Source organism: Cyprinodon variegatus, unplaced genomic scaffold (genome assembly GCF_000732505.1).
Source record: "Cyprinodon variegatus isolate N-32 unplaced genomic scaffold, C_variegatus-1.0 Scaffold1, whole genome shotgun sequence".
NCBI lineage: Eukaryota > Metazoa > Chordata > Actinopteri > Cyprinodontiformes > Cyprinodontidae > Cyprinodon > Cyprinodon variegatus.
Window position 1 is genome coordinate 2847652 of NW_015150454.1, and position 70817 is coordinate 2918468.

Below are 70817 nucleotides of genomic sequence, written 5' to 3' on the forward strand. Positions count from 1 at the left end.
TTGCCCACATCTGGCTGTAAGATCAAGATTAAAATACGTTTACCTTGATCTTTATTATATAAATGTAAAAAGATATTTAAATATTGTTGTGGCTTAACAATAACCTAAAAATGTTGTCCATTGTCTTTAACTTACTTCACACAGTGCAGATATATTGTTAGATGAAATAGCCACGGAAAATACTGCCAATCAAATTTATGAACCTATTTTACTTGTTTGATCAAGCTTTCTTTGTGTAATTTTTCTTGTTAGGATCCTTTCTCTCCTAAAAAAAATGCCTTTCAATCTTTATGCCTGAATGAACACGTCTCTGCATCAGTCAAGATACTCTGTTATTACAATTTCATTATTTCAGCGCTCTGCCGTCACTGCAGTGATCAAAGCAGGTCTACTTCAGAGTCCCTTTTTGTCTCTGCGCTGCGTAGAGATGGTTAACGAGCTACGTGTGCATGCCTGAGTGCTTCAGAGCACAAATCAATGCACGTCTTAAGTGAAACCTGCAGGAGCGACTCACTTCATGGGATCAGCAGGCGGCCAGACAGACATAATTATAGTGGTTTTGCCATAAAACATGATTACCTTGAGTCGGGACTTTAACTGAAGTGTTTTGTTTAAATAAACCTGGGACTGAAAAGGAGGCCCCTAAAGGTTCTTAGAGAGGAGAACTTTTGTTTTCTCCTCATTTACAGGAGAAAACAGAGCTATCCTGACTGCTCAACCAGTGCTGCACTTTATCCTGTCCCACCAGTGTACTCATAAAACAAAAACACGCAGACCCTGCTGACATGCTGAAGTTCACAGTCGTGTGAAGGATGTCTCCAGCTCCAGTCTGACAGTCTGAGAGTAAAAAGCTGCTGGGATTTTGCCTTTCTAAGGCAGGCTGGGTGAAGCTGATGACCTGCAGGTAGACTCACAGGTACCCCCCCTTAAAGAAGTCATAACACTCCCCTTCTAGTAAAAAGCCCTTTGCGTTCCAATAAGACACGTGACAGTAAACAGATATGGCATTTCAGACAAAAACAGGTAACTTTAAGAAGAGGCCATTTTTTAAAACATTTTTAAACATCACTGCTTTCTTTCTGATTTTAAATTTAAACAATGTGACAAGCTCGTCTTTTCAACGCTCCAGTGAACCCAGAGTAAAGCTCCGGATGATTCTTGGCTCCATAAAATAAAGATAAACATAATACAACATTATGTATGTATTAAACATAATGTTACAACAAATGAATAGCTTTTATTGTTGTTACTAAGATTAAAAGAATAAAGAAAGTGAATAATCTATTGTCTATACCAGGGGTCTGCAAATTGCTCATCTTTGTAACCTCTGCAATGAGGCTCTTAATACTGGCCTAAAATGATAGAAAGAAGTAACTTATGTAGCATAACAACAAATAATATTTGATAAAATTTTCACAACAGAATGCCAATAAAAGAACAGGAAATGTGTTTTTAGATCTACTTTTCTTGTAATTAGCTTGAAAATTATGTGGATTTTTTCTCTTTAAATAATAATATCCTATGGAAGAAAATACATGCCTCATATTTATGAAATGTTTTTCCTCATTTTAAAAGCTAAGAATACATTTGTTTATATTGGCAACAGTTTTACTATTTCAGAGGGTATATAATATTTGTGGCTTTAAACAACTTTTACTCAGCTGGACTCAGCACAAAATGGCTCTTTAGGTTTTAAAGGTTGCAGATTGCTGGTCTATATCCTCTTGTCCTTACAGGGTCATGGAGTAGGTGCCTTCCTAAAGTTTCATTGGACAATTTAGGGTCAATTTTAGTGAGGATGTGGGAGGAAACTGGATTACCTGGTACAAATTAGGTTGCTTATAATTAATTATTCATGTTACAAAAGAAAGTCCATGAGAGTTGATCATTAATTAGATTTAAATGACTTTAGATGGTGAGTTAAGTGCAAATGAAACTCATTGAAGAATAGTTGCAGTTACCAGATCATTGTTTAATATTTATATATATAATTATCAATGAAATATTTATATATATTACCATATATTATATATATTTTTATGAATGTATACTGTAATAAGGATAATTTAAAACTTTATTTCAGTAAAACCAACATAAGAATGGAACAACTGTGTGATGGAAAGCAGATCTCACATTTTGCTGATATCAATCAGTTACAGAAACAATAAAAACAGGTTTTAAAATTAAAAAGGGGAGAAAAAAGACAGGATTTGTTTTTTTGTTTTTTTTTAATCCTCAGGAAGAAATGAAAAAACAAGCAAACATAGAAACTGGTGCAGGGATGGAAACCTGGATCATGATAATCTACCTGCTCCCTTAACATCTCTAAAGAACCTTCATTATTGCAAATCTATGGCTTTCACCTTTTATGTTTCACTCATTGCCCTCAAATGTCTATACTAAATCGAAACAGACATGTTGGCAGACCTACAACTCCGACATCATCAAGGCTTCCTTGTGCTCTGCGATGTGTCACCTGTCACCAGATTAACTTCCAGCAGGACCCAAACTAAATGGAAGCAGGACTGAAATGAGCAGAGCTTTGAACTGAGCCAGCAGAGCCCTTCATTCTCTGTGGTAATGTGACATCAAAGACATTCGCAACATATGAGCTTCATTAAAGGGACCAAAATACGTACTGTTCTTTGACCAGACAAGGATATGAAGTATCACATACCCAGACTATAATGCAAGTAGGGAATAGGGCTGTCAGTAAGAGCCTGCTTCCATTGTGGTCCCTCCTTCAAGGTGTTAGATATGCGGGAAATGTGTCATGGCGGTTTCCTGGCAGGCTTTAGAGTGGCCACACAGGAAGACATGCTGGACAGGAAGCTGGAGGATGCCTCTGTCAGCCTGGATGGGATATTTAGGAAATGTTTGATTTATTTATTCTTAATATTAGCTCGCCTCAGATCAAGGCAATGTGACCTAAACAGCTTGTACAAGTCTTAAAAGAAGAAAAGTTAAATAGAATATATTCAACTTACTGTGGTTTAAATTCTGTTTTTTCCCCTGTGTTTCTCTTGTTGCATTCAGTTCACGCTCACAACCAGCTGTTCCTCATGCATTCCTCTTCCTCACCTGCTTATGTTCAAGGTTTAAAATCCTGGTTTTCCAATTTTCTTTATCAAACTTTCATGTTACCCTCTTCTCTGGACTCCAAAGGTGTACATTTCAAAAGAAAGAGAATGCTGGTGTAAAGTTTGTGTTTGCATGTGCTCAAGAAATGTGTCAGGAACATGATGCTAGAGGCGTTTTCATCTTAGGGCTCAGCTGACAAAACAGTCCTAACCAAAGAAATAGATGCTGGCATTAAATTAAAAAAACATTTCTAGGTTGAATTATCAAGTGAGTTGTTAGTCTTCCAACTCTGAACATCTGCAGCTTTCATTGGTAATGTGCCTTGGATTTACCACACACACTGTGTTGTCTTAAAGCTTCTGTTACTTCTTTCACATCGACAAAGCCTCCTGTACAGTTTTACAAAGGAAATGTTTGTTTTTGCAGACTGCAAGCAGGTACCAGCAATCTATGGTTTCTGTTGTATAATCATGTTATTGAGTGGCATACTCCCCTTCAGGGCAGCTCACAATAATTCATAAGGAGTATCTGATTTTCACCGAGTGTAAGTGTAGATGTAAGGCTCGGGTGAATGCTTGGCTTTGTGAGACTTTGTTAGGTGGAGAAACAGGAAGCAGGCCTTATGGTTTAAAGTTGCAGTATGGCTCCACCTGTCTATCGTGTCCAATCACATGCAGAGACACTTGTGGAGTGGACAAGCGATGCTCTGCTCCACTTAGGTGAAGTGTCCGTGAGCTCTTCATAGACACACTGTGAAAGCACATCCAGGCGTGGAACCTTCTCACAGGGTAACCCAGTATTCCCAGTGAAAGGCTTTCTTAGAGGCAGATCGTTTCCTCAACAACTCCTCTACTTTTGCAAAGCAAGCCGAGCTTCTTCGGCTCCAGCCGAACAGGGGCCCCTTTTCCTTCCCTCCACTCCTGCAGGGGCCCGCTCAGGTAGCCGAGGGACACAAACAGCGGCGCTTCAATGGAGCCTCTTATGTATCAATTACCTAAAATATCAAACAGCACGTGAGAGAGGCGGTCGACTTGTTTGTTTGACTTTGGTCACAGAGATTCCTGAGTAAACTCACAGAGGTGGAAGGGTTGAGAAAAGGTTGGTCTATCTCAGAGGAAGTGAGGCAGGAAAACTGAGTGATTTGTCATCTGTGTGACCTATATTTATCACAGAGGAAGTTTGAGTCTTTGCTTCACAATGAAGCAAGACAATAAAAATCAATTTTCTAAAGGTTAAACAAAGTGTGGGAGATCTGTGTCAGTTAAACTGAGCAAAGAGATTAATAAAATAATCTATTTTAAATGGGTTTTTGGAGCTAACGCTGGAGGTGGAACTGATCCGGGACAATGGAGAAAGTAAACAAATTGGTTTTAGGAAGCAGTCCCAGTGGGGTTGAGAGTGAGCAGTGGCACATTTTGAAATGGTCTATGTCAGCAGAGCTCATGGTACCATGTCAGTTAAAAAAAGAATAAAGTCTGTGCACAGTCTAAGAACTATAAGGAAACCTCACTGCACAGCTTCCTAACAAAGCTGCAGATAAATTAAAGCCTTAATTCATAGCTTCCTCTGATGAGACTTGACTCAATTATACTCAAGTCTAAAATAAGTAGCTATATTATGCTCTAAAATGACAATCTTGACTAATTTTACCAATAAACCCCTGAAAAATGTAGATTACATTTATCCACAGTCACTGTTGAAAGAAAACCGTATGATTCACGATTTATATCCTGCTTCATTTCCTGTTAAGAGAAACAATAAGAGGAGTTCTCTCACTGCCTCCATGCCTAAATATGAGGAGACTCTTTCGGCTGACGCAGAACAAGGTAAAGTACCATACTGCACCACTGACCTCAGAGCACCTTCGAATCCTCCATAATAAGCCGGAGGGTGTCACTGAGGAGTAGGATGCAGATCTCAGATAAGGAAATGTAATGTGTGACAGAAGACGATGTGTACTTTCTCATGAACATGTGATCTACACAGTGAAACATGGTAGTAGGAGTACCATGCTGTGGAGATCCTTCCCTTTTCTTTTTCTGAAGAGATAGAAAAGTGGTGAGGAATGATGGAAGCTAAATACAGCTTAATCCTAAAAAGTGTATTTACCCTTCAAAGAAACACAAACCCTTAGCATACAGTCAGATATATTATAAGATTGTATAGATGAAAGCACATCTAGTATATGAAGCACATGAAGTACATAAAAAGTATTGCATCATCAGTTTATGTGACGCTTATTATGCTTCTGCACAAGCTCCATAGCTGCACACTCTGACTGCACAGGTCTGATTTACTTTGAGATTTGAGCTAGAACTCCCTGTTTAGCCCCCTAAACACCCACCCACCCACACAACCCCCGGGTGCTTTGGTTCTCCACTGAAAAGGCTTGATTATCACCAGACCTGCTGCTCAACTGATACTAGTGGGGATAAAAAAAAGGTGGGGGGAGGAGTAGCCATAATAGTCTTCTGTGAGTTCCTGGGCGTGGGGTTACCTGGCCTGTCCTTTTCCGGTGGGGTGTAATTTCACACATCATATGTGTGCATTTTCATGCATTAACCATTTTGGGAACAATTGCATACAGCTGCTGCAGGAGTGGGAGAGGAGAGGAGCGTGGTTCACGTCAGAGACAAATGGGGCTTGTTTGTTGAGCATTCACAGGGACACATAGTTGTTCTCTTGGAAAATACACAAATATGTTTCCTCCTGGGTGTATTTAAAAAGCAATCCAGTTTCCCTCAGGGGAGGAGATTTAGTAGTTGATTCTCCAGCTGATGAAACTCTGATGGGGTCAAAGCAGCAGGCCTACAGTGCCTCATAAAGTTTTTTCAGAAATGTTGCAAAATAATGGGTGATTTCATTTGACCATGAAAATATATGCAAGCCTCTTTGAAAAAAAGATCGGGAACTTCTTGGAAAATTATCTATCAAACGCAAAACCATAAACTTTGGTAAGTTTTATGCATTCTGTGGGATATAGAAGCGGTCACCACCCTGAAGCTGAGAGCTCCTGTATGAATTCAATTCAATTAAATTCAGTTTATTTATAAAGCGCCAAATTCACAACACATGTCATCTAAAGGCACTTTACAGTTCAACCAGATCATACAGTCAAATTGATTCAAAGTATTCAAGTATGTGTACTGAGTCACACAAAGTGCTACAAATACAGACCAATGAGCTAGAAGAGTCAGCATCCACCTAAACCTTATGGATTAGAAGCACATTTTCATGCTTCTATTAGATATCACAATTTTCAAAACTTCCTTTTTCTTCCTAGAAAACAGTTTTGAAGCTGCAAATTTCTCCTGAGGCAGAATAACCGCTGCTCCATCAATAGATTCCATCAGCGCAGCTCTATTGGGCTCTTGGTTGCTTCTTTAGCCTACTTAAGTGGACGATCAAGGTTTTGTAGGGTTTTTAGATTTGCTGTTGTCTTTCCATTCTTCGATAACTGGGTTCTATTTACCAATTAGCTGAAGGCTAGTTGTGGTAATCCTTCTTTAGGGGTATTAGAGTAAGTGAATATAAATATAAACCACACTTTTCTGATGGCTTGATAGAGTTATCTTTGAAGGTAGAATATATAATCCCCAAAATCCATGTTTAAGCCACCTCTATTAAATAAATCAAATCAATTACAACATAAAAGTAGGATGGCATAATAAATGGATTAGGTAAGTTGAAGGCATTTTAATCAAAGGTCTTCCGGGATGGGAAGGAGCGGAGCACCGTGTTTCTTCCTGTGACCAAAGAGATGGGAAGCAAACTATGCTTAAAGCAAACAGCATAATAATAGCTTCAAAGGTAAGTGATCTGTCAGAGGCTGACAGACGGAGCCTCGCTGCTCCTCTTCTGACAGCCTGAACAATTAATGATATTCCCTCATCTGAAATGGATCTACTCCAACCACTAAAATGTGCCTCTATGAAGGTTTAATGTTACTGATTAATGATTTGACCTTTAAAAGTCTCTCAAACTGAAGTCATCGGTCAGATGACACAGAAAACATCCTGTTGATAGGGACTGAGCCGTCAGTTGGTGATTTCAGCACTACTCATTTAGGCTTCAGTTAGTGCTCAGGTATTTACTTTCATATTTGTCTTTATGACAACAGATCAAAGCAAAAACCTTGATTATTAGAAATCATGGATAAACAATGAACATATTTAAACAGAGTCCACCCTATCAGCACTAGCCAAAAGTCAAAAATGGGGGAGTTATTTTTCCTGAAATAGCAGACACCTACTAAAACATTGTTGTATGCAAAATGTTTTGATTAAACATTTATTTATAAAACTTGGGAATGTTAACATCTTGACTGAAACTAAGTGTGGATACTGTAAATTAGACTGAAATTTTAAATCACATGGGTAGTATTATTGGGTTGCCTGGATGAGCCCTTGCTATGGAAAAGCAAGTTTCAGGTTTCTCATTTATTCTTCTAACCATTTAAACCAGGGTGTTAAGTGATGCCTTTTGGAACATTTTGCCACTGATTATTGGTATTTGGGGATTTAACAAGACAGGGGGGCAGTTATTTCCACACAAAGGCACACGTTAATCAGGTTTCTTATCTTTACAAATAAAATTTTCAATTCATCTTTTATATCACACGGTTGGGAAGATGCAACTGTGAAAAAAAGTAAGATTAAATTCACTTCAATACTCAAATAGTCACTTTTTGTCAGTTTTTACACTTTTACGTTGTGTTCACAACCTAGTTATTCCATGGAAAATGCCACACAAAATTCCACATAATATTCATATTGAATTTTTCTTAAAAATTTGTTGGTACCCTGCATTTAAAGAAAAAAAAACAGAACAAAACAGAGTGGTCACATAAAAAATGTGAATCTGACAAAAGTAAAAATAAATCATAATTCTATGAAAATACACAAATGAAAGTAAGACATTGATTTATAACCAAGCTTCAACAGTTTGAAACTCATGAAACAGGCCTGGAAAAAAAAAAATGATTGTGCTAATTGATAGTGATATAAAACGTTTGTGAAGGATTTTCACTATTTTTTTTAAACCGCCCTCTCCAGTTAAAAAAAAAAAAGCACATGCGCAACCCTGTACCCACTCCTGAGAGGGAATGCCTATAAAAGTGTACTACATACAGCGTGCACAAGCCAATTTCTCCTCTTGCACGCTCTGTTTAAAAGTTGCTGTTTGCATCGCTCATACAAGCTTACTTTCCACTGTCAGCCTCACCTCCAGCAGATGAAAATTGGGACAAGCATGTAGGATGGCCTAACGCAAACATATCACCAGAATAATAAGGCAATTAGGAGGTGCACTTATTTTAATGATCTAACATAATGCATTATAATTCTGAGGCTTGAGGACCACAACATCACATAGCTGTTATGCATCAGATGATCTGTTCATCATGATGCAATTTCACCAGTCAGATATTTGTTGTATCAAACTGCCATCACTACTTCTCGAAAAGGATTGAAAATATTTGGATCAAAGGAGTAAGTTAAATCAAGTTGTATCGACTAATTAACATCACATTATTGTATATATATTATATGTATATTGAGCCATTTTAAAGTGGTCTTCTATGAGTGCTAAACCTAAATCCTACTGAAAAAGCAAGCCTTTAAACATTAGACAACTGGAGCAGTTTGTTCATGAGAAGTGGGCCTGACTGTTTATTCATTTTCATATATTTTTTTTAAGATTCAGGCAATCTCTGTGACCATTGTAGCCTTTTCTTTCATAAAACAAGGGGCAAAGATAACTTTGTCCAAGTGTATATAAAGCTTTCATGTTATGGCCAAATTAATTGATTTCATTTCCTTATTTGCTTGAAATAACAGTGCTATAGTTTTGGGGTTTTTTTTTTTCTAAACACTATCATGGAGATTGGTAATATTTAGCATTAGGACATGATCCAATATCACCTATTAATAAAATCCAGATACTAATATTTTTTATCAATGCATGAAATACTGTAAACCTTGAGTTCTCCAGCTTTGCAAAAGACATTGCTCCAACACAAGTCCTCAACTCTGCTGCCATCTACTGATGAGAGATGAAGTCTCTCCTGATTCTTATGTTTTAATTAACTGTTTTAGCAATACAATTTAAATCAAATCTAAAAAAATAATGTACTTTGTCAAACAAACAAAACAGGCAGATTGTAGTGTTAAAAGGACCACTTTACTCTTGCACAAGACATCCAAAGATTACATTATCATTAGAAAAATAAAACTGCCTACTTTGGAGGACATTAAATGTAATCAAGCATTTTTTTTCTTAGAAACAACCGAAAACTAACTGAAAATGTTCCGGCTCATTCCTTCAGCTGAACACACATTCATTGAGATTAGCTTTGGGTTCACGTCTAGTTTCTTTTCATCAGCAAATCTGAGAATGCTTGCAGAGCATTCAGTGGGTGAATACAGTCAGAATAAAAGGTCCAAGAGAGGCAGGAGCCATGCATAGCCACATGTGTTAAAAAAACAACAAAACAGCAGAAACCAACTATCAAACTAGTCAAACAGATGAACTTTCAATTGCATGTTAATTAAACATAAATAGGGTGAACGATGGAAAGGGAAAATAACTCAACCAAACCAGATTCTCTGCACCTTCTTACTCAAGTCAGTTTATTTCTTTAGTTTTCTACGAATTCTTCAGCACATAAATAGCATCTTTATTGCTAGTTAAAAACAGAAAATCAACTTAAGTACCACTCACACATACTGGCATTTAAATCCACAATACGGCACTTCATTGGCCCTGACAAAGCTAAAACAGCAGCAAAACAAATTTTAGCAACTAAACCAAAGTCAGCTGAACTATAAGAGCTTTAATAAGAACACTTTGTCCTTATTAAAATGACTAATTAGGAAAAGATAACTAAAAAAAAAGGGGGGGGGGGGACTTCACATCAGGGAGGAACTTCTGAGATAAACTTTACACACAAAAGCCTCAAAAAAACACAGATTCAAGTGACACTTTTAGGGAATATTTACAATTTAAGATCATTGTTACAGGTTGGCTTCATGTATCCACAGAAATTATTCATCAGCTCCGTTTGTCTGAGATGTCTGGATCTCGTCGCTCTTGGTCTTCATGCTAGGTTCACCTACTTGCTCCTGAAAACCAAAAAAAAAAAGTTTAGGCTTTTCATAGAGAATACATAAAACATGCACGTAAAATTTCTAAAAGGCTGCAGACCTTCTTTAGTACATCCAGAAGCTCATTGACAGTCGTCATCAAGGTGTTGGCAGACTTTCTCATGTAGTCGTAATAGATGGTTTTCTGCTCCGTCACAGCTCTCAGGGTGTGCTCCGTTCGACTGAGGGTGCTCGTCACCTCCTCCAGTTCCTTGGTTAGGACTTTGTTGGCTTCCTCTAACTGAGCTTTCAACTTTGCATCCTCTCCTGGGAATTAAGATCAGATATAATGATGAAGACAAAAATGTACCTTTTTTTTTTTTCATTGCTTAACAGAAAAACACAGGAGATAAAAAGAGGTAATTACGTTCTCCTAATGTAATCAACATGTTAAAAATGGACATTGGCGCCTTTTAGGATAGAGATTGTTTTAGATAGAGATGGACTGATCCCCATGTTTTCACTACCAATCTGATTCTAACACTTTAATTTGGATATCTGCAGATCTCAGTGCTTTTCTAATACCAGAGCTCTGTTCACTCCATTGTTCATCTGCTGATTTTTTAGGAGACATTCATGAACTCTCTACAAGCAAGATTGTTATGGTTGAAAAGCACACATGTACAAAAGGAAGCTTGAGATTAGTGTAAGATCAGAGCAGGAAAAAATAAAAATAGTAAGAAAAGGACAAATTCCACCCTGAAAAAACAAATGTATAACAATTGTAAGGGTTCAAATCAGCTATTTATGAAATCAAAAATAGATGTCCATAAAGAGGTACAATCATGTTTTTTTGTTCAAGAGATTTTTAATATAATTTTAATTTATTAAAAGTTAAATAATTATAGAAATTGACTATATTTAATTGTTAAAATACAGATTATATCAATATAAGACCACATATAGAGCAGACAATATTGGATTGGTTCATCTGTAGTTTTGGCAAACAACATTATTGGGTGAAGTTGGCTTTTGTTGGACGAAACAAGGAAAACCTTTAATAAACATAAACATCCGTCTACTGAACAGTATTGGTTAGATTATACAAATATGCTCTGTTATTGTTGAGCTCTTTACAAATAAGAATTGAGCAAAATGAAGTGAAATCCTTTAAAATTATTTTAGTCATTAGTATGAATTGTCTTGCATTATTAAATTACTTATTTAATCCTGATTGATTTTAATAGCACTGGTAGAATAATACATAACACTTTCTAGTTTTAAATGTATTTGTTTTGTTGATGAAAAGGTTAAACTCTAAATGTTGCTTTAACATAGAAGGGAAAGAGGAGCAGACTTTTCAGACAAAATATGAGTTTTTTGTATCTCTCTTAAATTATAAAATTATTTCTTAACAATAAAGTTACAATTGGAAAAACACACCCAACAAATGACCAATGTAACTATTAAAAATGCAAAGAAAGTAAAAGCTTACTGTACTACATGCAACTTTAAATTTTCGGACAAAAAGGTAATGTTCTTCACAGTAAACAGCTTTTTAAACAAATCTGAATAACACGTTATTCAAGTAAAATTTAAAAAGGTCCATCACACCTACTTTCACAGTCACTGATCTTTATCGAAAAGCTTTTATTAAACAAACAGCCTCTCGCTGTTTAATGGGAAGGTTTCTAAGCTACAGCAAACACAGCAACTGAGGTTAACAAAACAAACGCTTCAGACTCCCAATAAATGTCTGATTTAAACATACTTAATGTTGCCTTCAATAAAATAATTTAAACAGAAGAGGAACAGCTTCTGTTAATGGAGTTGGCAAAAAGACAGATTAAACTTTCATTGTAGTTGTCCATTGTAATTGTTCCTCGGTTTTTAAAAATGGCGGGCCACGGCATCGAATCGAGAAGGACGACCACACAGACAGCCAGAAAGGCATACCAAGGAACAATCACAGCTGCTTTTTGTCCGTGAGCTTCCGCTTGAGGTCTGCGTGGGTTTGCGACTGTCCGACGCGTAGTCAGGATTTATTTTTTTTTAGGTGCGCGACGACTGTTGCAGAACCTCTGCGTGGAGGCATGGTCGCGCACAGAGCCAGATTTGATCGTTGCAGAGGCTATGCGTCAAAAGTATAAATTGGCCTTAATACCTTACTGTGGGAATGTCCCAACAGGCCCATGCTTTTGTTGGACAGCTTGTAATTAGACCTGATCTGCTTGAAAACATTAAATGGATTTTTTTTTTTTTTAAATAAAACCTCTGTTAACTTCTAGAGACACGATAAGTTCACTATAAATCTTAAGTTTCAGTGGAGAATCTAAATCATTTTGTTAGAAAGTAAAACGTCTCCAAAAGCAGAGAATTTAGAAGAAGAGTCTAAATTAAGTGTGAACCTTGTCCTGAGGTTGTTTCTAACATGTTAAGAAAAATGCATAATTGAATATTTTTACCCATTTTGGCTTCCTGAGTAATAAGCTTCTGCTCTATCTCCTCCCGAGACTTCTCGCTCTTCTCTAGCTTCTGCATCATGCTGCCGATGTCCACCATGGCTCCGTTGTACACGATCAGATTTCCAGACTCACTGGGCTCTGATGAAGCACAAGGTTTTACAATAGGGAGCAGAGCTCTGTTACCTGATGGGAAAAGAAACAGAGCAGCTTCCATTAGCAGCTTATTTCCATGAAGACAACGAATGTTTTAGGCACACCACTCACCAGTAAGGTTTTCTATCTGGGCTTCATTATAGGAGAGTGCAGCTTCATCTTTTTCTCTGTCTGTCAGTTTTCGATAATAACAAGCCTCTCTAACGACAGGTTTGTTCAACAGCTTCTTGACCTAGAAAGAGAAACCAAATTACACTTAGAATAATAGACCTTTAAACATACAGAATAATCACTCTACAGGCCCAGAAGCTTCCAAATATGGAGTTTTTTCAAGTGCATCCTCACCTGTGCACGAGAAAGATGCAGGCCCAGTGTGTATAGGATATCCTCCAAGTCTTTCTCCAGCAAATAGCCCCAATGGCTTTGGTCAAAGTAGACAAATGCCATGAGCAGGTCCCTGTTCTGGGTCACCATCTGTTTCTTGTAATAGTGCAAGACAAACAAAGTTAAAACCTACATCTGCAGCAGAACCAGCTATCTGTAAGGATGAGATGCCTACCTTGTCTTTAGATGATCTGTCCTTCGATGACTTATGATCATCCTTTCGGTCGCTTCTGTCTTTGTAGTCTTCGTCATCTTTGTTTTCCAAAAAAATACAAAAATATAGTCTATTAAAACCAAGTGTCAAGTTTAAAAAGACAAATTTGTTAGATGATTTTTAGTTTCACATTTTAGAGAAAGAACAAAAAGACATGCAGATTACCATCATCATCTTCATCATCATCATCATCATCATCTTCAGCCTCCATGGGGTCATATTCCTCAGCGTTGGCTGTGCTGCCTTCATCTTCCTCCTCATCTCGAGACTCCATCTTGATGACTTTGTCTTCACACTTGTAGAAAAACATAAACTTTTTTATTTCCAGCTGCTGTGAAAGTATTAAGGCTGGTTCACAGCAATAATAAGCTATTGCTTATTTTATTTAAGCAATAAAGTTAAAGTAAATCTAAAAAAATGCATCCAGGCCATTACTTCACGAGGATTATGATCCTATCTTTACATATTCTGTAGGTGTTTCAAGCATCAGAATGCAGGTAAATATAAAGTGTTTCTAGGTGGTAAAAACTGCGAGTAAAAATATTTTATCTAAATATTTTCACCTGCAGTTTTGACATTTTAGGTTAATATAGTTATGAATTATAAGTTTAGAGCACAATCCATATAGCAAAATAGTTTATTGGAGTGATCAGAGAACTTTCACTTATTTGTATGCCAAGAAAGGAACCAAAAAAAATTTTTTTTTTTTTCAATGTAAACTTCGCAGAATATACTTAGTTTGATTGTTTGCGAGAGGAAAGCTCGCGGCTTGGATCCAGCATCTCCCAGCCTAGCTCCCTTCTCTGATTTGTTGAGGCACAGAGTAGAGCGTTAACAGTTCAGAATGTTAAACTCCAGCTTGTGATTGGAACACGCTTGGCTTGGCAGATATTGTGCCAAGACAACCAAACATGGATTCCTCTGATTTGCAGTCAGAGGGAACATGACTTTCACAGAAGCCTCTGATCTTTCTGTGTGAACCAGCCTTTAAAAAGAAAAACAAAAGGTTTTTCAAACCAACCTTTCTTTTCTCCTCCTCTTCATCTTTGTTCTTCTTTGCTGCTGGCTCCTCGCTCTCTTCTTCTTTTTCCTTTTTGATTTCACGTTTTTCCGCTTCCTTCTTTTCTCCCTCCTTTTTCGCTTTCTTTTCCTTCTTCTCATCCTTTGAGGGAAGAGAAGCGAGCGCCTTGTAGATGCGGTAGCCAAAGTCTCTCTGCAGCATCTCGTTAAACAACTCGGCAAACAGGGAAACCTGTACAGAAACAGGACAATATACCTCAGCCTGCAGGAGTAAATGTTCCAACTTTTAGTCCAATAAATGCTGTCCATTTAAAGGTATAGTGGAGGATGTTTTTTTCCAGGTGGATCATCAAAATAAGTGCTCCTCCTAATTGTCAATCATTCTGGTGATATGTTTATGTAAGGCCGTCCTACGTGTTCTTTAACATTTTCACTTATGATGGGGAGTCTGACATAGTGGAAAAATTGCAAATCTTCATTTGGAAAGTAAGCTTGTAGGAGCGATGCAAACAGCAACTTTTAAACAGAGCGTGCATGAGGAGAAATGCGCTTATGCATGCTCTCGCACGCATTAAATAGGTGTTCCCTCTCACGAGCGGGTACAGGGTTGTGCATATGCATTTTTTTTTTTTTTAAGTGGAGAGAGGCAGGTGTTTTCAAACATTCAAAAAAAAAAAATCCTCTGCTATACCTTTAACTGATGTGTTTCATTGATTGTCTATTTTAGCTTTGTTTGTGAGTTGCTACTTTTTACAATATCCTCTTTGAGAGGCAGTCCGACCTCAAAAGAGTGCTCCTTATTGTCCTCCAGTCTGTAGTCCAGCAGCACACTTAGGGACATGACACTGCAGTCAAATTTGCCACTCTTAGCAGCCCAGTTGGGATACACGAGGATGGTGGGCTCATCCGGGAGGATGTAGCGCCTTTCTCTACGTTGACGCTCCACCTCCTCCTGCTTCCTTTTTTCATCATCCTAAAAAAAAAAAAAAAACATTTTTTTGTCTTTTTCTGAAAGGTCTGAAAACAATACATATATTTCTAAAGCTTAGATGATTTTTACACAAATTAAGATTAGATTCATACTAGTATATATAATAAATCTTTGCATTTTCACAGGCAGGCCTGAGCAGGCATAACATGCAATATGGTTACAACATTGCTTCTTTCTTTATATAAAATTGAGGAAAAAATTATTATTGCTATAAAAACAATATCACATTAGATTTTACTTTTTTCCTTGTTTTTGATTAGAAAAGAATAAATGAACATTTGATTTTTATATGCATATTGCACAGAATATTCTCCCTATTTCCACTTTTTTCTTCACTAATAAGGCACACTTACAACAACCTGATCATAGCTGCTGAAGAATTGATGCATCTGCTTAGAAAGCAAATCCTCAATCCACTGCTCAACAAACCTGTTCCATATGTGCAGTTACTTTATTAGAAATTAAGTTTCATTTAATACAGTGACGGTCTGGACAGGGGCAGCATGATACCAGTCCATCCAGTTGTAGAAAACAGTGATCACTCTGTTTGTTCTAATGGATCATTATAAAGGACTGTAGATAGTATAAAGGAATTATGATGGAAAATTACATCAGCTTAAAATCCTGAACCTTTTCAACTTTTATACATTTTAGTACAAGTAAATGGCCCATGTCTATTTATAAAAGTTATCCACTGCTGCTGCAGGTGGGGAAAAAACAACGATTAGAAGAAGAGCTAATGTCACATTTCTGATCATTAATAAAATACTTCGATCAAAGGGCTTGTTCAAATGTAAAAAAATAAATAAATAAAATCATTTAAAAAGCAAGTTCCTGTTCAACATGTCGGGCAAGCAAAGTAAATATATTTTTTAAGTCATACATTTTGTTTAACGTTTGTTCTTCTATATTTTGATCATATTCAAAGTTTAACATCTGACCATTTGAACACGAGTTCAGCTGTTTTTCCTTTGAATTCATTTAACTGTATGATCTGGTTGAATTGACTCTATAAAGTGCCACGAGACAACGTGTTTTGATTTGGCGCCATATAAATAAACTGACTTGAAATGAACCAAGCCATGTGGACCAAGCACCTCTTTGTCATCCTCGGTACGTGGTGGCTCCTCTTCCTCTGCGACTTTAGTTTCTGTTTTCTCTGGCTCTTTGGACTCCTCCACCTGCTCCTCCACCTTCAGCTGCTTAGTGAGGCGGGCAATGAGCTGGGATTTTAATCCTTTTGAGCTCAGAGAGCGACAATCAAGTTCTTTACGCAAGTCGTTGACCTACAAGCGGGGCAAACATCAATACTTGTCACACTGCTGCACATTTAACTTTATCTTATGACAAAATAAAGCAAAAACACTTCAAATAATCCAAATGAACAGCTGTCCCAGACAGACAGAAATTAAAAATATCCTTTTACCTTCATTGATTTCGGGTCAAGTTTAGTCCAGTGAGTGGGAACACAGTCATCTTTAGATTCTTCGTCATCTTTTTCTTCTTCCTCCTTGATAGGAAATGAATTGAATAGAGAAAAGGAAGGGGGAGGAGGTAGGAGAACAGTCAGCATACTGGCCATGGACATGGTGAGTTTTTAAAGTTGATCCGTGCAAGAAGCAAGGTCTCATCTGTCTTTCACTGCCTTGTTCTAGTTAGCTTGACTGTGTTTAAGTCCACTGCTACTGAAGCGTACACAGGGAAGGTCTCTAGCTCTTTAGAAATAAAAATGAAAAAAAAACAAAAACAACGGAAATTTCCCCCAGCTGCCAATCAATCAATCTGTGGAACACAAAAAAGGTCAAAAATCAATGAGAGGTGTAACCAAAGGGCATGTGGGTACATCAGGTGAACTGAGGCTGGCCCCCGCATGGAGTGAGGATAGGGTAGCCCTAATAGCTCTATGTCTGGGGAATTGTCATTTATGAGCTTAACAGTCTACATCAGAAAGGAGCCATCTGCTCCAACAAAAAAATAAAGAATAAAAATAAAAACGGCCCTGGAAAAACCAAGTTCTAAATGCAGTCCAACTGAGAGAGTTGAATCCAACAATAAGAACAGACAAGCAACAAGACTTTGGGGAGATTCTCTTTTCATTGTCAGAAGATATCAGATTGATTTGAAAAAAATAAAAACAAAAATTATAATTATAGACATTTCTACGGCAAACATTATGTGCACGCAAGTGGCTCCACAGTTTCCAGCTTAGATTTAAAATTTAAAGTTCCCCTGTCAGGAACCGAGAGATTGAACTGATTTGTACTGATTTCCATAGAGCTAACTTTAAAAGCCAGATTAGGCTTTTAAACCAACACAAGAAAATCTACAGATTAAATTCAATCACTGTATCAGATTAGCACCCAATTACAGGGTGTTTAAGAAACTGGAAGCTGCTTCACCATTTGCGACTGGGGCCTGCAAAACACAACCTAGTCTCACTGCTTCCACTGTATGTGTCTGCTGGATGTGAGGGAGGCTGGGGGTGCTGAAGAAGGAATGGAGGAATTCGAGCGGAGGAAAAAGGGCAGAGGGAGGCAGGTGGGGGAAGAGTAGGAAACAGAAGTAGTCTAGGTGAGGTTTGGTGGAACATTAATATGCCTATCTTCATTCTGCTGTGTATGTCAGGTGCGGTGTGCCTTGTGTGTGTTGTGTATCTGGGATATGTTGCTTTTTTCTGTTTGTTTGTAATTCCTGTGCCTTCCTGTGAGAAGCGGAAATGAGAAGAGAAGGATTAGCGGTTCAGTGCCTGTTCTCCATCCGCCTCCTTTCGCTCGGCCGACAGCTTCTCAGCCAGCTGCTCCCGGAGTCGCCGTGACAGCACTTCCCACTCTGAGCGGGTAGGAAGACAATGCCAAACATCCGGAAGAAACAAAACCACTGTCTCCACATGAGCAGGGACTGTCCGCCCCTTGTGTGTCTCCTCCGGCCGATGATAGCGAATCTCTGCAAAACGATACCTGTCGCAAAGGAAGAGGGTGCATTGGAAAGGAACATTCTGGTCAGGTCACAGAACAACAGGCAAGCCGTCTACAGCTACTCCCCTCCCATCCGGTCACTGAATGATTACAGAAATCATTACATTGACCCAACTCCCACACAACCCTTGGGATAGACAAATGGACCCGGTCTGCAGCTCTTCATCTGTTGTCACAGGTTACGGCAGATATTTTGAAAACAATCACAGACAATAAAAGTAAATAAAATGAAACCCCAAAACACAATCCCAGGTATCATTTCGGCCAATTACAGGATGAGTGATCGGCATTAAACCTAGGATACACTTAATGCACTAAATTAGAGTTGTGCGAAGAGAGACAGAATCAAGATGACACTGAAAGCCAGTTAAATATGTAAGATATTTAACAAGGAGTAGAAAAATGACGAAATTAAAAGACAAAGTAATGATCTTCAGCTCCAGGCTACAGCTTCCAGCCATCAACTCCAAGCATTTGGTTTTTAATCACAACAAAATGTGTGTATGGGCAGGATGTCACAGATAGAGCCAAGACGACACACAAAAGTCTCAAAAGGACAATGCACGACAAAATAATAATGAACTGCAAATTAACAGAGTATTATAGACAAGGAATATAATAGAACAAGTTTTATATCAAGGTAGTAAACAATTAATCCGTCACTGACACAATATTTGAGATTTTAAGAGTTAAAATATTGTTAAAAATTGATGCAAACTAAAGAGATGACAACAGCAGTACTTACCACTGAGTGCACAGACTAAGGTCTATGCCTGTGAGCGCCCTGCAACAACGTATGGCTGTCTTAATAAGCACTGATGGGTCCTTCTCCGGGTCAGCTCCATCTAGAGAGGGAGACCAATGACCCCCGATAGCCATGGCCTCGTCTTTACCCCGCATGCCCACCAAAAACTGAAGGAAAAGAGAAACGGGAACAAAGGAAACCCAGAGAGTAAAGATTTGGTGGAAATAGATGGGTAAAGAGATTAAATTAGGGGAGATTGGGGGGGACAAAGTATAAAAGAGGTAAGCTGATAGAAGAGATGCTCATACCTCAGAGGATCCAGAACTACAAAGAAAAACCATTTCGTTTTCACTTTAGAGAGCCAACATCAGTCATTTATTGCCACAGTGGCTACTCAGCAATGGAATAGGACCAAGGCAACATTGTCAGCTTCTCCACAATGTGCAAAAATAAAAGGAGGTTCACCCACCTTAATGAGCCTCGCGGGATGTTGGAAAGATTCTCTGACTTCCTGAGGGTCCTCTGCCAGAGCACATGACTTGTGATAAAGCTCCTCTAAACTGGGGTTAGCAAGCAGCATCACCTGAGCCAAAACAAAACCCCTTGGAATTAATTCATTTTGAAAACATAAATCTATTTTTTTAACCTAACATATGACAGAGAGCATCCTGGATGTTGTACCTTTGCGCTGTAGGCACGGCTAACATCGGGAGGGTCCAGCACTGCTGTGTTTTTGACTGGAGGATCTACTTCTTTGTGCAGGACGTGGAAGTTACAGGCATTGCTGAACTGGAAGGGTCGGGTCACAGGGAAGGCATCCACCCAGGTGAAGACGGCATTAAAAAAGTCACTGGGGATGTAGAGACTCTGATAGCGCCGTCTAAGCTCCATCAAGTCACAACTGGAGCTGAAGGGGAAAAGAAATGCAGTTAATAAGTGATGACAGTTCCTAGTAGTACAATCAATTTAAATTGATGAAGAAATTATACTAACCCATCTAAGCTGAACTTGGAAAATTGTACAGTGTAGCGTGGAACCGCCTTGCGATTGCGCCTTGGAGAGCGTTCCCGTCTTGGTGACCGGTCTCTCGAGCGTTTGCGTGTGGGAGAGCGTTCTCTAGATCTCCTACGATCGCGTTCTCGATCTCTGCTTGATTATAACATGAAAACACAGTTAATGTCACCAAAAACAATAAACGAGGAACAGAACAATCATCCACATTCAAATAATAATAATACAATCAAACCTGCGTTCCTCTTTAGGCCTGAGGATAAGTTCAGGCATTCGATCATTGCGAGTGGTGAAACGAGTTGGTTCCATTCGGCGAAGGTTCTGCGCCTGCTGCATTATTCTTACAGGGGGCTGCAGCAGACCACCGCCAAAAACATCTAGGGATAAAAAAATATTCTGTTTACCATGTTACAAAAAGCAGCCACCTTCTTTGTTTTATTCTTAACACTTAAATGCTTTACAGACATTTTAATAAAATAAAAAACAAAAAATACAACTATCTCACCGTGTTTATATTGTTAGATCTAATATAGTATTCAATAAAAAAAAAAAAAACAAGCAGTAAAGCCATGAGTGTTTACCTTTGGTGGGAGGCTGTGGGAGCAGAGGCTGAGGGGGGTTCTGGAGAAGCGGGGCCAGAGAGACGGCAGAGAGCTGGGCTTGCAGCAGGGAGGATGGATTCTGAGCTTGAACACTGAAAGTAGTCGGGGGAGGTAGCGACTGCAGCATGTTTGGGGCTGACTTCATCATGTTAGAAGCCTGAGCCTGGCTCTACAGCACAGGTGAAAAACAACAAAAAAAAAAAAGACAAAAACATGAGAAGACTTTAAACCTAAAAAATAAAAAAACAGTAGAAAAGGCAAAACCTCAGACTTGGCAAAAGACTGCATAAATAGAAACAACTAAAACAGATACATGTCCGATCAGCAATTGCTTAGAGGACAGAAGCTTGGAGAAATCTGAAAGGCCTGCTTGAAACCAAAAACCTGGAGAATTAATGTTTTTTATGCAGGTTGTCCTAAAACAGAAAAAAAACTTAAGGTTTGAATCTTTCTTATTTATCCTATAAAGTGAACATACTTTATAAGAAGGTGCAGCTTTCCTGTTAATTTTTTCCTAACTGCCAGAGGAGGGAGTCAAAGTTGGTAATAAAAGAATAAGGGGCCACTTGCTAGCAGCAGGGACGAGGGAGAAAAATATCCCGAATTCACAAATTTTGACATTTTTTGCAAAAGCGAAGCTGTAGAAATAATGAAGAGGCTGGGCTCAACTCCTGCAGAGCTGAGATAAAGAGCTGACAAAGCCCCATTTTTCAGTAGAAGCTTTCTGCCATGAGCCAACAAGCTAACTGGAGCTAGCATTCTTCTTCCTCCCTACTTTAGGGGTGATAAATAGAGCTCCCCTTATGGGTTTGGTGGGGGAGAACTCAGCAGCTTATAGCCTGGTGCGGCTTACATACATGTTTCCAGTAAAAAAAAAAAAAAAAAAAAACTTAGTAGGAGCTGCATATAGTGAGGTGCTCTCTCTAGTTTGGAAAGTAGGGTACATCTAAAAAACAAACAAAAAAAAAACAGCAGCTTCTGTAGGAGGGATATAGAAACAAAAAAAAAAAATACGACACTGTTAAGAGAAAAACGACAGAAGTGTGTTTGTTACTGTTCATGTATACTGCTGGTAAAGCAAAGACAGAAATCTAATGGGTGAGCAGAAAAAGTAGCCATTTAAATATGTATTTCAGGACTAGAGGGTTACATTTTGTCTGTTGTCCATAGCAGAGTGCATATCTGTGTAGCGGAGCTGCATTCCTGGTTCACTGTAAAGGCTGCCGATCTGTGGGGAAGCTTGAGGTAAAGGCGGAGGCTGCTGCTGATGCTAGGAGGGATTGAGAACACAACAGGATAAGGTCAGAAAGACAAAAGGAAACTAATGCAAAACTGAATACAATTGAAAAGGGTGACGCAGTATTTAAGAGGTAAGATCTTTAAAGATTCCCTGATCAAAATTCTCTCTCTCTCTCATATATATACGGCGAGATTGCATGAATGATTGAAGACTAAATTTGACTTTTGAAAATCCAATACAAAAAAAAAGGCCACAAGATGGCAAAACTGCAACTATAGTGTGAATGAGAGGTAGTGTTTGGTAAGAAAAGCACAAACTCTTATTTCTAACTTGCATACACGGTCAGTTATTGACGCTGTTACATCAGCTGTTGCCGCAGCTCCCGGCAAACGTGTAGTGTGCGGGACCGCATGAACAGCAGCTTCATCACCAGGGTCTAAGTCATGTTTGCGTAGCACTTTTTTGCCTCTTCATGCATAAATTAGCTTCCTGGAGCACAGCGTGCTGGAGTTCATGAACTGCATTGTGCCCACTCCATACAATCCCGTTCTCTCTATCGTCTTCCTCTCCAAACACAAAGTTTCATTTATACATTTTTTTACTTTTAACACGTCTCTCCGTTGAATGGAGCCGTAAACGGCGCAAGGTGACTTTCTGTGTAGAACTTAAGTACAGCTCTATATCACAATCTATCTGACGACTTGAGCAAGAAATGAGAGGAGGAAGTACACGTTTTCCTAAGACCCGCCCCCTTCTTCTTCTGATTGGCTAATAGGGGTGTAAATCACACCTATCATGGTGATTCGATTCAGTGTCGATTTCCTGACCCAGCAATTCGATTAGTTTTGATACTCAGGAATAAACCACGATACGATTCGATTAATGGGTTCTACTTTTTTTTTTTCTTTTACACCTTAAAGGCTTGTTTTTAAAAAGTGATTTTCTTAATCCACGGGCAATCGCTACGAGCTGGAAATCCGGCCGGAGGCCGGAATACTTCAATCCCTGCAATATTGTAAGGTTACAGCAGCAGACTACAATGCATTTCTTTTTTTCAATGCACTTTTAGAGCACAGTTATTTTAGCTTGTTGCAAGAGGAGGCAAACATCTCCAAAAACTCTAACTTAGGCTATTCTCCTTCAAGTTTTTGTGAGTACAAAGTTTGGTATCCAGTATATGATAATCTACCATGAACAAAAACTACAGCGGGAGTCACCATCAATTTCAAAATGTACTTTCCTAATGAAGCACTACAACCTCTAAATGTTCTCACCGACTGATTTCCCAGCTGAGGTAAAGTCTGGATGCGTTGGGCATTCCACTTGAAGGGCATATTAGGGTTGTACACGGCTTCCACTAGGACCCTGTCCCCGACCTGGGGAGTTTTCCCCTTCACAGCACTATGAAAGGTTAAATAAGGATAATTAGAGAGGAAATTGTCTGAAATAGACCCCAGTCTTGTTTCCTAGCAAACAACAGAGCATCTGACAATGACAGCACTTCCCACCTTAGCTGAAAGAAGACGTCTTCATCTACAAAGCCAAACGTGTCATGCAGTTTATTGACTACACCAGTGAAGACTCGCTGCTTCTGTGGCTGCGTCTGCTGTTGGTGGCTTGAACGTGGCGTTGGATATGAAACCGTAATCTGGGCTGTCTGCTGAGGGTTGGACAAGCTCAAGCTGGTGGGCAATGCGACGGGGGGCTGAAGATTACATTGAAATTACAAAAATTGTATATATATATATATATATATATATATATATATATAAAATTATATATGAATAATAAACCAATGTTACTCAATTAAAATCAACAGAAGCATAGCCCTACAGTAAAACAGTTTGAATGGTATGTACTAAATGCATTAAATTTACCTGAGAGATCAGTGCCTGCTGAGGCTGAGGAAGCTGAGAAATAATCATAAGGAAATGCAAATTTTGATGATTTTGCTGATTGAAAGCAATGATGCTTACAGAGGATCTAACATACTGACATCACAAATTTAATTTAAAAATAAGCAATACTGTAATATGTAACCAAAATTAATGTGGAGAAGTACAGTATAAAAAATGATGATTGATAAAATTTCTGACAATAAAATTCCATAAAACTCCATAAAATTAAAAATGTGACAAAGCCAATTATTCACCTGATGAGGTACATTATACAGTTGCTGAGGTGGTTGCTGGGGAGGTTGCTGTTGCTGCTGATACTGCTGAAGTGCTGAATTGATCTGAGACTGCAAGCAACAAGGAGAACATATCCAATGGTTAAAGGGTTATATGAGACAATAACACATTTCTGCCTGAGCTCTGAACAACTAGAGTGACTGACCTGCTGTAAAGCAGCAGCTGCAGCTGCTGCAGCTTGCTGCTGCAAGGCAGCAGTTTGTTGGGACAGCTGATAGTTTGCTGCAGACTGGTTACTGAGAGAAGCTGCAGCCAACGCTGACTGCTGAGAGTAAACGGAGGGTGACGCTCCCAGAAGAGACTGTTGCTGCACCCCAAGAGCTGCAAGTGTTAACCAAGAACAATAATGATGAAGTCAGTGAAGCTGTTAGATGTTTTAATCCATTCAAGGTGGGTCTGTTCTATTTGACACCAGAGTAATCTGTTAGCTTTAAGAGCTAATGTAGAGTAGCTGCCTATAATAGATATGGATTAATACAAAAGAAATCTGAACACTCTTGTGTGAAATACAGTCAGTATGTCATTATGCAAATCGCTGTTTGCAACTTTTCAATTGCATGGATAAATTAAATTCATTACCTATAAAACTCTCTTTAGGGGAATCATGTAATTAAAAAAAACCAATAGTACCAAAATTATAGCAGTACATAGATTTACTCCAGTCTACTGGAAGCAAAAAAAAAAAAAAGAGATATACCTTAGTATATCACAGAAAGCTAAGACAGATTGCAACAGCCCAACGTTTTTGGTTTACTGTACTCACAATGCAGGCTGTTGAGGTCAAGAGACTGTCCTGAGTGACCTGGCTGAGACACGGATGTGGCAGCAAACTGATTTGCCCATGGCGGATTCTTCTGTCCCCCGAACTGGGCCATGCCTCATTCAGCTTTAGGGCAGTCTCTGTTTACCAGGTCAATTCAATGCTTAAAACAGAAAAACCAAACATGGAAAATACAAATGTTAAACCTAAAGACTATTATAGCAAAAAAACAAATTCTTGATGCAATTACCTTATAGGGTACGCAATTTGTATCAAAATCAAAACATATTTCTAAAGTAAAAGCCCAATATAAGGAAGGCAATGATGGACTAATCTAAACAAAATTATCAATGCCATCTGATGCAGCCTATCCCTCTTTTTACAACTGTCACCACCTCAGTGGAGCCGCAACTCTAAGCGGAAATGACTGTTCAAAAGACAATTTGTGTTAACCTAGTTACAAGGAATATACATAATTGTGTTTTCATGCACTTTCTAGATAACTGCCACCCATTTTTGTTTGCTCATCAGCAAAAATAAGTAATACTTTATGTAGCTTCACAGTGTATGCTTTGAATTTTGTTCATCTTTTCCTAACAAAGGAGGAAAAAGGCCATAACTAGATCTGTAACTTTCTGATTCGTCAATCTTATATTCTGTAAATACTGAACTGCTCTATTTTTGCTATGAAAAAATATAATTTGACCTCATTGGCAGTAATCAACAGTCAGTTTAAGTACATAAGTCTAGTGCAATTGATGTGAGACTATTCTAGCTACATATTTTTTAAATGCTTCAATTTCATCAAGAAATATCCATATTTTCATGTAATAAAACCCTGTAACACTTATTGCTGTATGATTTGGCACCAACAAAGCTTCATGTGAGCTTTGAGAAGAGACGTTTAAACTATTAAAACTTCTGCAAACCTCATTAAATTAAATCGCTATTGAACAGGCAAGCTCCATTGCCAATAAATAGTGAATTAATTCAATTTTCAGTTTAGGATTAGGAGATAAACAATACACGTTAACAGGACCTATCGTTACAAATGGCCGACTATTATTCATATGGATTATTTTATACCTTAATCCGATATCGCTAAAATTTAAAGCGGTTCTTAACTTTTTTTTATATTATCAATATGCGTTTACATGCCAACGGAGGCTAACAGGAGGGCGAACGCAAAGGACCAGCTAGCATATATTAGCCAGGGACTCAGTTCTGCGTTAACAAGTAAAGAAGCACGAATTTTAACGTTTGTCTGGCAAGCTAAAGGAAAATTAGCTGTTTGTCACGAACATGTAATTTATTTTGCACCATTAGTGCTGTGACCTCACCTATCCAAACGCACCTCGTTTAGTTCTTAACATATTTTACAGAGCAACCGCTGAATCAAAACATATGGCTAACACCTAGCATGTGCTAGCTAGCGTTGTTGCCAGATTAGCCTCGTGCTAGGCTAATGCTAATGAGCGCGAGCAGCGAGGCCCAGGCAGAGAGCAGTAAATGACAGAGGTTAAAACAGTATCAAAGCCAGTGGTAAAGCAACAGCATGGTTCTTGTGCAGTTTAATTATGATTAAGGGAAACATTAATAAAGTCAAATAAAATATAGGTTTACAAAAAAAATACTGACTCACCGATATATCCCTGGCGGTTGGTAATATGAATTGCGCATGCGCAGGAGAATGACCCCTGAGCCATGTGGCCAAGTCCATAGATATAGTTATTATGGATATCTATGGCCAAGTCTGCATGAAGTGGCTGATAGATGTACTGTATTCGGATATGAGCGATCTAAACTCAACTTTAGCTGTATATCAGGTACATCTCAAACAGAGTAATATCTACTTGTTTTTGCAATTGTCACACCTGACACCACTTTAGGAAAATAAAGGCATGATTTATCCTATTTTCTTGTCACAATATCTGTACATGTGTGCACCATAATTGTCATGTAGGTATAATTTATTTTATTATTTTTGCTGATTTAAAAGGTCTGCTACTTTTTAAAACTGTTCTGATCATTTTACTATATGGTCAACTTTTTAATTTAAGTAATAGACACAGGACAGAAGAAAAAGTCAAATTGAACTTTAATGGGATTTAGGACAAATACAATGTGGAGCACAATGCACAGACATTTCCTTGGAGATATCATAATGTGAGCCTACTTTCACAAGAGGTAATTTAACCCATTTTCCATCATTTAATTTAGTAATAATGTATATAATAATGCATTTATATTTCTTTTTTTTTCCTTTTGTGTTAAGTAGCAGCAAATGAAATAACTGTCAAATTTTCCAGAAAGTCATCAACTTCACAAAATCATGATCTTGACAAAATATTCTCTTTCTTATCATACAATATTTATAAGAAATAAATACAACACCACATTTACAATAATCACAGCAGGACACTTTTCTTTAGCAACCAAAAAAACTGTATATTACCTTTGTTTAAGAACGGGACCAACAGCATATACATGCAAATTACAGTTAGAATATCTAGGGTGGAGGCAAAAACAAAAGCCTGGAAATAATTTTCTCCTTTCAAGCTTTTGTTCCAGTATTATCAACAACTTGAATACTCGTTTTCATCTTGTGTTTACAGACATTTTGGCTGATCGATTTCACAAACTAGTCATCTGTAAAGGATGTTCTTAATCTTGTAGTTTACGCTCCACTTCTTCAAAAACCTTTGCATTGATTTCATCCACTTCGTCTTCCACCTAGGCAAAAGATTAGACATAAGTAATGTTATTCTTATTGCGTTGTCTTCATTGTAAAAACTAAGTTAAAGGAAAGTTGTTGGGATGAGATAAATTTATGGTTAATAAAAAAAAAAAAGTGTAAATATAAAATAGAGATTATATCTAAATCCAAAAGGTACAAGGTGCACTTTTTATATTCAGTATAAATGGTAACGTACTTTTATTTAAGAAAAATATATATAATGACAGTGAGGATTATTGGAACTGTTTGCTCTAGCACCTTTTTTAGCCTCTGAGTAGCCTCAAAGTATAACAATATGTGATGAGAATCTGTGCTTCCCCCACTGCTTTCCTGCTTTCCCCCCCCCATCTCTGTAGGATGGGATGTTAAAAAACCATACTGACCAGGTAGCATATTGTTATATTTCAATCATGAGATGTTATAAGTTCCAGCATTTCTTTGCAGAGAAAGTGGCCCATGATGCTGAAGTTTGTTCTTAAACTGGAAGGTTGCCAATTCAAACTTCAGTTATTTTGCCCAAGTCATCGTGTGCTTGGGTAAAAGACTTAACCCCCATTGCCTGTCACCCAATGGCAAGTCAAAATCACCAGAAGACAATATTAGGAATCCTTTTGTACCTTACATAATAATGTAAATACAGTAAGTACTTAACCTTATTCTAAATCTGGAGTCAGGTTAGGTAAATCCATTAAATTACAAATAAAAAAAAAGTTTTAAACTTAGCTTGGGGCCATCATGACACAAAGGCATCTGGAGGGCTAAAAAAATCATTCCTATGGTTAAGCTTTTATAACTTGTTAAAAAGCATTTACTGCAAATAAATATATCAGTCATATCTTTTATTTAAGTAGATAAACCAATTGACAGAAAAAAAGGTTATTTTGGCACCTGCTCTACGTTGTCCACCTCTGGGATGTAAAACTGCAGCATGTTCTGAATACCGTTTTTCAGAGTAACCGTGGAGCTGGGACATCCTGTGCAGGATCCCACCAGCTTTAACTTTACTGTTCCGTTCTCAAAACCTTTAAAGATGACGTCACCTCCATCTTCTTGCACTGTCGGTCTTTATGTCAGAAAGAGACAACATGTATTTGTACAGAATAGAAGCACGGAAAACAGTCTAATCAAGAATATTACCTCAAAACAGCAAAGGAGAAACTGTCAGCATGACATTTTTTTCCCATTAAAACAACACATTATCATTCTATCATTATTTTAGTGGAACTAGATAAGTGTAGACAGTGATAAACTGGTAGTTTTTGTACCTAATTCTGGTGTCCAGAAGCTCCTTTATCATAGACACAATATCATCATCGTCTTCAGAGAGGCCTGTACCAAAGGAACCATTAAGCATTGCAAAAATTTGAGTAGCTCATTTAAGTCCTGGGCAAGATGTTAAAACAAAAACTTACTGCTCTCATGGTGCACTGCTCCTGTTGTTATTGGATCTCCACTCTCAAAGAACTTGGAAATTGCATCTAAAACATGGCGCTTAATGGCTGTCCATTCCACATCCTCGTCCGTCTGACAGTAAAAACAACATACCGTAATCTCATTTGCTATCCCCCTAAAAAAAATTTACTTTTGCAGAGATTGACAGGCAGACGAGCAGAGATACTTACTTTAGTGACAGTGATGAAGTCGGGCCCAAAGAACACACTTTTCACTCCCTCAATTTCAAACAGGTCCCTGAAGGAGACACAATTGCTTCAATACATTTTAGATTAAGAAAAGAAAAAAAAAAAAAACACGATGAGGGGTTTGGCTTACAGTGTGTTTGAAAGAAGGATTTACATGATGGTTTGATCTTTAAAACACAAGGCTTAAGGTTTTAAAGTTTTGGACTCTGGGTTTCAAATTAGATAAGGATTTCTCAAAAAAATACAGATAATTTTGGCGTTTCTCTTGTGCAGAAACACACAACTTTAGTCAATTACTGATTCTCCAAGAGCCAAAAAAACACTAAATATTTAAGTAAATATGTAATAGGGGGATGTTTAAGGTCTCTAATTGTGTACTGTGTTCACAGTGAGTTAAATAACATAATTTTACATGACCATATTAGTAATCGAGCCAGAGTATGGACAGGGCAGTGCTTTTTGAATAGCAAAAGGAGGAACATTAATCTATATGGCAGAAATTCATACTGTTTTGATTTAGTTGGGTATATACTATACCAGGGTTATACAGGAATGAACAACTCTAATTTAATGCTTTTTAATGCTCTTTTAATGCTCTTAAAAATAATGTTAATGCAACAAGTACCCATGACTCTCATATATACACGGCAAATTCCTTCTTCATCTTTACTGTCGGCAGGCCGCAATTCCTCGATTTCCGGCCACTTTTGTTGAAATTAGCATTTTCCTTTAGCTTCTTTTCCGGACATACGGCTTGACGATCAGCCGGAAGCAGCAATATTTTTGCAAATATATATATCATTTTAGAAATTGTTTTTATAAACATTTTCTTAAATAAAGCATTTTAAATGAAAAAATAATCACATTTAATGAATTTTAATGCCAATTCAGGCCTTAATTTAAAAAAATAATTATTTAATGACTTTTAATGACCCGTGGAAACCCTGTGTACACGTCTAGGTATATTTAAAGAGTTTAAAGTCTGGGTTTAGTTGCCATTTCTTTGGATTTACTTTCATAACAATCATTGTTTTAGTGCTCAGATAAAAACAGATTTCACTTTGCTGGGCATCAGAATCGGTGTGATAGGAACAGTCGTTAATACAGCACAACGCTGCATAGTGGGACATTGTTTGGGATTCTATTTTGAATCAACAAAGCAAAGTGCATTGCTTATATTGACCCATTACCTCGCTAAAGATGAGGATCCAGCTGAGCTTGGGGAAGGGAAGTCCAGCGTACCGCTTCCCAGAACAGGTTTCCCAGGGAGGAACTTCAAGCTTCTTGGGTTTGGCGTATCTTGAGTCTGAATGGACAGGTTTCTCACTGGAAAAAGTGACACAACTAGATGCTTGGTAGGGATAAACAAAATATCACAACTTACATAATGTGAGTCTGGAGGCTAGTGTCTCACCTGAGAAGTATGTAGCTCCTGTCTCAGGATGACGCAGGAACCCCCTGAAGCTTAACACTGTAGTTTGTGAGTGATCTGTTAACCTGGTGGAAACGTGACGAGTTTGTCATACTCAGTTTTAATTGGATTAAGTAATGATTGAAGGTACAGTTAACAACGTCCGTTGTCACATGATAAAAAAGACTACAGATAGAAGTGATTTAGCGGATAAAACTAGATAATCAGTGCTAGTAGACTTTTATCAGAGTAAACTTTATAAACCACCAATAACCTGCGTAATTCATACAAATCGGTGAAACTGTAAGCTTAAACATGTTATTAACCGGTTTTCGCATTCACGGACTTCAGGGGTTAAGCCGGTTGTTTGCTTTTTGGTTTGGCAATTAGCATGGTACCTCGCTAAATCTCCACCGGACAAAGATAAGGCTACTAATAGGCGTCAGACAGCCCTTTACATGCATCATATCTGCTATAAAACATATCTAACACATTATTGGGGGCAGGTAAGAGACGTAAAACCTGAGGAAAGCTTTGGTTTGGGTCCGCATTAGCCGCTGAAGTCCCCATCTAATGGTCGCCGACATTTTGTTTGTTTTGAAGTTGAGGACCCCATATGGTGTAGTCGCGAATGCCTGATCCGAGGGTCCTGTTCTTTTCCTTCTGTTCTTCAAAGTTATTACGAATTTACTTACCTGACTTATTTAATTTATCAAACAAAAATCATAAAATATTTCAAATAAAAAAGCTCTTTGTAAAAAAAAAAGTAGTTTGCATAACTTCCTAAAGCCCTCAATCATAAAAAAAAACATTGCCTGTCAGATGGGTTTAAATTCAGCAGCAAAATCCCAAAATGATTAATTAAACTAAACATGTCTTTGTTACGTAAAAGATGATACATTATAGATTAATTGGTTCGTTATTGATTGATTTTTTTTATTTATTTTTTTTTATTATTATTATTATTATTATTATTTTTATTTAATTGATGGATTCATTAATTTAGAATATTTAGAATCATACGCTGTGGTGACAGAGATTGTTACCAACCCTGATGATCTGACAATATTTGTCAAATCTGATAAAGTTAAACTGATATTGATTTTTATCACCTGTGCAAAGATTTATTTTTTTAAACAAAATAGAAAAGTGGTGCCACTTTCCGGTAAAATTGACCAGGGAAGGAGCTTAGGTTATTAAATTATTAGAGATTTTTCACTGCTTAAAAAGTCTTAATAAACATATATAATCATATATATCTTTTAAGAGTTAAAAAATTCAAAATCAGAAGACAAGATTAATTATTTCAAAACGGTTTCCCATCATTGAGTAAAAAAACAGAAAAACAAAAAAACAAAAAACTAAGCAAACATCACAAACAATTTAAACCCTGCAAAAAATAAACATCAGATTTTTAGCTTCACATTTTACAATATGATTTCACTCCTATTCTTTTGGTCACTTTGCTTTAAAATATACAACTCCACATTCAGAAGATGGTCACTAGGAGTCTGTTAAGAGTAAAACAAACAATGTGATAAAAAGAAAGAAGGCCAACCCCCTGTGTCCCAATACTTTACTCCCAGAACAAGGTGGTGCTTCAAAGGAGTGGCAGAAAGGCAGAAGGAGACTTGTACACAGAAGCTCTGGACTCCTGATTGTGGAGGACTCACTTTTACAACACATAGCTAACTGCTTATTTAAAAAAAATATAAATATATATAGGCTATATATATATATATATATATATATATATACAATCTATTTATTTACTACAGATTTTTGTTTGTTTGTTTTGTTTGTTTTTATGGTTTTGTTACCAAACTTCACCTGAAGATTTTCTGCTGGCTCTATGAGGAATACACACACCTGCGCAGAAGTCTGACACAGAGCGTGTTGGAGACAAAAGAAATCCTTGTTTTTGATTTCATTCTTCTTCCTTAACCCTGAGACATGGTGCTCTGGATCATCCTTCCCATCTCATTGTCGCTGGTGTCCTTCATTGGAACATGGAGCGTGTGAGTTTTTATTGACAGTGTCTCTAATGACTGTATATCCTGGTGAAAAGACAACATTTCATTTTTACAGTTTACAGTCTGCTGCTTTGTGTGTGCTAGAATTAAATGGCAAATTTACAATAGTTTTACTTGTTTTTCACCTTCTAAGCAGATATAATTAAATGTTTTTCTTTTTTTAAAGCTGATAGAACAACTTAGTACACAAAAAGTGGCCTGTCAGAACAATGTCGTTGTTACCGGGGTAATAGCATCCTGTATATATCAATGGGCAAAAACAATAAAAACACAATGGAAGACAAATTATATTGATAAGAGTTGGCCCTGACATTATTCTGTCAAGATTAGGCAACACATAATCTTTAAAAAGTCATCTAAAATAGAGAGTTATAAAAGCACAAATGAACTTATATGTCCCCTGTGTGTATCCTTGAGAGAAACGACTGAAAATATGTGACCTGGCAAGTATATCGTGGGGTGTGCTAGGCGGATAGGCAAGAAAATCTTGAATACATCAGCTACATAATAGATTTCAATAATAATTAATAAGTTGAACTGTGAGTTTAAAGTTTATTTCCTCCTGCTCCCCCCCCGTATTTGGTTCAACCATTAACATTCAAAGGCAGGTACAACAGCATTTTCAACCAGTGCTGGTTTCATGTTTCAGTGTTGCATGAAAAATGAATAAGTTGGTTTAACCTGTTTTAATCTGCTGAAAAAAATAACTATAACTTCTGTTATGATTTCAGAAACCTCTCAAAAACATAGAGGGGAGCAATTTAAATATAAAATCCATTATATCTCCTGCAATCTTTTGGCAAAAGCAAGAATAAAATATATTTATTACAGTTTTTTTTTCTTGATGCGTTTTCTTTCAGATATGGAATGGCTTACTCCAACAATCACGTGTGCTCACTCAGTGATTGGTAAGTTGACTCTCTTTTAAGTGTTCTAACCAATTTTGTTCTAACTCATAAATGGCAACTTTTTTTATTATTATAATTTCAGGAGTGGTGCGAATTACTGCAGGGAGAATAAAACAAAGGGATGTTGCTTGGCTCCTACCATAAGGTAAAAAGTCTGAAACCTTAACGTCTTATTTTGAATTGAATTTTTGACATTGTTAATAAAACAAGCTTTGTTATTCCAGTGGAAGTGGGACTTATGCTCCAGAGAGTTCCCTTTTTACAGCAACCATGAACGCTGGGACCTTTCTATGTGAGTTTAGCAGCAAAATGTTTATACTTTATATCTGAAGTGCCTATAAACAGTAAACGAATGCCAGGACCAACTCTAATTAAATTAAACACGGATTATGAGTTTCTTGGCTGCATTTCTGATAAACGTTCCATTTGTCTGGCCTCTCAATTCAGGTGGTGGCCATATGTTAGATCTTAGCTTGTGTGAACTTCCTGATCTGACATCTGAAGGCCTTTTGTGTTATGGATTTTATTTAGGGGCATCTGATTGAAAAGAGCTTACCGTAATACAAATAGATTTCACGCTCTGCAGATTATGCATCTATTCATCTTTTTCTAACCCCTAAAAACCACAATGAAACATACAAGTTTGAGATTGTAAAATATGAAAAAGGGATATAAATATTTTTGCAAGGCAGTGTACTTCATGTTCTGATATGTGCCATTTAAACTCTGCTTTCTTCTTTAGTTCTGCTGTTCACCATATTCCATCATGCCCATATAATGGAGAAGCACATGTGCCATTCCATGCTGAGCAGAATTGCATTAGCGTTTGGATTAGTGGCAGCTATCGGGGCCTTTGGGGCTGGAAACTGTAACGTAAGTGATTGTTACTGCCGAGTAATATTCAGCAATAATAAAGGGAGCAGGAATCCAAGGGCCTGCACAGCAGAGAGATACTTTATACAAACAGGAGCTATAGCCATAAATACTTATATCAAAACGGAACTGTTTCAATTGACAACCTGTGTTAAAAGGGCAAACAAAGGCAGAGCACTATTTGTTTAAAGCCCTCCTTAAAGATTTCCAGCACAAGAGATGTATTATTTTCTCTTAAATAGATCATAATGTTGCACAGAAATAATACATAACTTTTGATCCTAGATTCAGGTATATAAAGATGTCAACCGGGTCAATAAATTATTTGCTGGTTCCCCCCTACTAAACTAATCACATGCATTCTTTTTTAAATACAAGCATTACCATCATAAGGAAATGAAAAAGCCAAACTATAAAAATAGCTTATTACTGGCGTTAACATAGAAATATATATACTGTTCATGTTTATATACATTTACAAATTGGTTCATAAATATGGTGTGTATTTGGATTCAATCCCTTAAGATCAGTTCTTTGTATGAGACCCTTTTGGATGAGCAAGATCTTAATGGAAAAAAACAAAAAGAAATGCAAACCATGCATAAGTTTGGGAAAGTAAGAACATTTTTGCAAAAACATTGATCTAAAGGCAGAATTTGACAATATAATGATATATTTTACACAATTTATGGGTTTAAAAGCCAATTGCTAAAATGATGGCATCTATACACTTGTCATTGTATATATGAAAAAAAAAAAAACATGAAAATATTCGTTTATTCAACTCTTCATCCATTTGTCCTGATCATAAAAAAACTTGTGATTTCTCTCCATAGCCAGGTGATGTCACATTCATGCACTACCTTGGAGCTGCTGTCAGTTTCACGTCTGCCTGCTTCTACACCATCCTGCTCACCACGCTGACTGCGAAGTGCGTTCTGACAGGGTTCGAGAAGTTCCTCTTCCCTCTGCGCATTTTTTTCACAGTGGTTCAAATCATTGTGACTCTTGGCTGTATCCTTTCAGAGTGCTTGGTGCCAAATCAGCTTTGTTTGCTGAAGGGATTATGCCTTTGTTAATAGAATTTTTATAATTTGCATGATCGTCCCATTTAAATACACTTGATTAGATTAAATATATCTGAAAACATTATAGGTTATAGTGCTTCTTGGTTAACTAAATGGGACTGACTGCTATGGAATGCATGTTAAAAGGACATGGCTTAAAAGCTTGACTAGGTTAATTTTTAACAAACACCTTCCTCGGGCAGTTTATTGTGGGAGTGAATGAGAGCAGAAAATCCAATAATTTATGATCAATCCAGTTTTCAACCAGTCAGAAACAATATTTCCAGTTATTATCATGCATCTAACTTTGTCCAACAGATCCTTTACTCCAAAGCCTGCAGATACCTTTTTGTTTGTCCAAGAAGAATACTTTTACCACCATCTGTCTGCTGTGTTCGAGTGGAGCCTTAGTGTCAACATACAGATGTTTGAGCTCACCTACACCGCTGAGTTTTTCTTCTTCTCGTCATTCATGGTTTCAAACCTGCTGAGCCAACGGGAGGAGGAAAAGCCCTTGATAATATCCATGTCCTGATATATGGCGGCCAGGGTCCAGCAAGAAAGCACGGACAGTGATGAAGGACAAAGAAGGACATCAGTAACAACAGTGGCTGGATCCTGGCTGAAGTTTCAATAGTGTTTTTTTTATGTAGTTTCAGCCTGCGATGGCTTGGACCTGGATCCTTTTCCTTGGGAGGGATTTTTCCACGGCATTTCTGTTTCTTAGCTCATATATTTATTAAAATGCCAACTGCAACAGCAAAAGAACAAAACATGTATTTGTGCTTTATACACAATGCCTTGCAAAAGGATTCCTTCCCTTTGAACTTGTTCCATATATTTGACACATTAACCACAAACTTCAATGTATTTTTTGTGGGATTTTTTTATGACAGACCCTGATGCATAAATGTGAGGTGGAAGGAAAAATACATTTTTCAAAATTGCTAAGAAAATATGAAAAAAAAAAAGTGGTATGTATATTCTTTCGGTAAGTATGTCAGTATGTTATGCAACAATCTTCCACTGCAATTACTGTCAGAGACCAACATTTCTGTCCATTCTCTTTTGTTATTTAGCTCAGGGTCAGTCAGATTAGAGAGAGAATTTCAAGTTTGGCACGGATTGTTCTTTGGATAGATTGGTTTGTTATGACCTCATTTGAAACCATTCCGCAGGTTTTACAATTTGGGTTACTGCCTGGCTGGAAGGAATACTTGCTACTCTGTATTTAAACATGGCATGATGCTACCTCACCAAAATGTTAAGTTTTGGTGTAATAGGACTAGCGCACCATATTTCACATGAGCAACAAACACAAACTGGCAAAATAAGAGAAAGAAAGACAGAGTCTGAAAGCAGATGTCACACTTTTATAAACCATCTTCCTTCCATCTCCCAGTTTTGCTGTACTTTTCCTTGTTGAGTTATTTAAAAACTTGATAAAATACATTCAAATTTGTGGTTTCACTTTAGCAAAATATGAACGTGGGTGTGAATAGTTTTTCCAGCGGTCTGGCTGCGTTACCTTATGGAAAGGATGGCTCTGATGAAAAGATTTGATAAGATGTTTATGCTAATGTTTTGTTTTTTTGTGTGTACAATAACCTTTAAATGTTGACAATATACCAACAAACACACAGTATAGATATGACGTTTAGGCACTTTAATAAATTTAAAAAGTCATGTGTTATATAACAGGATTTAATGTTGCTCACAGGTGGAGGAGGGTGGAGTTCCAGCAGCTCCTAAAGATCCTGTTTGACTAGATGACTAAAGCCAACAGACTTTTAATTGTTCATTCTCACTTAAAACAAACAGACGTCATCGTCCCAAAATGTAATTTTCCAATAGGGTGTTGTCGGCTTAATCTAGCACATTCCCAGAGTGAACCTGTCATGTATTATGAATCAAGGGTTAAAAACTCTTTAAAAACAGTCCCTCACTGATTTTAAAGGAATGTCATAACTGGTAGAAATTGTATGTAACACAGAACATCTGTAGAGGTGTTGGTTTTTTTTTTTTTGTACAAGTTTGTCTAAAACCCACCTTTATAGAAAATGTGAATCATTTCAAATTCTCATTTGTAGAGTTTCTCTTTAACGCATGATTGCCAGGTCCTAATTTTCCAAGAAACGCCTTCAGATTCTCTTCATCTATGATGCATGTTTTTCAAAGTTTCTCTCAGCTTTGTTGAAAAACATCATGAGGCGAAGGATGATGCTACTAGAATCCAGCTGTAATGGTTTTAATAAAACTGTACCATATACTTCAGTTCAAAAAATAAGAGTTTGCTATTTCATGAGAAAATATAAACTGATTTTTATAAAATGGAGAAAAACAAAGAGACAGATAAGCCTCTAATTACAATTTGGTATAAATAGTTTTGCTTGGAAAATCAGTCATAGTAATCACAGATATCCATGTTGTTGGACCAACACCAGTGGATGAGATATTGTACTAGATTTATAAAGTGGATTATGTTCCTACCCACTTCTCCAGACTTTTATTGCATAAATGAAGATGTAAGTAGGCATGTGTTTGAATGTCTATATATTTAAATGAAGATAAAATCATTCATTTTCTAACTTAATTGACTCTTGGAAAAGAATGGACTAGTAAATTAAATAGGAACTGAGAATATTGATGCTGCTATGCACTATAGGAGGGTGAATGGGGTATAGTTAAATACGATTTATATCTTCATACCCCCTTTCAGACATTAGCACTAAATTATACATATAACAATTGTATACATGTCATAATACATGCATGTTAAAGCTGTAAAGAGATAATTATTTTTACTGGGTTGTCTGAAATCCTGACCTCACCTGAAAATTACTGCCAGGGATTTTTAGCTTGAGAGCTACTTTTTGTCTTAATATTCTTTAACAGGTTATGTGACTCCCAGTAATTTGAATAAAAAAGGAATATATGTTTGCATGTAATTGTGCTTTGGCAATAGAATACTGCCATGGCAATTGAAAAAAAACAAACAAAACAACAGCTTCAGTTCGTTTTCTCCCTTTAAAAGTTCTCCCAAATTTTGCAGAATTCTGGTAAAAACTGCGGTTTTCCCCTTTTTTGTTCAACATTTTCCTTGCACTCAACTATCAATGAACGTTGATGGATGAACAACTCTGAACAACCAGCTTCTTCTGCAATGACATTTTGTGGTTTACCATCATTATCTGTGATCTCTGGACTCACCTCAGGTTGGCAATCTTTTCCACGACTTTGTCAGCTATATTATGGCAAATACATAACATTTGAACATTTAAGTTTCATTCATCCATCCATTTTCATCTGCGGTGGGCCATTTAAGTTTATAATATACTTTTCTAGGACAGAGAATATTATAAGTATGGTTAGAATATCTGAATGATGAATAAATATGTTTGTTTTTTTTTGATTGACTCAAACTCCAGCAAACATTGCTATTTTAGAGTCACTTAATTTATAATAATCTGTTTTTTGGGAATCATTATTAGTAAGACTATAGTTGTGGAGATCAATGTAGAGAAAATAATTACATTTGTATGCAACATCTGCACGGTCAGTTGGTTGTAAACAAACCCATAGTATTTTCTGGAATATACAGGTGCTGGTCATAAAATTAGAATATCATGAAAAAGTAGATTGATTTCAGTAATTCCATTTAAAAAGTGAAACTTGTATATTATATTCATACATTACATACAAACTCATATATTTCAGATGTTTATTTTGTTTAATTTTGATGATTACAAATGACAACAAATGAAAATCTCAAATTCATCATATCAGAAAATTAGAATATTGTGAAAAGGTTCAAAATTGATGGCCCCTGGTGCCACACTCTAATCAGCTAATTAACTCAAACCACCTGCAAAAGCCTTTAAATGGTCTTTCAGTCTAGTTCTATAGGCTACACAATCATGGGGAAGACTGCTGACTTGACAGTTGTCCAAAAGACGACCATCGACACCTTGCACAAGGAGGGCAAGACACAAAAGGTCATCGCTAAAGAGGCTGGCTGTTCACAGAGCTCAGTGTCCAAGCACATTAATAGAGAGGCGAAGGGAAGGAAAAGATGTGGTCGAAAAAAGTGTACAAGCAAGAGAGATAACCGCACCCTGGAGAGGATTGTGAAACAAAACCCATTCAAAAATGTGGGGGAGATTCACAAAGAGTGGACTGCAGCTGGAGTGAGTGCTTCAAGAACCACCACACACAGACGTATGAAAGACATGGGTTTCTGCTGTCGCATTCCTTGTGTCAAGCCACTCTTGAACCACAGACAGCGTCAGAAGCGTCTTGCCTGGGCTAAAGAGAAACAGGACTGGACTGCTGGTGAGTGGTCCAAAGTCATGTTCTCTGATGAAAGTAAATTTTGCATTTCCTTTGGAAATCAAGGTCCCAGAGTCTGGAGGAAAAGAAGAGAGGCACTTCATCCACGTTGCTTGAAGTCCAGTGTAAAGTTTCCACAGTCAGTGATGGTTTGGGGTGCCATGTCATCTGCTGGTGTTGGTCCATTGTGTTTTCTGAGGTCCAGGGTCAACGCAGCCACATACCAGGAAGTTTTAGAGCACTTCATGCTTCCTGCAGCTGACCAACTTTTTGGAGATGCAGATTTCATTTTCCAACAGGACTTGGCACCTGCACACAGTGCCAAAGCTACCAGTACCTGGTTGAAGGACCATGGTATCCCTGTTCTTAATTGGCCAGCAAACTCTCCTGACCTTAACCCCATAGAAAATCTATGGGGTATTGTGAAGAAGATGCAATACACCAGACCCAACAATTCAGAAGAGCTAAAAGCCACTATTAGAGCAACCTGGGCTATCATAACACCTGAGCAGTGCCACAGACTGATCGACTCCATGCCACGCCGCATTGCTGCAGTAATACAGGCCAAAGGAGGCCCAACTAAATACTGAGTGCTGTACATGCTCATACTTTTCATGTTCATACTTTTCAGTTGGCCAACATTTCTATAAATCCTTTGTTTTTATTGGTCTTCAGTAATATTCTAATTTTCTGATATGATGAATTTGAGATTTTCATTTGTTGTCATTTGTAATCATCAAAATTAAACAAAATAAACATCTGAAATATATGAGTTTGTATGTAATGTATGAATATAATATACAAGTTTCACTTTTTAAATGGAATTACTGAAATCAATCTACTTTTTCATGATATTCTAATTTTATGACCAGCACCTGTACTCATGATTAGTATATTAGAATTCCTTCAGATGCAATTTCCCCCCAGTGACATGGAGCCAAACCTCACCCCCACATTCTTTACAAAAGTGACAACAAATTTGAGATTTAATGCAAAGCACTTAACCTTTACTTGAAAGAAGGTAATATACATCCTGGAATTACAGATAAAGATACATCATGAGCAAAATCATTTCACAATGAATATCATCTTTCTTTCACATTAACCAAGAGGAGTGCGATATAATCTACAGTTGCTGTTAGGAGAACAGTGAAAAGCACACCAGCCAACACGGAGAAAAATGTTATCTCTAAGCAGTAGTCCTCACTATAAACCTTAACCAAAGAAAAGGAAAAAGAAATACATTGCTGTCTTTCAACTAAGTAACTGCAATTCATACATTATAAATAAATGTAAGTGGGAGAAAACAAAACAAGTAGTACTACAAGCAGTATTCCACAATTCCAGCGTAGCTGAAATAACAAGAGGCCTAAGTTTAAACCTTCTGCTTTGGAGTGTGACCATACCTTTTCCAAACTTTTAAGATACTGTAGACTCTTCATGCTGATTTACCTGAAATCTTGATTTATGCTCTACACTCCTGAATAAATTGAGCTAAAAACCTTAAAACTTCTTCTGTGTAACAAAAGAACCTATAATCTCTTCTGGTGGGGTGAGAAATACTTTTTAGAGGAGAAATCAGCATAAGGAAAAAAAAAAGGCCTTAAAAGTTAAGGGTTTTCTTTCTCAACTCAAAGTTTAGTACTGAAAAAGCTTGTTCTCTCAGCATAGCTATGGGAGGTCACTATACAACTCACACAACTCTTCACCTCTAAAAGGAAATTATTTATGTTCTTTAGCTCTTTTAAGACATCTTGAGCCGGACACTCCATCCAGCCTGGTTCCACTAACTTCTTTTGTTGAGGGAAGCTCAGACTGTACACACTATAAACAATATTTGTTTGCATTAAAAGGAAAAGTACACTATAGTAAGTTGACAACTCAAAAGTTAATGTGATGATGCAGATTGGTAATTGTTTAAATCTACAGCATGTTGAAACAGGGGGAGGGTCTCTCAAACGGAGTACATGTTCTTGGTGGTGGAGCCGCTCTTACTGGACGTGTCGTCATGTGACTGGTAGCCAATCATGGCTTTTATAGGGAGGTTCAGACGCTCTTTGTAAAGTTGCCTGTAGAAAGAAAATGAAAATAAGCTCACAGTCACCACCTAGTGATCAGAAACAGCAGAGGAATTCAGCTCCGACTTAAGGTCACATAACAACCAAAAACTTCAAAGTGTATCATTGAAATTCTATGTGAAGGACCAACATGAAGCCGGTTTCCTATAACTGCTGAGGAAAAGCAACCCCACAGCATGATACAGTCCCCACCGTGATCAAAGGTAGTGATAGTCTGTTCAGACACACGAAGCATTTAATTTACAGGCCAGGAAGGTTAATGTGGCCTCATGACACCAGAGCGTCGTTCAGAATTAGTGCAAAGACTACTGATTGTAATGTTAGCAGATTCTCCCACCTGAGCTGTGGATTTCTGTAGCTCCACTGGGGGTAAAATATCCCTCATAGTTGTGTCTCTGGTAAAAGCTCTTGTTGTGCAGCAGCCAGTGAAGATGGGTGATGTGTTGACCCATTTCATCAACTAATTTCAGAAACTAATTTATTACCTAATCCCAGTATAATTGTCTGTAATTCACTGTATTTAGCGGTATCAGAGTTAGAGGGGCCTAAAAGCTTCAAGCCACACTTTTCAATCAAAGCTTTGCACTTACTCGTGATATTAAAATAGATGAAATTTATGGAGGTTTGTGGCTTTAAATGAAATGAAAAAATGGGAAAATGTCTGAAGTGCACAAATAGTGAAGTAATCTGACTTCCTTACTCACCCTATCGTCATGATGGCTTCCCTGTTTTGGCAGTTGCTTGTCCAGATGGATATTTTATCACCTTTTGGTCTGACGTTGACCACAGCTCCACACACGTCTTCACTCGCTTCATCAAATGAATCACCGACTAAACACAGGAGCTGCAAAATTCAGCATTTCAATGTGTTTTAATTATTGGATTTTGAAACAGATGATGGTAATTTTTGACTAGTGAAAAGACAAACATCAGTGTTACCGTTTCCATCCAGTAGCGATCGAGGTCATTGTGCCTCTGTTGTTTGTTTAGAGTCATCAGCCATCGACCCCCCAGCTTATTCCGGTCATCTTCCCACATTGGCTTAATCCCATCCTGGCACAAAAAACAAAAATTATAACTGAATATGCACACCTAAAAAACATCTGTTCTAGTGACCTTGATTTAACTCTCTGAAGAAAACAATGTCTTGCCTGCTTATTCTATTTTTCAAAGCTTAGACTAGTCCCTTGTCAACCAAGAAAACCAAGCCTTTGATTCAGAGATTTCACTGGTTACATGTTTTAAATATTTGATATATATGAAACCAGCCTTTCTAACTTTAAACATTAAAGAAAAAAAACTAAAATTGGCTTATCAAACACATTAAATAAGTCAAACATTATAGCACAGAATCCAACTAGATGCATGACAGCATGGGCAATACATTTACATACAAGTCAATAAAGAAATAAGGGATTAGACTTACCTTAAATAAGCTATAATCACAGCCATAGCCAAGTTTGCTAGGTTGCTGTATGTGGTTGTATAATCTGTAATGAAGAGCAGAGGAATTGTTGAAACACCAAGCATAGAAACTCAGCAGTATTTTAAACATACATATTAGGTAGGGATGCAAGATACGAGAAAGTGTTGCAAATGCCATAATATTGCTAAATGTTATGACAAAGATATAATATGTCCATTTTCTTCTTTCCTCTGTTTCCATCCCTCTGTGACCGATCCTGTGAGTCTATTTTGTTAAATATCACACCAGCAATATAAATGGAAGATCACAATAGTTGTGATACATTCGCAATGCTAATACTCTAAACAGCCCATTGGAATTATATATATTCATAATAAATTGTGCAGAGTTAATATTAAGCCTTATTTGCTTACGGCAACAGTAGCATGATTAGTAAAACACCCTGGATGAATAGAAGCCTGACAAAGACTTGATAACAACCCCTTCTTGTTTCTGCGTATGGTTTAAGTTGGGAGGCTGCATACATCAACAGACATGTTAATATCATAGAAATATTTAAAATGAATGTTTAACAACCACCTTCACCCCATCAGCTAAATAAAAAATCCAAAAGAACAAAGGGGGAGGGATTATTTCTACTCCTAATCTCTCTTGGTAGAAACCTGATGTAAATTTAAAGTTTATCTGATCCTGAAAATAATCAATGTAAAGCAAATTGCTGCAGTAAACACTTAAAAAATTCCACATAACAATGCATGGCTTGGACAAAAAACAAAACAAACAAACAAACAAAAAAAACTTACGCCCAAAAGTCTTCAACTGTGTCGAACTTGGAGATGAGACGCAGGTTCTCCGTCCAACTTTTACTCTTGTCATTTTTGAAATACCACAGAGCCCATCTAAAAAAAAAAAAAAAAAAAGAGTTTTATCCTCACAAGACAATTTTTGCACTTCACAAAATATTTACCATTTAAATATTTGTCTGAAAAAGGCTTCTACTTTGTATTGTAATCCTATGACCTCAGTTTACAACAGAACAACAGCTTCTTACAAAAGCAGGCATTGACGCAGAAAACCATCAGAGCTCTAGAAATGCAGCTTTTGTGTACAATGGGTGTATTTATTCTTTCATATGTTTCCCAGAGGGGGCGGGGCAAGCTGAGGGCAGACAGGGGACACCAGGCGAACTCAGTGCCCCCACCACCTACAGCTGTTACACTAAACCCAACCATCAGCAGCTATACCAGTAAAGCAAACCCTGTTTATATACATTGCAGAAACACCACTTAACACTTATATCCTCAGTTTAATAAACACTGTTGAAAATTCTTCAGATCACCACATATTTCTTACGTGTTAAAGGTGTCGCTAATTTTCATTTTCCAACGTGGTAACAACCCAAATCCAGTTAAGATTTCAACCACTTTGTTTTATTTGTAAAACTGGAATCACAAAACATTATGCTGAATTTAGAATCTGTTTTTACAGTGTGGTGAAGAGCTTTATGAGTTTGTAAGAGTTGAGATGATAAAAATATGAATATCTGAATAACTTAAGACAATATTTTATGCACATAAACAAAAGGTTTTAGCAATCAGCTATGTTTTGCATCTAAACCAGACTCAATTTAAAAACCAAATGTCAAGTTTAAATACCTGACTTAAAAGCATCAGTGTCAAACAGCTTTTAAAATTCAAGGGGTTGTTTGCTTTGTTTCTTAAATAGTGTGCATTTATTTATTGCTTTTTTTGTAATTTAATAACCAGTTAATAGATTTCCCAAAAACGCACAAGTTGAACATTAACTAGGAATGAAGGACATCATCTAAATTTAAAAATGCTTAACCTTGGATAGCAGAATAAGCAGCATTATTGGAGGGTTGAACGTTACATTCACAAAACAATGTTACACTAGATCCAACTATTTTTGATTTAAGCTGGGTTTGATCGAAAACATCTTGATCAAAATCTCATAGACCCTTAATATAACCAATTAAAATATGCAATAAATATTTGTTAAAACATCAACAGAAAAAAAGTTTTTTTTCCATTCATAAATATGTACTGGATATTTACAACAGCAAAAGTACTTTAATAATTAAGGATTATGTAATTATCTTTTCATTTATTTAGGAAAAACAATATTCCTCTGTGTTTTCAAAAGCTCAACCTGTTGTGCACCCTGCCTAGCAGCTGCTGCTTTCGAGTCCCACGTTTTAAGGAAATCAGGTCGAAACACTTGAAAGTTGGGAGACAATCAAGTGTAGCAGGTTTATAAACAAACTTAAAAGTGGTATAAATGTACACAATCTATTGTGGTTACAGTTTTAATACTCACCTGTTTTGCAAAGGGTGTTTGATATACTGCTCAGGATTTGCAATAACCTGACCATCAGCCTGTTGATCTTCAGTCTCAGCTGCTTTCTATAGAGATAAACACATAAACATATCATACATACATACACAGAAGACGACACGTATAGTTATCAATGTCTGGTAGAGGTATTCTGCATGAATTGTAATTTTTATGTACTGTAGACAAAGAAGGAACTAATATTTAAATCGGGACTACAAAAATCTTGCAATGCTTCTGAATAGAATTTTCATAACATTTTAGTCCTTAATCCCTGAAAACATGGATATTTAAAGTTTTAACATCCGACGTGATAAAGAGATCAGTGCATAAGTAAGACCTCTGAAAGCATGACTATAAACTTGGCGTGTAATGATCTGTAGCACAGGGGCATTCCACCATAATCAAGGAGATATATATATTTATATAAAACAATTTAAACTCAGTGTTGCCCCCAGTAAATATGACAAATAACTAAAAAACAAGTTTTTAAGAATATCAATGATTGTGTAATGTTCCATATAGTGTAGAGTGGTAATTAGTACAGACAGGGCTGCATCTAGGGTTTGCAAGTGCATTCAGGATATCCACTTATATTAATGGTAATAAAAAAATAAATAAAACACCTGGAACTGAGAGCTCATTCTCCTTTGTGATTTAAAAAAATGGTTCTGAATTTCCAGCAACACCAAACATTTTAAGCATCAGAGAACAGAAAACCCCACAAAACAGCAGACAAAACAGTGGGTTGATGCTGTTTTGTAAGGAATGGGGTGAAGTTATGCTGATATAACCAATAAAAACAACATTCCCACATCCTGCACATCTTACTATTTCAACATGTCCATACTATTGAATTTCAATTTAAAGCTTTCCTTTAGGCTTCCTGCTGTAGTTGGATCAATGCTTCACATTATAACTGCTGCTCATGTACTACTAACATCTACCATGAAGTGACCCCAGTAAACATCCATCCAGGTAAATATATTTATTTCAACCTAACATTTTCTTCAGCACCACAGACAGCTCCATGGATTTGTCCAGATCCCAGATTATGGGCACATCTGGTTGGATAAAACAATAGATATATATTAGAAAAAAACATTTAAATAAACCTGCTTAAGTGAAATACATGCAACTTCCCTGCTATTGAGGACACGTATATATAGAGATGAGCATAATTAAAGAAGGACAATGTCGTTTATGTGATCCTTTGAGCTCCCTGCTACATAAAATCCTAAAACAGCTGCAATTTTTGTATCTACCTTATGAAACACTTCTATGGTTTATAGGCCGTACTAACACAATATTATTAACTTATTCTTAGCTCAGATTTTGAATGATATGTATTTGCCTATCACTCTGAATTAACGTTTTGGGTACATACAGATGAAAAACGGACAAATAAATCTCGAGATATGTGTCAAAAAAGTCAAAACTGAGCTAACTGAACTAAGGGTGGCTAGCATTACTTTTAGCAACCGTGCTAGGCTAGCTAAAGCGCGATTCACACGTGTTTTTAACGTCATAAAATTTACCAATAACTTAAAAAGGACGAGATAAAAATGTCGCCACTATATTAGCCACTATATATTAGGTCTGATGTTGATTAAGAGTAAAGCAAACTACTGTGTGAAGTATGAATGAACAAGGTTCAGTCAATCAGTCCCTCCCTGCTGACAAAGTCAGGCACATTGCACTGCATGCTAACGCTAATCCACGCCGATTTAAAAAAAATAAAGTACTGCCACTTAAACACATTACTAGCGTCACTTTTAACTTGGAAACTTTGGGTGTTAAATCAAGCTGATGAGACGAGGTCCCTGCAAGCCTTTCAGTGCGCATCAGTTGGTTATTTTTATCCGTGTTTCCTCTCTCTTACCGGCTCCGATGTCGCCATCTTGACTCGTAGAAAATGATCTGACTGTACACTGCTTCAATCCACTCCTACGGAAGCCGCCACGGTTCAGTTTGGTTCGAGTTCGAGCAGGGCCTTTCCAAATCGGTGGCTACTCCCTCCCCTTACTCACTTCACACTACACTCGCTATGAAGCACCCTCGCTGCTGCTTTAGTTGTTTTTTTTAAATACCAAAATATGTACAAACAAATATAGCAATTAACAAATGTAAATCAAATTTAAAAAAACAAAACAAAAAAACCTGTAGATTAAATCTACAGAGTGCATGACTGAGGCACATTTAGATATTTAAGAATATCAAGTCAACACAATTTAAGTGAAATAAAGAGAACAAAATTCACCAAAATGCACAAAAAGTTGGACTATATGCTTAAGGATTAATGTACATTGGTGGGAAATTCTATCAGCATTTTATACAAATCTTATTTTTCAATATGTTAGAGATTTTAGATATAAATTAAATCATGATTAAAAAAAAAATGCTTGAAACCAGTGGTGATTTTATCATCTATGTTTGCGAAAAGAAGATTTTCACCTGGAAAAAAACGAGATAAAAAAACAATTCTGTTTCTTTTTTTGTTTTTCAGACAAAACTCCAAGTGTTATCATATCTCTAGAAATGTATTCAAAAAGCATACACTTTGTTTTGATCCATTTTTAAAGTTATTCCAAAATATCTTAGTTTTATTGTGTTCATAAAAAATATGGTCTGTTTTTTCCATATGTATTTCACAAAATTAGCATCTGTTATCATCAATGTTGAAACAAAATCTTAATCATTATTTGGAAGGGTAAAAAGCATTTAAGATTTTAAAGTGTGTTTCATTAGCTTTTGGTTGTATAGTTTTAGATGCAAGCTTCTTAACTGTTTAATAGATTTTTATATATATATTTGTAGAGTATGTTAATTTTGTTTATCTTACTAGCCAACAGAGTTTCATTTACATAGGTTCTAATTTTGAGGCTATACAATTTTTTGCCTGTTAGTAAAATTTCATTAACAGAGTGGCTAATTGAGGGTTTATGGAATTATAAGCTCAAAAATTTTGAGTTTGATTAACTGATAGTTAAATGGGGGATTTTTGTATGTTGAAATCATCTAGCAGTAGAAGTTTTAGAACTTTGTTAACGAGGCAATAAGGGATACTTACCAATATATAATTTTTAACCCAGGATTTTAACTAACTTTTATTTTTAAGAATACCATTAAGGCATTCAAAACCTTCAGACTAACATGTCTAATATCTTTTACCATGTGACCTTTTCTCAGGTAGTGTGGTCTGTTTTTCCAAATGAAGTTCATGTTCATTTGATTGATGGTTTAATACAAGTTATTTGGGAATACAAGTGGAATAAATTAATCTAGACAAGTATTTTTGATTGAAAGAATCTCCCTAACATAGAAAGGTCTTGTTGGAGCCATGACTTAAGTTTGGAAAGACATTTTTTGATGATGTTTTCAATATTTAAAGTTGAACTGTGGTTTTTACATTAAAATAGCTCCTAAGTATTTAATTTCAGATTTAAATGAGATGTTCAATATTTCTTTTAGGGTTTTATCATGAATGGATAGTAGTTCACTTGTCAGTAAATTATTGATAGTCCCGAGGCCTCTGAAAATAAATTGATTTTATCTATTGCTACTGGATATTGATGGCCATTTTTCAAGAAAAGGGTTGTGTCATCTAATTGTCTAATTTTTCAATGTTTTTCAGGTAAATTGCTAACATTTCTATCTGTAATATTGGAACAAAAGTATTTTAAGTCTAGCAAAAGACCGCTCTAAGGAATTGGGACACACTATGCACTTCAACCCTCAGTGGGAACACATAATTGAAGTATGCAAGGGTAGGAATGCAGGTATTGGGACTGGGCCAAACAGATACTTTCTTAATGTGGAGGGCCTTTGAACCACTCACACTCATACGTAATCGGTTTCAGACGGGACTTAATATGGCCGACCCTCCATAGGCACACAAAAGGGATGAGAGGTGGGTAGGGCGAGGGAGTAGCCACCGATTGGGAAAGGTCCATAATCAAAGTCTACGTTTTTAATTCTTAAAAAAATTAAGTCTGCCAAGATGTAAAAACCTCAAACACAAATTACTAATCAACTCATTTAAAATTTTGCAAAAAAATATAACTTATTGATGTATCTTATAAATATGCAAATGCAAATAGGAAAAACCTAAAATGGTAAATAAAATGACAATCAATCTAGAGTTAGATAATTAAACTGAAAATCCCCTGTGTAAAGGTAGTTTTACCCATAGATTGGTCCCAATTCCACTTATAGCTGTTTACTGTAATGCTAAACTACTTTGAACCAGATGAACCTGGAATCTACTGCCTAGAGCTCAGTTTCCTCCTTAGTTATTAGCTTTAAGAGGCATCTTTGTCACATGTGGTTCCTTGAGTGATCAGACCATCCGCCATTAGCCGGGGCTAAAGCTGACAAAAAGTCACGAGGAACTTAGTGATGAATCATTTTGCTTATATCATCTGGCTCATGATCCTTTAACTTTTGTAGTAGTCTCTTCAATTACAAAAAACAAAAAAAACAATCCAAGCTGTTAATTTCATCCCTTTAATATCAATCAAGTATTACACTGAACTCAAGAAAGACAACACATTATTTATGTAATTTGTTTATTAATTTGAGAATCCATTTGAAGTTTTTCATGCAGAGTCCTTTGCTGTCCTAATCTAGTTTACATATCTAACTTTTCAGAAATCCAAGACTGAGATCATCTGATGCTCTCATTTTAGGGACAGAGGAGAAAGATCTTGTACAGAATTGGCCATAGGCTGTGGAATGCATTGTCATCTTGTCTTCATGCGGCTTTGATTCAGTTAAATCTTTCAAAATGCAGGTTAAGATACAGCTATTGAAAGAGTAATGTAATCAACTAAAAGAAAAAAAGAAAAATGGTGGGGGTAGGTTAACACCCACCACATTAAATCTATCTGTTATTCCCCGTTTATGTTGTTAATCCTATTTATCCTTTTGGGTTTCACCACTGTGTATATCTTTGTCATATGAAAGGGGTCTTAGTTACTTAAATGATTGGAAAGACTTTTATTCTGAGTGTTTTTACATAGAGAAATACAATAATGACAAGATTGTTTAAAAGGACACTTTGGTATTTTGGCCTCAGCTCAGAATGCAGACTGACCTTTGGGCTTTTGTTTAATGAATACTTTATCTCAACTAGAGATGCTGCCCTTTTTAAAAAGCAAAGGATATAGTCCAACTGTAAACTTTCAAAGCTTTTAAAGATAGCATTGGTCCATTATTAAACTGCTCTCAATCCTGCAGGTAAACTACCAGCTCTTTTCTTTTTGCGGGACCTGTCACTTAGGCAACAATTCCCAAATAGTATCCTGAAGTAAAGTTTTTTTTATTTTTTATTTAATTCTCCGGTTTGATATTTTTAGTGCACAGAAATGATGGAATGAATCCAAAAAAATGTATTCAATGTAATGCCTTGAAAAAATATTCATATCTCACAGGCATTTCAATTTGTGTTAATTTTATTGTGCATGGTAGAAACCACAACTTGCTCCATGGACACTCCATACTGGTAATATTTGATTTATCTGTTTGAACAGATGGAGGTTGCAGAGGTCCACACTCTTTTTTTCTGATATGTTGACAGAAATATTTGGCTTTCCCACTGATGTCTAATGAGAAAGCAGTGTGTTCAGGTTGTTGCCTTTTTAATTAGTCGGATTAATTATGAAAAGTCGATTATTGAAATAATCGTCAACTAATTTAATAATCGACTAATCGTTAACTGGGGTAAACAGACTGTAAAACATGCCTTTAGCTGACAGACCGACACACTTAGAGCAGTAATTATAATATAAAATCCCTTTATTGTCCCACAATGGGGAAATTATACCAAGATTGTAAAAAAAAACAAAAAACATTTTGCATCAATATGCTCTATCCAGAACTCCACAAGTGGAAAAGTTTGAGTTTCATTTCATAAAAAGTGTTCATTAAAGAACCTTTGGCAATTTAATTATTAATTGATTGATCGATTTGCAAAAGAATTGTTAGTTGCAGCCCTATTTTAAATACAGCTGCAAATGTGCCTCCATTTAAGTGAACTGTTTTAAACCAGTCTATCTAAAAACTATGACCAATGGATTTTGTAAATTAAATGAAGGCATAATTACCTGACTGTATGTAAAATTTTACATTTGAAAGAGATATGAAAATTCTTTACTATACATTCCAGTTAAGCAGATATAAACTATTTGGGGTATATTAATTGACCTAAACAGCAATAGTTTAATCTGACTGAATATCAGACAGTTAGTGAAAAGTTGTCTTTTTTTAAGTGTAAGTAAAGTTCTGTTTTAAACTGTAAATGAAGTAGTGCTAGCTTGTAAAGAAGACTGAAAATAAAACAAAGAAAATCAAGATGAGGTCCAAAATATAAATATGACTTTTATTTCACAATCCCAAAAGAGATCAGCCATCCACAAAAGGAATGCTAAATTTAGTCTCTCCTCAAGTCTAAACTGGATATACTTTTACCAACATACAGTAATTCAGTTTCAAAATAAGCAAGATCACCCATTGTCTAAAACACCTTTAACAGTACAGTAAAAACAATGTGGTTCACATAGATATTTACAGTCTTTCTTAATGCTGGTGCTCATTACAAAAATGTTCCATGTGGACTGAAAATGTCCCAACAACAAAACACAAAAATACAACTTTCATTTTATCATGTGATGTATTTAAAATTCACTGGATTCTAAACAGCTTACATTCATGTATTTTTTTGCATGTAGGTTCTGATTTTTTTTTTTTTAAGAGCTGCTGGAGAATTCCTTACCTGTGGAAGACATTTAATCTGAAAGTAAAAAACTGCACCTTATAATGGAACTTGAGCAGATGTATTCATTATTCTCTCTGCTGTCCCTCGTCTGCTAGTAAATGTCAAAGGAAATGACAAAGACAATGTTTGCTGAATAAGTACCACATGGATAGGTTTTAGAAAAAGCACCGTTATGCATTTTAGAACCAGTTCAAGTCAATGTCTGCTTGGACAAGTCTTCTTTTAGCACCAAAACCAAGTTTAAGCATGTGACCAAAACGTTGTAGCTGAAAATGTAATGCCATTGGTGTTAGTGTGAAAGTGATTGAAGAATTGTTCTAAAGTTGCATTCATTGGTATTCCTAAAATAAAGAGCTTCTCTTTTATGGGTAGAAAAAACTATTATTGAGACCCTGTAAAAAGATATCTGTAAACAAAGGTCCTCATGAGAGTCGATCACAAAAAAGATCTTAATTAATTGCTTAATTGCTTTAGTGGGAGGTGGTGTTCAAGTGGTTTCATAATAAAAGGGAGAAGTTTGATTCAGCAGTTGCTAAGATGGCTTTGTGATAATATCTGACACTTCTGTTAAGAAGGTAGTTTCTGGGAAAATAGCACCAATAAAATATATTTCTAAGTTCCTATTATTACTCTTGTCCCCTATGAAGTATGCAAATTCTGTGAGTGGATCCATGAGCCGGCCCAAGGAAGAAGCAAACCAAACCAAAGCTCTACCGCCACCAACAGGGCTCCCCTCTAGGGTTTTCATTCCTTTTATAAACGTTTGTGTGTGAGAGGAATCACATAAACAGCTGATCACGGAAACTGACTTTTGCCATTTATTGTAGCAATTTGCAATCTAGTTAGCAATCAGCTTCATTACTAAATCTGTGTGTGCTGGTAGAGAATATAAAAATATCATTTCCAAAAGGTGGCATCATACGTAAAAGATAAATGTGGGAAGCTCCAAAGGATAAACAGAGCTAAAAGAATTTCAACCATCCTGTTATCTGTCGAAATTCTTGACCCCTCTCCCCGACTCTCACACCCTAAATAAACCTCAGACACATCCTAACATGTTGCTGATAATATTACTTTCTTTGAAAAAGCCTGCTTCATTTCTCAGGTTAGATGCTAGATCAACAATAGTTTTCAAACCCCTAACTGATGCAAAAGTTAGTTAATTGGAATCTACTTTTTTTATCTCACCAGCTGGACTAGATTTATTAGGGATGGGCTTTTATCGTGTTTATCTTTTAGAGACAAAATACTCCATCCAATACTGATAAGAACATCATTTCAATGATTAAATTATCAAGCCTCTAAATCTGATAGTTTAATTCAAATTATTCAATTGGCTGTTTAAACTTTTTTTTTTTTTTTACTTCTTACTGTTGGATCCATGATAACGTCAATAGTTAATGCACACGTTATAAAACATGACTTAATGGTATAGAGGACGATTTTTTATTTCTGGGTGGATCATCTAAATAAGTGGTCCTCCTAATTGTCAATCATTTTGGTAATATGTTTACGGAAGTCCGTCCTACATGCTCGCCCCGTCGTATGAGAGTATCGCACGAGAGTAAAATTTGTACTTGAAAAGCAAACAGTAGTTGAGCTTTGGTGACAGGTAGTAGCTAGAGAAAGGGCCCAATTCACACTCTGTTTAGCACCTGAAAACGGCCTTGGACCGGCTCTAGTCAAGCTGATAACTAACAATCCCCTGCAGTTTCTCATGTTCCATCATTGTGGCGACTACTAAATTTCATTAGACACATGTGCAATATTTTATAAACTAAATAAAAAGGAAATTAATGCAGAAATAGTGTAAAATAAAACAGTAAAATAACTGTACTGTAAAATAATGCTTAGCTGTCATATTTACTCTATTGTATCTGTCAGTACATACATATTTAGGCCTATGCACTGTTTTTCAAGTTAAGAGAAATTAAAAAAGTGCTTCTTAATATGCCATCTATAGCTGTGAATTGAAGAAATGAAATATTTTGAGGAAAGAAGACAGAAAACAAATAAAAGAAGAACATTTCTCTCTTCAACCACTGAGAGAAGACGGAGGCAGCTAAAGGAACAAGCAAAAATGCTACATGTGACAATCTGTAGTAAATAAACTGTGTGACGTAAAGAAGTTGCTTAACCACGGTTACAGTGAGAATGGCACCAAAGTACACCATTAGTGTACAATATAAAGCAGGGTAATATAGACATCTTGCAGTAAACAGGCTTACGTCAGAAATTAAATAGAAATCGTTATGATAAGAATAAATAATCACATCTTTTTTTTTCTTCTAAATCATGTGTATAAAACCAGTTTAAAAACATCTTGCTTCAAAGCACCATCTTTTTACATTAAAAACCAGCACCGAAACTCACAGTTAAAAAGCCAACAAACTTTGGTCCTTCTCATTACCAAACAGGGCAGACTCCAAGAAGGACAAAGTCAGCAGACATTAGAAAAGCACAGTAAAAAAAACCCAGACACGATAACAATGAGAGTAGCGGTTAGAAGCTGAATGAGGTAAGGCAGAACCATGGTGTAGGAGTTTTGAGTGAGTCTGGTTAAACACCCAGACTAAGACCAGCGATTGTAAGGGCCTGTCACGCGTGTAAGTGCGTAAGGAGACACGGTTGTAACGCCACCTGTAGGCGTAGTTAAAGCCTGACGCGTTGGGACATTCATTACCCTTTTTGACTCCTCTGTCTCCTCATCCTCCTCTCCCTCTACACCACCTGATGTTTTTCTGTTCTTCCCTGCACTGTTGTTTCCCTCCATTCTCAGTCTCTCAGCCTCCTCCTCCCGATCCCGCTCTCGTTTTGCCATCTTGGCGTCCCACATCGCCATACCGTGGCCCGGCTCATTCAGGGATTTGTGCTGGTAGAAGACCAACGAAATGCGGGTGGGGTGGCGGCGGTTGGGCTTGAGGATGGGAGTGGTAGCGTGGAGCTCACGCCGCGCACACTCGATCAGAATCGAGCCGTGTGATGGCGCCACAGCGACTCCGCCTATATCCTCGTCCAGAAAGTTGTGCTCGCTGTCGGACCATACCTCTTCCTGTTGGATGTTTTGCGGAGGAGTTTGTAAGGGGAGAGAATGGCCTGGAGGGAGGTCATGGTTCCTTACCTCTCCTGCTACATGTTCTGCAGGTTGAAGTCCATTAAGCCTGCTGAAGAGGCCCTCAGAGGTAGGTCTAGGGGAGAGGGAGGAGGGGGACAATCTGTGCAGAGTAGAGCAGTGCACCTCGTTGGGCTCAGCTTTAAAGGGATAGTCATTGTTGATGTTCTGTGGAGGTATATGTTCTAACAAAGCACCATGCTCTCCAAAAGCATGAGTCAATCCACTCATATTATTACCCACTGTATGATAGCCGTAAGCTATGCCGTTCTGCTCCAACTGGAGCTTTGATATACCATGGTGGTTGGAGGGGAACACCTCCTTCTGTGCAGTGGCCCCGGCACCTGCAGAAAAGCAGCTGCTGATGCTCTGGCTGTAGGCAGTGGGTTGATTTCTCTCTGGAGGGGATTTGCCAACGCTGGCCGGCCTTGGTGGTACTTTGTAAGGGCTGTAGATGCCTTGAGGCTCTTTTAGGGCAAACAAATGACATCATTTTTTAACATGGCTTTAAAATCACTTCTGATCATTTCTGAAATGTTATTATAAAAATAGAAATGAGATATTTAGATGTATCACCTTTATTTGGGGTTTCAGATTTGACTTTTCCAGGAGTGACAGAAGACCCCCCCAGCTTCTTCTCCATCTTTTCTGCCTGAGCCTTTAGACGAGCTTCCTGTCTTATCTTGCGGGCAGATTTCACGGGCTCAGCCAGCAGGCGCACCTAAAAAAAAAAAAAAAAAAAAAATGACTGTATTAAAAACGGAAACCAAATCTATATATTACATCATATTGCACTTACATTTTGCCATGTTGCAACCACAAACCTGCATTTTGTTTTCATACAAACATGCATTTTAATGGAACTGTAATGTACGTGACAAACAAAATGCAAAGTAGTGCATTATTCTGAAGTCAAACAAAATAATACGTGGTTTTAAAATCTTTACACTGCTCAAAAAAATTAAAGGAACACTTTGAAAACACATCAGATCTTAATGGAGGAAAAAATCATGCTGTTTATTTATACTGGTATGGACTGGGTGATGTGTTAGGAACAAAAGGTTGCCGCATCATTTGATGGAAATAAAAATTATCAACCTACAGAGGGCTGAATTTAAAGACACCCTAAAAATTACAGTGAAAAAATGATGCGGCAGGCTAGTCTATTTTGCTGAAATTTCATTGCAGGAACTCAAAATGGTATTTAGCTATTTGTATGGCCCCCACGTGCGTGTATGCATGCCTGACAACATCTGGGCAGGCTCCTAATGAGACAACGGACGGCGTCCTGGGGTATCTCCTCCCAGATCTGGACCAGGGAATCACTGAGCTCCTGGACAGTTTGAGGTGCAACCTGGCGGTGTCAGATGGATGGAAACATAATGTCCCAGAGGTGTTCTATTGGATTTAGGTCAGGCGAGCATGGGGGCCAATCAGTGGTATCAATTCCTTCATCCTCCAGGAACTGCCTGCATACTCTCACCACATGAGGCCGGGTTTTGTTGTGCACCAGGAGGAACCCAGGACCCACTGCACCAGCATAGGGTCTGACAATGGGTGCAAGGATTTCATCCCGATACCTAATGGCAGTCAGGGTGCCGTTGTCTAGACTCTATAGGTCTGTGCGTCCCTCCATGGATATGCCTCCCCAGACCATCACTGACCCACCACCAAACCGCTCATGCTGAACGATGTTACAGGCAGCATAACGTTCTCCACAGCTTCTCCAGACCCTTTCACGTCTGTCACATGTGCTCAGGTTGAACCTGCTCTCATCTGTGAAAAGCACAGTGCGCCAGTGGCGGACATGCCAATTCTGGTGTTCTGTGGCAGTGAGCACAGGGCCCATTAGAAGATGTCGGGCCCTCAGGCCACCCTCGTGAAGTCTGTTTCTGATTGTTTGGTCAGAGACATTCACACCAGTGGCCTGCTGGAAGTCATTTTGTAGGGCTCTGACAGTGCTCCCCCCTGCTCCTCCTTGCACAAAGGAGCAGATACCCGTCCCGCTGATGGGTTGTATACCTTCTACGGCCCTGTCCAGCTCCCCTGGAGTAATTGCTTGTCTTCTGGAATCTCCTCTTTGCTCTTAAGATTGTGTTGGGAGACACAGCAAACCTTCTGGCAATGGCACGTATTGATGTGCCATCCTGGAGGAGTTGGACTGCCTGTGTAACCTGTGTAGAGTCCAGGTAGCGCCTCATGCTAGCAGTAGTGACAGTGACCCTAGAGGGGAAAAAATGTCAGTGGCCTCCACCTGTAAACCATTCCTGTTTTGATGGTCGTCTCGTTGTTGCCTCTCTAGTGCACCTGTTGTTAATTTCATTAACACCAAAGCAGCTGTAACTGATTAGCAACCCCCTCTGCTACTTACCTGACCAAATCAATATCCCAGAAGTTTAATTAACTTGATCCTATACTCTGATTACAAAGTGTTCCTTTAATTTTTTTTTTTTTTTGAGTAATGTATTATAAATAATCAAGTCCTGGTAATTCAAAATCTCACAGCATCAAAAATTGCTACAAATAGAGCTGCAAGTTTTTAAGGTTTGAATATGGAAAACCTGTGTACGGGGAGAATCATCTTGGAAAGAAAAATAAAGGAAGAGAAGAAGATAATGGTCAAATGTATTCCTGGAGTAATACATGTAACATCAAATGTAACATTTAAGATGGAGGGGATTCAGGGATAAATGGGAGGTTGACTGGAGTGTCAAACCGAACCGGCCGATGTTAAAAGTTTTTTTTTCTACCAAATTAAGAGCAGCATCATTGCATTGTGTAGCGGCTGTAGATAGTTAAGCACGACATCTCACTGGACCAGTGTTTGCATATTAAGAGAAGATGAGCAGTCCAATAAGAAAACAGAGACAGGACTGAAAGAAATAGGAGTGGGATAAATGAGAAAAGATGCTAAAAATAAAGGAGAAAGAGATGAGTGAAGCAGATAAAAAAAAATAAAATAAAATGTTTCTCTTAGCAGTCTCTACCCCCCAAACAATGCATCACTGTCAACTTACCTCTCTGGGAAAAGAGGAGAGAACGTGTAAAGCACCGCTCCGGATCTTGGCCCACTGGCCTTCGACCTGACCAAACTCATCTTTTTCAGAGATCTTGTAGAGGGGGAGCACATGGAGCTGTTCATCCTCGGGTATGTTTCGCACCGCACGGTTATCTTCCCGTGTTAAAGTACAAACCTGAAAAAGAACACCAGACAGAAGGCAAGATTTTTATTTCAACTGAAAACTACAACTTTGAGTTTCTTCTTCTATGGTCGGAAATGATACGGGACAACTTCCAAACTGGGCATCACTACTACCTACCGTAAGAGAAGGAGTGTCTCTGTGGAGTTTTTCTTGTGATTGTTTCACTTAGTGACTCACTTATAATCACTTAAAATTTTAATCTTAAAGAATTTAAGGATTTTCAATTTTTTTTTTTAAAAGACCAGCCTTCTCCAATAAAAAAACAAACGCATATGCACAGCCCTGTACCGGCTCCCAAGAGGGAATGCCTATTAAATGCGTGCGAGAGCATGCACGAGATCATTTCTCCTCATGCAAGCTCTGTTTAAAAGGTTCTGTTATCCTAGCTCAGACAAGCTTACTGTGTCCGAATGTCTGCCCTCAATTTTTCTTTATAAATGCCTCTTCTGAGGCCTTTCTTTTCTTCTCACACACTTCCTAGACACTTTTTCTCTTAAAATCCTTGGCCATTTTCAAAGAACCACAGTGTGAAAGGTGAGCTTCCATTACTGCCTTAAAACTGTAGCTCACCACAGATATACGCCTGAAAGTGTGCATGCACAGGAAAAGATAGCTAACGGGAAGAGTAAACATATAACCAGAATGATTGACAATTAGGAGGACCACTTATTGAAATGATCCACCCGGATATAAAAGATTGTCCTCTACATCTTTAAGAATCTGCCATAAAATTTGCTTTAATAAGACATTCCCCTGGTCTGTAACATAAACATCCCAACAAAACACATTAGAGTTTTTTTGTTTTTATTAGACAAAACTAAAAAAGTTTTCTTTCAAAAGGCATCAAAACTCTTGTAAATATGTGCTAAAATAAAACAGCCTAATAAAATTTCTGATCGCATTCTCTGCACTTACTGTTGACTCTGAGGCATGCTTACCACGGTGCTGCCGTTGTTCATGTTGCTGGTGTCTTTGTGAGCATGTGCACAGAAATCCACACAAGCCGTGACCCCTGAAAAAGGACGTCCCTCCTTCCTACCGAGCCGGCAAGCGTCCCCGGCTGCTTCATACTCAACCTGTAAAAGGTCAGAAGAACAATAAAACATTTGTACAAAGTGGTTTCTATAAAAAGAATACATAAGACTATGTCAATTTTTTTTTAATCTAGTGATCAGAAGACCTTAAATGAATAAAAGTAACAAAAAGGACAAAAAAGTCCCTCTTATGATGAGCAAGTAAGGTGAGCTGTTTTTTGTTTCATACCTGGTTCTGGAACGCAGCGGGAGCCAGTTTTTTGTAGAGTGGAGCAAGATCAGTGGCCAAACTCTGAAGGCTGTTCTCGATCTTCTCTTCCTAAAAGCAACAGATTTAGGTCTTTTTTCTTTGGTTGCTGAGAGATCAGTTGTGAAAAAGAAGTTTGGAAAGAAGTGGCTTCAAATGTCATACTCAGCATTCACCACAAGGAAGATGTTTGGTTTTAAAGATGCAGAGGTAAAGTAAATGACATGGGGCTTAATAAAACAAACAGCTCTGCCTAATTATACCATGAAGTAAATCAAACACTGATTACACGGAGCAACCATTATAAACCCAGGCAGCAGAGGGACGAGTTCTAGTAGTACTTTAGGATTTTTAATGGTTTAGGCCGTGAAGCTGCAAAATGAGCAAACATTCCCTAACCTCCTCCCGAAGGTCTCCAAGAAGGCGAAACTTGCGGGGCACTTTGCTGCGTGCAAACTTGCACCCGTTGAAGTACATACTCCAGGAACAGCCGAAAGAAAACGAGGCTCCACATGTGTCTGGGTCCAAACCCTGACATGCACAGGTGCGGCTGCAGAGACAGAGAGGTTAGAGCAGGGAAGTAATAGAAACAGTTTGGATAAAGGGGCAGAACGGGAAAACACTCACTCTTCGTTTAGGGCGCATCGTCGACTGGTAGGGGAGCCGTATTTAAAGAGGGTCTCGGTGAGGTCCTGATAAAGGTGATCCGCCACCGGTCGAGGTATTCCCTCCCATGCCAGTATCAGGATCACCAACACAGCTGTCTCGCAGTGATGTCCTGGCCTTTGGCGGACCAAACACAGGAGCTTCTCCTCCTCACTCCCACGCCGGATCACCTGCCACGTGATTTGGGAGAAAACAAGTCAGATGATGCACAGCAGATTAAATCAGGCAACAGATTCAAAATCCAATTTCAAAAGGGGGAAGCTCTTCTCTAAATACATGTCTGGCCTCAACATGTAATCATAGGAAAGAAAATGATGAGCATTACAGCAATCACATACCCATTTAGCTATGGGACACCCCTGGGAGCTCTTTCCTTCTTTCCCAGTGTAAACAACAACTTCCACCCTCACTGCATTTCCTTTGGCACCGTATCTGTGAAATGAAACCAAACATTAAAGCAATCCCATCATGTTGAACATATGTCACATTTTCAGTTTATTTCTGAGATCCATTTTCAAGATTTCATCATTATGGGTTGGCTATTTTTTTCAGTTCATTACATTTCTAACAATAAAAGTTCCCTTAAGTTTTACTATCCATAGTTTCAACAATTCATGAAGCAATACCACGCTGCATAGTAAACTTAATTTCTAATCATCAATGACATTTAAAGCAGTCTAATAAGGCCTGAAAAATTTAATTATAACTTCAGATCTTTAAAACATATCTGGTAAGTATGACTGCGCTGTTTCTATCACCTCTAACAGTATTTGTTTCAGTCTTTTTTGGCTTCAAACCAAACCAGGTTTATGTACATACATATCTCAGTTTAAAGGTTTAAACCTGGATGCAAAAGATCAGTTTTTATTCATGAAAGTAGTTACATTGCTTTATAAGTTTTCAAAACAAAAATATTGCTGTAACACTGGTCTGATCTGACTCAAAGCTGACAGCTATTGCATACTGGTTGAAAATAGTTCTATTTTAAGGAAACAAAAAATAGAATAAGGAGTAAAGTCCTGAAATTCAGATATTTTGAATTTCTACTTTTTTATTTCTGAAGCAACAGCATAAATGCAGCCATGGCCCCTAAATTAGTAAATTCAGTACAGTTATATTGCATATTAAAAGAGAAATGTCCTTTATCAAATGAAGGCACAGAATATTAGTCAGCAGATTAAATCCACAATGCAGCCGTTGCTCTTAAGCTGATGTTTCTACTACTATAAGTAATCTCTACTACAGTAGCATCAGTGATTTAGGCAACTAATCAAACTACTAGTCATGTTATTTCCTTTTTCAATGAAGGAAAAAGAAAAAGGTAATCTAATTTCAAAAGGTAAAAAGATTTCGGATTTCTGATGGTTGTTTAAAAACAGTGGCCTTATCATCCTACTGGACATGGCTCCATTCACAGCCAAATGTTGTTTGTTCAGGCTCTTTTACATCCTGTCAATAAGAGTTCATATTTGTTGCCATAGTAGCTCTTGTTTGGAGGACAGACCACGGTAATCACAGTTGATTATATTACAAATCATTACATTATTTTACACAAACTCTCATTGTATCCTAACTCTATCTTCTACTATAATTCATCGTATTTTCTTCTGCCAGTACAAACATGCTGTCAGTTGGACAGTGATGGAGCCAAAAACAGTTAAAGAAGCTTATGGGCCCCCCGGTCTCAGCTTAAGGGACTTCCTGTTACACCAGGATGTGTGTTTTTGTGTACTTTGTGCAGAACTGTTGTAGTCTTACAAATAGTGCAAGTGTTAAACTACCTTAACGAAACTTCCTTCTTTCTCAGAGTAGCTGCAACCAGGTCCTTTGCTAATGGCAACAAGGGGGCTCACAAAATGTGTTTGGTCAAAACTGTTTAGTTTACCTGTTTTCCATCATTTCCCTCACAGCAGCAACATTGGGTCCTGCACCAAGATGAGTATAGTAAGGGCCTTCCTCCTTTTCAATGATTTGGTCTGAAAAATTGAAAAATATAGTCCAGTATTAATTTCGTCAACCAGCACGATGACCAAAATATTTTGTCAACGCCCAATTTTCCTGTGACGATGACGTCACGATAATGCACAAAATATGTTTCCACAAAATAAAAATATGATGAAAATAAAAAATGATTTTCGATAACGAGACTAAAACCAGACAAAATTTACGAGCCATGGACAAATGGACATTAAGAAATTTAATTAATTTGTAATTGTTTATATACGTTTTTCTTGAGCTTCATAGAAGATTACGTGTTGTTGCCCTGTTTGTCCCTACACGCCACCTGTCCCACAGTGCCTCACGCCGCTCAGTAGCAGTACAGGGCTTATATATTGGTCACTGGTAGTAGTTAACCATGGCTAGCTCAACTTCGCAGTTATTAAGGTTTGATATCGGTGTACAGTTTGTACGGTTTGTTGGAGGAGCTGGGCGAAAACAACGCCTGGATGTATGGAGCCATTTTGTTTACAACGCGAAGGACAACACCGGAGGAAGGATGCCAGCAAAGAGTCTGAGGCTTCAAAATGGCAGTGAAGAACACAGCGAATCTCAAGCGACATCCGAGTTGCGAAAATGCTACCATATGGAAGAAGGTAAGGAATGGGTGGTCCTGTAGTAGGAACAGGTGTGTGTGTGTGCGCGCACGGGCACATGCATGTGGCTGTGTGTGTGTGCCTTCTTGTGCCTGTATCTGTCTGACTCTCTGTCATAGATGAAAGATGTTCTACTGATAAACTGGATATTAATTGTTAAAATTTCTTCCTCCCAACTAGATACCTGACACAGTGACACCACAGTCAAATCAGAGGTTGTGTAAGGAAGGGAAGTCGGTTGCAGAGATGTTGGGAGCACCCCCACCGCACAAACCTGACGCCATAGAGCAGAAAGCCCTGGAGAACCAGCCTGCAAGGACCATTTAGGAGGAACACTTTGTGGATATGATGAAACAAGCTGACTAAAGGTTCAATGTGTACAGTGTGATATATGTTAAAAAGAGAATTGGTGTGTGAAGTTCTATTCTGCACAGTGTTAAATAAAATAGAGAAAAAGAGAAGCTGTGTGTGAAGAATTTTTATTCTGTATAGTGTGATATATATGTTAAAAAAGCAGTGTGTGGAGAAGTTCTATTATTTACAGTGTTGACTAAAATGACAAAAATGACTAGAATGGCAAAAATGAAAATGAGTAAAATTTGACTAAGACTAAAATTGATTTTTGTCATCTAGACTAAGACTAAAACTAAATCAGGAAGGCAATGACTAAATATGACTAAGACTAAAATAGATTTTTGACATTGTGACTAAGACTAAGTTTAAAAAAGATGACAAAATTAACACTGATATAGTCAATGTATGAGCTTATTAAAAGGCAATAATTCTGGAATATCTGTAAGAGGCTGCAAAGAGCAAAGGTTTTTCATTAGGTTTAGAACAAATAACACAATCTACTGATGATCAATCAAAACAATGAATCAAAATGGCCCAGTCAAAATTCAGACCTAAATCTAACTAGAAAGACTTAAAATGGTCTTTTAGAAATCTGTCACTTCACTTGGCAAATATTCTTTCCCACATTAATACTCTCAAACTAAAGGTTGTATTTGTCACGACTGCTTAGAATGAATCCATTTTATTTCTGTAACACAATAATTACTAAGGGTGATGTGTGCACTGCTGTGCTCCAGTGAATAATACAAAGCAGAACAAACTCACCCACACACTGGCAGGATGGAAGATCTGCAATTTTTTTGGATGGTGTGCTGAGCAGGTTCTTGATAGGGGTATCTAGAAAACTCATTGGAGAGTCCAGAAAACTATTGACGCCATTTCTTGTCGGAGTCGACTCAGCAGGATGAGTCCCATCAGCAGCTGTGGACAGGACGGTGACCGACCCTGATGTCTCTATTTTGTAGTAGCTCTGTTGGCTTGGAGGAGGGGAATCAGGAGGCCCTGAAAAGCCATTAGCCACAACATGGAGCCCATTCACATTGCTGAGAAAAGGTGGTTTTGTAGGGCTGGTGTTAGGACTTGCACCGTGCTGCAGCTCACCAATAGGTGGCGCTACCTGAGAAGAAACATGGCCCTCCTCTGGTCCTGCAATGAAACCATTGCAGTGATTGTGTTGGTAAGGCAGACCATTAGAAAGAGGCCATGGCTGGTTTTGATGAGCACCCTTGTGGTTCATAGTTAACAGACTTGTGTTATGAGCATTGGTTTGATGGATTAGTTGTCTCTTTGCCTCATGAGCCTCAGCAGAGTATTTCTTCAAATCAATTTGAGCCAGAGGCAAAAATAAATGGTCCTTATGGACACGGTTTGATTTTCCATGGAGAAGGCCATTCTGGCCTCTGCCTTTATGGGATGTCTTCCCATCCAACAGACCTTTTGAGAATGGGGTCCTACGACTGACTCCCTCCTGTGGTCCGTCGCTTTTCCTCTTCCTGGGCTTGGAGGGTGTAGTCTTTACCTTTTTTAAGGGAGGCTTTCTCTGAGAAGCAGCTTGCTGGGATTGGTAGTTATATTTTATAGCTGAAACAGGTGTTCCCTTTGGTTGGCCGTTCTCTGACTTCTGATTGTGTCGTGCCTGGATGATGAAGGCCAGATCGGCCAATTGAGCTGCCACTTCCTCCTCATCCCTGTTTCTCCCCACTTTAATGACACACCTTTCTCTGCCCTCCACCAACTGTTCGTGATTGCCGTGGGACTCTATGTGAATGTTCTCCTTATACTGATGCTGAGAATTTATGACATAAGGAGCCTGCTCTGTCTCCCTGCAGCTTGAGCCTCTACTTGGCATAGAAGGTTCTGTGTCGCAACTCAACCTACGGGAGCATTGGATGACATTCCCCTGTCTGGCCACAGGAGGGCGTATCACTGACGTCTGGTTCAGTGGTGAGCTGATGACAGAGACTTTATTGTAGTGGATGCCTGATGGAGGTTTAGCTCCTGGCTGAGGAGAAATTGGGTTCAAATTTGGGGAACAGGAAGAAATTGGAAAATCACTATTAATTTCAGCTTTAATGGGACCTGAGGGGCTCTGAGGTATAACTGCCAGTTGAGTCAAGGCCTCAATGGCGATAGCCTGATCAACACTAAGGTTTCTTCGCTCTGCCAACGTCTGCACACTGGGTAGCAGGACACCCTGAGGAGGTTCACTTTTGACAGATTGAGGAGTCCTTTGCAAATTAGCAGGAGTGCTTTTTTTAAACTCATCTTTTTCTGTTTTGACGAAGTGCAAATCTGGTGGTTCTGTTTTGATGGAGCGAAAAATGGAGGACTGCGTCCCAAGTAGTTTCTCTTCCAGTCCCTTCCTCTCTGTGACAGACAAGCATACAACCGCTGCTAACATCGACAATGGATCTTCGCACGTATCATCATTTACTTTACTTAGTTGCGAGGGGGTCTGCTCAGTGATCCACAGCCATGGCTTTTCCAGTTTGATCTTCTTTAGTGGAACTGACATTTCGTCTACAGACGTCTTAGATCCATTCTCAGAGCTGTCTTTTGGAATTGCTGCGATTATAGTTCTTTGAAGCTCTGATGCCATTGTGGCCTTTTTACAAACTGATTTCAGATCAGACTGAGACCCGTTGGTCATGTTAGCACCATAAGGCTTAGTAAAAGTCTCATCAGAACCATTCTGATAAGTCACAGAAGAGCATATGTGTCGGTGAAGTGCACCATTGGTCAAGTCCAACTCTGACTCTCTTTTGATAAGTGCCAACTGTCCGCCTTGATTGGTGATGGACTGGACGATGACTGGAGATTGAGTATGAGGTATGCGGCCATCCACTTCCTCATTCTCCTCCATTGCTGTGTGGGTATCCTCCATCGGTGCCTTGCCTTTGCCATTTATCGAGCCGATTTTTGGAGCCACCTGAGATGCAGAAGAGAAACATAAAGCAGAGATGTGACTCAAAAAGTTCTGGAAGGGTTTGTAATTCAGTGGGCTTTAAACAGTTATGAGCAAAAGAACCACAGGCTGCCTTCCGGTTTGGCCCATGCATCTGGCATGGCTACCATAAAGGCTGCGGAAAATACATTACAACTAACAAATAATCTGCTCACTATAAATATTGCTTAAGCTTTAAACACTATTAATCATGTGCATTTGTAGTTCCAAGCAAACCCCAAACCCATTAAACTCTATCACATTTTTTCTTATACAAGCTGAAATAGCAATAAATTTTAATTTTGATTTGATGTGATAATTGCACCACAAAGAGGAGCACAATTGTAATGTGTGAGATATATAATTCAGGGTTCTTTTTACAAAAACATGACAATTATGGCACACTTTTCCATCTAGATGTTTTTACTCTAATAATGCTGGGTTATCTGGGCAAATTAGCAAAAGGATGCCTAACATTGAAAGAAAGTTTCCAGACGCCTCGTTTGGAGCTTGCTAGAAGCCATGTAGGGAACACAGCAAGCACTCAAGAGGTGAACCTCAATGCCAGCATCAAAACAACTAGCTCTACAGACAAAACTAGCAATTCAGTTTGCCCTCTGCACACTATCCCAGTGGAACATTGGGGTAGTTTTCTAAAGCAGGGACAGGTCGGCTGATCAAAGTAAATGGGAATCAGAATGGTGCTAAGTAAATGGCAATCCAAAAAGATGGCATTCTGTTTCAATGAGCCCAATTCTTAAGTTTATGGCCTCAAAGGAAAATCCTGGCAAAAAATCAGTATATTTACCTAAAAACAATATTCATGGCTTAACTAGTGGTGGAAGCATCATGCTGTGGGATACCTTTCTTAAACAGATGCAGGCAAATTCATCAAAGGTAATAGTAAAATCTGTTTGCAAGAGATCGGAAAAGACTTGAGACTGGGCTTTAGGTTCAGCAACTAGCAGGAAAACCCCAGTCATACCTTCAAGGAATCAATGCTCATTTATATGTGTCTCTCCATGCAATCCATTCCTTGAGCATTTTTTCAGAAAACAATGGGAAAATCCTTCCGTCTCTTAACATAAAAAGCTGATACAGATATACCCCTTGCCGCTTTTATTTTAGGGAATGTGGTTCTATGAACTGTTGTATAATTAATACCCCATTTTTCAGATTTTAATGTGTAAAATAATTTGAAAACCCTAAACCATGTTACTCCCACTTCAACATAATACAAGAATTGTGTTCCTCCATTGCATAAAATGTAAATAAAATACATCAGAGGTTGTGTATGTAAAGAACAATTTGTTAAAAGGTTTATGATGTATGAATACTTTTGCAAGGCACTATATGTAAGCACATTAGTCCACAGTGCAGATGAGGAAAAATGTTTCTGATCCCTGCTGAGTCACAGGTAACCAAGTGTGTAAACATCTAGGAATCCCCCACAGTTCATGACAGCACTGCTAAGTTCACAGAGTTTATGTATGCAGCACGCATGTACACGTTGTATTCAAGGATTTAGTGTTGTAATTCCCTGAACACGTAATGAAATGTGCAACTTTATACAGTCATTCAATCAGACTGTGTCAACCTATGTGCCTTCATGTGACTGGATATAGTTACCTTTTTCATGACTTAAGAATATTTACTACAAAAAATGTAACAATCCTACAAAGGTCCAAAGTACCAACACACATTGATTGGCCCAAAAAGCCTGAGCAAACACACACTCAAAGTAACCTGTGACTACGTGCAAACAATCATCTCCCCATGCTGGTGTGTCTGAAAGTTTTGTGTTGTTCTAGAAGTTGTCTTAGAAACAAGGCAGACACATTCTTATGGTAAAAAAAAGTAGATTAGATATAGTTGGTAAGGCTTTTTTTCAGGTAAAATGTAAAGGCATTCTTGTATAACAGCTCGGAAACTCTAGAGATTTATGATGTTCAGAGCTGCATCATAAATAAAGTTTTAAAAAAGCACAAATAATGCTTTAAAACTAAGCTGCAGACAGGATTTTTAACTGGAGGTTACAGTGCAATATTATAAGCTGTGTCTTATGTAATTTTATAAACCTGATGTTTACTCTAATGAACTCGCTGGACTGCAGGGGAGCTTGGGTTATGTTCCTCAGCGCTATTTACCTGGCATAAACTCTCATTAAACTCCACGGACACTGATTTAAAGTTGTTTGTAGAGGGAGATGTGCTCACCAGCCTCATAGCCTCTCAGTACAAACCAGACGCCTTTGAACTAACAGAACAAATAGGAAACACATGGGCTGTCCACATAATTATGTTTTTTATCAACATTTTTCCATCTGGATCAAGTTGACTCAGAAGCCATATTACAGCAGTGCATGGCTTTTATTGTATTTCTGCAAATACAACTAGAATCCAAAGAGATTTTAAAGGTATATTGAGAAATAGCAATATCAGAATAAAAAAATGAGAGCATGTCTATTTTGAAATGAATCAGAAATGTTCTGTTTGGGATGCAATCTGTGTGTTTCTGTTTTTGGGGAGGCATGTGGTGCAGAAAGTTTCTAGCCTTGTGATGTCCCACATGTGATCTCTCAGGGTCGCCATGTGTTCAAGTGAATGTTCACTGTATTTTTTTTAGAGTTAAATGGCTCTGTTGCAGGGTGGAGACATTGCTACAGTAGAAACCTACATCTACTCTCCATTGGCATGGATGTTATACTACCCTTGGGCCTTTAATGGTGAATTTGAAGCATTTGTTTTTCATGATGAGAAGATTAGAAGACAACTCCAAAAGATTTTAAGTGTGCAAATTTAAAGGCTCTTCATCCCAGGATACCAATCGCCTCTAAGCAGAAAGCCAAAATTTCCATTAGGGCTGAGGTCAGGGCTTTGGAAAGGCTGCATGGTTTGATGCATGTCTGGGAGTTTCGTCCTGTTAGAACATCAAAATCTGTGCAAGTTTTAACAACATTATCCAAACCTTCCCCTCAGAAACAAGAAAATTAGAATGCCAGGAAACTACCATGGCTCAAACATGTCATAAACTGGAAACTGCTGGAATGCTAGTGTAGTTGTCAACACTGTTACCAAAAAAAATACAACCCAGATCCTAAATGGAGCGACTGAAGCTCAGCTGAAGTCCCATTCTTTCATTTTTATCTGGAAGAATAAATAAGAGCATAATAGGATCTGAAGGCATAAACAATGAGCTACACCACATTTCAGAAAAACCTATAAAACAGTCTGATTACATATCAAAAGAAATACATACACAGATCAGGCAAAAAAAAAAAGACCAGTATGGGGTCCCTTCATTTGTCCCTAGCTATGAAAACCCAACACAACAAGCTGTGAAGCATAAAACATTCTGAAAACTTTCTTAGACACAGCTTTAAACTTTCTAAGTTTGATTTATAGTAGTCTGCTGGAGTGGGGGAGCCTTTACTCCCCAAGTGCATCAAGTGAGTCTTAGCAGACCCTGACATTTATGCTTATTCATCACAATTCCTTCCTTGGAAGCCGTTGAGATAGATACCGATGACTGCAGACTGGGAAAAGGCAAACCAGGAGCTTTGGGAGAAGCTCTGACCCAGTAACTGACCCCCCCACCCCCACCAAACTCATCCAACTTCAAAAATGTTACCATTTTTAATTGCTTTTAAATCTAAATATGAACTTGTTGCCACATATTCCATTAAATTGGGTACTATGATGAAGAGATAACTAGAGATTATCTTCAGCTTTTAATGGTTATAATGCTATATGTCTGATAACTTTGGTTTTATTGTATGATATGTACCATGTTTGTTTACCATGTGAAATTATCTATGATGAAAGCGCTTTGTGGAAACTGAGCAGATTTTATTTAGGTAAACAACTTAAAGGAATACTTTTTAGTAACGGTAACAGAATTAATATCTAAACCCAAAACTTAGTTTCTTCGTCTATTTTAGTAAGGATTTTCTTCATCCTAGTAAAAATCTTTTCCAGGAGGCCCCTCTTGATATTAAGCTGTTTCTATATAAAAAAAGTTAGTGATACTTTAAAGGTGTCCATAATCAAAATCAATACATATTTACTACTATGAAGCTTAGCTGTATTCCAAAGAAAGTGCTAAAGATAATTCACACAC

General features: G+C 37.7%; 5 protein-coding genes across 9 annotated transcripts in view; 1 reads left to right on the forward strand and 4 right to left on the reverse strand.

Moving 5' to 3' along the window:
• Positions 1-9246: 9246 nt before the first annotated feature.
• ccar1 (cell division cycle and apoptosis regulator 1) lies at positions 9247-26609 on the reverse strand. Of its 5 annotated transcripts, none has more exons than XM_015392751.1 (26): positions 26558-26609; positions 24919-25078; positions 24301-24476; positions 24116-24205; positions 23841-23873; positions 23472-23668; positions 23238-23364; positions 21874-21993; positions 20703-20892; positions 20357-20498; positions 20104-20256; positions 19792-20017; positions 19580-19693; positions 19111-19277; positions 18137-18347; positions 16817-16900; positions 16488-16676; positions 15181-15372; positions 14401-14631; positions 13545-13674; positions 13341-13417; positions 13127-13261; positions 12893-13013; positions 12629-12811; positions 10285-10490; positions 9247-10202 (listed from the first exon to the last, which is right to left on the reverse strand). In XM_015392751.1, exons 2-26 carry the CDS (start codon positions 25028-25030, stop codon positions 10125-10127), a joined length of 3684 nt encoding a protein of 1227 aa, XP_015248237.1. In that variant the 5' UTR covers positions 25031-25078; positions 26558-26609; the 3' UTR covers positions 9247-10124. The 5 variants fall into 5 exon arrangements, with proteins under 5 accessions (XP_015248237.1, XP_015248318.1, XP_015248080.1 ...); XM_015392832.1 differs by having other exon boundaries at positions 13127-13255; positions 20104-20259; XM_015392594.1 differs by having other exon boundaries at positions 20104-20259.
• Positions 26610-27021: 412 nt separating this feature from the next.
• LOC107089835 (NFU1 iron-sulfur cluster scaffold homolog, mitochondrial-like) lies at positions 27022-31290 on the reverse strand. The gene is made up of 8 exons (XM_015382879.1): positions 31226-31290; positions 30707-30789; positions 30483-30618; positions 29275-29341; positions 29065-29176; positions 28918-28981; positions 28541-28715; positions 27022-27648 (listed from the first exon to the last, which is right to left on the reverse strand). The coding sequence occupies exons 1-8, from the start codon at positions 31288-31290 to the stop codon at positions 27580-27582; spliced, it is 771 nt and encodes a 256-aa protein (XP_015238365.1). The 3' UTR covers positions 27022-27579.
• Positions 31291-32313: 1023 nt separating this feature from the next.
• On the forward strand, positions 32314-38084 carry LOC107089906 (transmembrane protein 150A-like). Its single transcript, XM_015382998.1, has 7 exons — positions 32314-32721; positions 33597-33644; positions 33727-33789; positions 33869-33936; positions 34387-34517; positions 35354-35531; positions 35926-38084. Exons 1-7 carry the CDS (start codon positions 32657-32659, stop codon positions 36117-36119), a joined length of 747 nt encoding a protein of 248 aa, XP_015238484.1. The 5' UTR covers positions 32314-32656; the 3' UTR covers positions 36120-38084.
• A 2812-nt stretch (positions 38085-40896) lies between these two features.
• Positions 40897-47720, reverse strand: LOC107100654 (eukaryotic translation initiation factor 4E-like). The gene is made up of 7 exons (XM_015399263.1): positions 47652-47720; positions 45755-45840; positions 44221-44316; positions 43418-43481; positions 42931-43044; positions 42696-42835; positions 40897-41982 (listed from the first exon to the last, which is right to left on the reverse strand). The coding sequence occupies exons 1-7, from the start codon at positions 47667-47669 to the stop codon at positions 41868-41870; spliced, it is 633 nt and encodes a 210-aa protein (XP_015254749.1). The 5' UTR covers positions 47670-47720; the 3' UTR covers positions 40897-41867.
• Positions 47721-54820: 7100 nt separating this feature from the next.
• Positions 54821-70817, reverse strand: part of LOC107092736 (methylcytosine dioxygenase TET1-like) — a 39316-nt gene continuing 23319 nt past the window's right edge. The window contains exons 3-12 of the mRNA XM_015387408.1: positions 64520-66683; positions 62692-62782; positions 61145-61238; positions 60768-60976; positions 60540-60690; positions 60123-60212; positions 59798-59935; positions 58674-58850; positions 56233-56377; positions 54821-56123 (exon numbers count right to left, since the gene is read on the reverse strand). Of these exons, the coding sequence (XP_015242894.1) occupies positions 55117-56123; positions 56233-56377; positions 58674-58850; positions 59798-59935; positions 60123-60212; positions 60540-60690; positions 60768-60976; positions 61145-61238; positions 62692-62782; positions 64520-66683 (4266 nt within the window). The 3' untranslated portion in view covers positions 54821-55116. The remainder of the gene's footprint in view (positions 56124-56232; positions 56378-58673; positions 58851-59797; positions 59936-60122; positions 60213-60539; positions 60691-60767; positions 60977-61144; positions 61239-62691; positions 62783-64519; positions 66684-70817) is intronic.

What these genes read in the sequence shown, in the direction of transcription:
- LOC107100654 (XM_015399263.1), bottom strand. An exon ending in ACAGTTGAAGACTTTTGGGC is followed by an intron (nt 43,482 to 44,220) that starts GTAAGTTTTTTT and finishes TCTTCATTACAG; the next exon opens with ATTATACAACCACATACAGC. An exon ending in ATCGCTACTGGATGGAAACG is followed by an intron (nt 42,836 to 42,930) that starts GTAACACTGATG and finishes TGAATTTTGCAG; the next exon opens with CTCCTGTGTTTAGTCGGTGA.
- LOC107089835 (XM_015382879.1), bottom strand. Translation starts at nt 31,290, where the DNA reads ATGTCGGCGACCATTAGATGGGGACTTCAGCGGCTAATGCGGACCCAA. An exon ending in CAAACCAAAGCTTTCCTCAG is followed by an intron (nt 30,790 to 31,225) that starts GTTTTACGTCTC and finishes CGTTTCCACCAG; the next exon opens with GTTAACAGATCACTCACAAA. An exon ending in CTTCTGGACACCAGAATTAG is followed by an intron (nt 28,716 to 28,917) that starts GTACAAAAACTA and finishes TCTGACATAAAG; the next exon opens with ACCGACAGTGCAAGAAGATG.
- ccar1 (XM_015392594.1), bottom strand. Translation starts at nt 25,030, where the DNA reads ATGGCCCAGTTCGGGGGACAGAAGAATCCGCCATGGGCAAATCAGTTT. An exon ending in AGGAGGCGGATGGAGAACAG is followed by an intron (nt 16,901 to 18,136) that starts GCACTGAACCGC and finishes TTTCCTATCAAG; the next exon opens with GAGGAAGAAGAAAAAGATGA. An exon ending in ATAAGGAGCACTCTTTTGAG is followed by an intron (nt 14,632 to 15,180) that starts GTCGGACTGCCT and finishes GTTTCTGTACAG; the next exon opens with GTTTCCCTGTTTGCCGAGTT.
- LOC107089906 (XM_015382998.1), top strand. Translation starts at nt 32,657, where the DNA reads ATGGTGCTCTGGATCATCCTTCCCATCTCATTGTCGCTGGTGTCCTTC. An exon ending in TGCTTGGCTCCTACCATAAG is followed by an intron (nt 33,790 to 33,868) that starts GTAAAAAGTCTG and finishes TTGTTATTCCAG; the next exon opens with TGGAAGTGGGACTTATGCTC. An exon ending in GAACGCTGGGACCTTTCTAT is followed by an intron (nt 33,937 to 34,386) that starts GTGAGTTTAGCA and finishes TTTCTTCTTTAG; the next exon opens with TTCTGCTGTTCACCATATTC.